General features: G+C 41.2%; 1 protein-coding gene and 1 long non-coding RNA gene across 5 annotated transcripts; one reads left to right on the top strand and one right to left on the bottom strand.

The window, feature by feature from the left end:
• Positions 1 to 23,511: 23,511 nt before the first annotated feature.
• Positions 23,512 to 66,714, bottom strand: LOC131813158 (uncharacterized). 4 transcript variants are annotated; one of them, XR_009346642.1, is made up of 6 exons: positions 66,036 to 66,714; positions 63,914 to 64,120; positions 62,647 to 62,872; positions 40,917 to 41,033; positions 33,430 to 33,545; positions 23,512 to 24,797 (listed from the first exon to the last, which is right to left on the bottom strand). It is a non-coding gene; the product is annotated as an uncharacterized LOC131813158 (long non-coding RNA). The 4 variants fall into 4 exon arrangements; XR_009346644.1 differs by having other exon boundaries at positions 63,914 to 64,025; XR_009346643.1 differs by lacking the exon at positions 23,512 to 24,797 and adding an exon at positions 25,407 to 26,013.
• Positions 39,889 to 45,753, top strand: LOC131813154 (spermatogenesis-associated protein 31D1-like). The gene is made up of 4 exons (XM_059143375.1): positions 39,889 to 40,263; positions 41,200 to 41,245; positions 41,775 to 41,835; positions 42,105 to 45,753. Exons 1-4 carry the CDS (start codon positions 40,072 to 40,074, stop codon positions 44,101 to 44,103), a joined length of 2,298 nt encoding a protein of 765 aa, XP_058999358.1. The 5' UTR covers positions 39,889 to 40,071; the 3' UTR covers positions 44,104 to 45,753.
• Positions 66,715 to 72,089: the final 5,375 nt, after the last annotated feature.

Below are 72,089 nucleotides of genomic sequence, written 5' to 3'. Positions count from 1 at the left end.
GAGTAGAGTATAAGCAACAAACACAAGATACTCACCTGAAGGGCCAGGTTCTGGTGAATAGGGGACACTACCTACTTTGTTGAGGGTTTTTATTGGGAATAGATGTTGCACTTTGTCAAACGCTTTTTCTGCAACTATTGAGAGGATCATATGGTTCTTTTCCTTTCTTTTTTTAATGCAGTATGCCATGTTGATTGATTTGTGAGTATTGAACCACTCATGCAATCCAGGGATAAATCCCATTTGATTGTGGTGAATGATTCTTTTAATGCACCACTGGATTTTATTGAGAATTTTAGCATCCATGTTCATCAGGTATATTGGCCTGTAGTTTTTTCTTTTTAGTAGAATCTTTATCTGGTTTTGGTATCAGGGTAATGCTGGACCCATAGAATGAATTTGGAAGTTTTCCGTCTTTTTCTATTTTTTGGAATAGTTTGAGAAGAATAGGTATTTACTCTTCTTTTATTAATTCATTATTAGTGTATAGTTGCAACATATTTTTATGTATTAAGTATGTAACCTGCTTCTTTACTGAATTCTATTCTAATAGTTTTTCGTGGCATCTTTAGGGTTTTCTAATATAGTATGTCATCTGAAAATAGTCACTTTTTAACTTTTACAATTTGAGTGTCTTTTTTTTCTTTTTTGGGGGGGCATCTGATTGTTGTGGCTAGGACTTCCAGTACTATATAAATAAAAGTGTCAAGAGTGGCCTTGTCTTTTTCCTGATATTAGAAAAACTTTGAGTTTGGTTTTTTTTAACATCATATTCCTACCATTGAGTATGATGTTAGCTGTGGGTTTGTCTTTATGGCTTTTATTATGTTTAGGTATGTTCCCTCTCTATGCCATGTTGAAAGTTTTTATCATAAATGGATATCAAATTATATGCTTTTACTGCATCTATTGAGATGATTATATTACTTTTATTTACTTATTTATTTTTTAGTGTGGTAGATCATTTTGATTGATTCATGGATATTGAACTCTCCTTGCATCCCTGGAATAAATCCCACTTGGTCATAATAGATGATCCTTTTAATGTATTGTTGAATCCGGTTTGCTAATATTTTGTTGAAATTTTGTGTAAGTGTTCATTAGGGCTATTTTTCTATAATATTATTTTGTTGTAGTGTCTGTGTATATTTTTGGCATCAGGGTAATGCCTCGAAGAATGAAATTGGAAGCATTCTGGGCTCTTCAATTTCTGGAACAGTTTCAGAAGTATAGTTACTAATTCATCTTTAAATGTTTGGTAGAATTTATCTGTGAAGCTATCTGCTTCTAGGCTCTTATTTGTTGGGAATTTTTTTATTACTGTCTCAATTTCATGATTGGTATTTTTTTCAATTTTCTATTTCTTTTTGACTCACTCCTGGAAGATTGTACGTTTCCAGTAATTTGTCTAATTCCTTTAAGTGGTCCTATTTGTTGGCATATATCTGTTTCCTAGTAGTCTCATGATCTTTTGTATTTCTGGATTGTCAGTTGTAACTTCTCCTCTTTCATTTCTGATTTTATTTTATGTTTTTAGAATGAGCCTAGATAAAGGTTTATTATTGTATCTTATCCAAGTACCAGCTATTAGTTTCATTGATTTTTTTTTCATTGTTACTTAGACTTTATTTCATTTATTTCTACTCTCGTGTTTATGATTTTCTTCCTTCGACCAATGTTGGGCTTGATTTGGTCTTTTTCTCTAGGTCCTTTAGGTGTATATTTAGATTTTTTTTAATGTATTTTTTCTGTTTGTTTCTTCAGGTGGACCCATATCACCAAAAACTTCTTAAAACTGCTTTTGCTTCATCCATTACATTTTGGACTCTTTGTTTTCCCTTAACTTTGTCTCAAGATATTTTTTTTTAATTTCCTTTGTTTTCATCATTGACTCATTGATGGTTTAGTAGAATGTTGATTAGCCTCCAAATGTTTGTGCTTTTTTTCCCGTATAAGTGAGTTTTCATCTTATTGTGGTCAAATATTGTCTAACATGTTGTTAAAATACACCGTTTCCTTTTGATTTTCTGAATGGATCTATCCTTTGATATATATAGGTTATTAAATTTCCTATTATATTACTGTCAATTTCATCTTTGTGCTTGTTCATATTTATTTTATGTGTTTAAGTGCTCCAATGTTGCATGAATCAATATTTACACTTGTTTATCTTCTTGTTTGATTGATCTGTTTTACCATTATGTAATCCCTTCTTTGTCTTGTGTTTATAATAAAGTCCCTTTTGTCTGATATAAGTACCATTACCTCAGCGCCCCCTCCCCCACACTTCTATTAACATGGAATATCTTTTCACTTTCAGGCTGTATGTATGTATCTTTTGGTCTGAATTGAGTCTCTTATAGGCAGCATACAGATGGGTCTTGTTTTATTTTTTATTCATTTTATCACCCTATGTCTTCTGATTAGAGCATTTACACTATTTACATTTAATGTAAGTATTGATAGGTATGTACTTATTGCCATTTTATTTATTTTTTTATTTTGTTTATTTTAAAAAATTTTTAAAAATATTTTATTTACTTGACAGAGAGACAGGAAGAGAGGGAACATAAGCAGGGGAAGTGGGAGAGGGAGAAACAGGCCCCCCATCGAACAATGAGCCAGAGGTGGGGCAACATTCCAGGACTCTGGGATCATGACGTGAGCCAAAGGCAGATGCTTAACAACTGAGTCATCCAGGAACCCTGAAACTGATCATTATTTTTTAAAAAAACACAACCTCCCCAAATTCACCTCAGTAGGGAGAGAGAGTCTAAACAAACAAATTAAAGTGGAACAAAGAAATTAAAGAGCCCCTCCAACCAAAATGGCCCATACAGCTTTTCAGGGTATTTCCATCAAACTGTTAAAGAGAAAATAATGCCAATTTTTTTTATTTCTTTTCAGTGTAACAGTATTCATTGTTTTTGCACCACACCCAGTGCTCCATGCAATTTTATTTATCATTTCTTGGTTTTTCGTCATTCTTTTTTCTTTTGTTCTTTTCCTTGTGAATTATGATTTTTCTTTAGTGTTCAGCTTACCTTTTCCTTTATCCTGTGTCTATTACAAATTTTTAGTTTATATGGGGTTAATAGACAGCATCCTAAATATATCGTAGTGTGTGTGTGTGTATATATATATATTCATGTATATTAAGTTTGAACTTAAAAATAGTCTAAAAATATTTATTTTCACTTACCCGGTACCTCCACACATTTTGTGTATATGTTGTCATATTTTGCATCTTTTCATTTGTGAGTCTCCTGAACTAATTTTTTAGATCTATTTTACTACTTTTAACTTCTAACTTTCATACTAACTTTAAAGTGTTGATCAACTCTATTGTATGTTTGCTTTTACTCATGAAATTTTTCTTTCATAGTTTTGTCCTAATTATAACCATTTCTTTTCCACTTAAAGAAGTTCCTTTCATATTCTTTTAAGCCCAATTTAGTGGTGATGAACTCCATTAATGTTTGTTTGGAGAATTGTATATCTCTCCTTCAATTCTGAATAATAAACTTGTTGGATAGAGTATTCTTAGTTGTAGATTTTTTTTTTCCTTTCAGCATTTTGAGTATATCATATCATTCCCTCGTGGCCTTCCAGGTTTCTGCCAGAAAAAAAAAAAATCAGCTTATAACATTATGGGGTTTCCCTTGTTTATAACTAGACACTTCTCTTGTTGCCTTCTAAAGTTCTGTCTTCATCTTTCATCTTCGACATTTTAATTTTTTTTTTAGATTTTATTTATTTATTTGACAGAGAGAGATCACAGTAGACAGAGAGGCAGGCAGAGAGAGAGAGAGGAGGAAGCAGGCTCCCCGCTGAGCAGAGAGCCCGATGCGGGACTCGATCCCAGGACCCTGAGATCATGACCTGAGCCGAAGGCAACGGCTTAACCCACTGAGCCACCCAGGCACCCGACATTTTAATTTTTATGTGTCAGAGTGTGCACCTCCTTGGGTTGATCTTGTTTGGAACACTATGTGCTTTCTGAATTTTGATGTTTGTTTCCTGGGAAGTTTTCAGCTATTTTTTCTTCACATACGTTTTCTGCCCATTTCTCTCTTCTTCTGGGACCTTGAACTGTGGTAGTTTGTTCATTTAATGTTGTCTAAGAAGTCACTTAAACCTATACTCCTTTTTTTAAATTCTTTTTTTCCTTTTTGCTGTTCAGAGTTAGTGCTTTCCATTACCTTGTCTTTCAGGTCACTGATCTGTTCTTCTGCATCCTCTAATCTGTTGATTTCCTCTGATGTAGTTTTCATTTCAGTTATTCTTCAACTTGGGTTCTTTTTTTTCTATTTTCTCCTTATGTTTAAGTTCTCACTGAGTTGATACACAGCTCCCTCTATCCCAGTGAGCATCTCTCTGCCCATTACTTTGAGCTCTTTATCAGGCAGATTGTTTATCTCTGTTTTATTTAGTTCTTTTTGTGTTTTTGTCTCATTCTTTGTTTGGAATGTATTCTGTCTCCTCATTTTGCATGACTTTCTGTGTTTGTTTCTATGTATTAGGCAGAACAACTAATTATCCTAAACTTGAGGGAATGGTCCTGTGGATGGGCATCCTCTCTGTAAACTCTGTGTGCCTGGTGACTTTAGAGGGCTAGCTGGAGTTATGGCTGTTGTGTGTTGGTTTTTCCTTGGCACTCCATGCTGGAGCCATCCTGGTGGATGGTTAGAGCTGAAATAAGCATAAACTGGGGCAATCTCAGGCCTTGCTGTGCAGAGGGTGCCTTAAGAAGACAGATGAAGCAACAGTGAGCACAGCCCACTGTGCTGTCATTCTCCATTCTAAGCATACTCTGGCAGGATAAAACTAAAGCTTTTTTGTGTGCAGCTTGGGAAGCCCAAAGGATCTCTGTGCAAAGGGCATGCTGGCAGGATGATTGAACCTGAAGTGGATGGAAACTGGAGTGTCCCAGGGAGCTCCCCAGATGGGCAGGCTGTCAGGTCAGCTGGAGGAGAGGCTTGCATGGACCCTGTGGCTCTGGAGCAGTTTGCTCGGGGGATGCTTTTGTAGGGCAGCTAGAGCCGAGGTAGAGCCCAATGCAATGGTTTAGGGTGTTATACACAGGGTGATCCTCATGGGATGGCTGGAGTAAAGGCAGGTGCAGTCCAGGGTGTTCTAGGGGCACACATTCTGGCAGTACAGTCTTTGTTTTGATGTCTATTTTGTCTGATATATAAGTATTGCTACTTCAGCTTTCTTTTAATTTCCATGGAATATCTTTTCCATCCCTTTGCTTTTAGTGTGTATGTCTTTAGATCTGAAATGAGTCTCTAGTAGGTAGCCTATATGAGTCTTGGTTTTTTTAATCCATTCAGATACCTTATTTTTTGATTGGAGCATTTAGTCCATTTATATTTAAAGTAATTGTTGATCTGTACTTATTGCCCCTGTAATTTGGTGACTCTCTTTAGGGCTATGTTTGCATCCCTTTGTTTTTTTTTTGTGTATCTATTATACATATTTGTTCTGTGATATCATGATGTTCACATATAATATCCAATGAGTATATATATGGGTAGCTGTCTATTTTATTGTTGATGGTTACTTAAGTTCAAGTGTGTTCTAAAAGCACAACATTCTTATTCCCTGCCACTTCTTTTTAAGTTTTTGATGTCCTATTTCTTGACATCCTATTTTACAACTTGTTTTGTGTATTCCTTTACAAATTATTTTAGGTTTAGAAGATTTTTTACTACTTTTGTCTTTTAGCCTTTATATTAGCTATACAGGTGGTTTATCTACTACCTTTACTATATGTTTACCTTTTCCAGGTTTTAAAATTTTCTTGTTTCTAATAATAGCCTTTTTTTTTTTTCCAATTTAAAGAAGTTCCTTTAACATTTCTTGTAAGGCTTATTTGGTGTTGATGAACTTTTTAAGCTTTTGCATATCCAGAAAACTTCCTAGTAGAGCATGTTTGGTTGTAAGTTCTTTCCTTTTATCACTTTGAATATATTTTGCCACTCCCTTTTGGCCTGTGAAGATTCTGCTGAAAAATCAGTTGATAATCTTATGGGTGTTTCCTTTTATGAAACTAGTTATTTTTCTCTTGCTGCTTTTTCTCTAACTGCTGACACTTTGTTCATAATGTGTCTTGGTATGGGACTCCTGGTTTATCTTCTTGGAGACTCCCTAGTGTGATTCCTGGACTTGGATGTCTGTTTCCTTTACCAGGTTAGGGGAGATTATTATTCCTTCAATATTATTTCTTCAAATAGGTTTTCTCTTCCTTTATCTCTTTTTCTTTCTGAGGCCCCTAAAATATGAATGTTAAGTTGATACTGTCCCAGAGGCCTTTAAATTTATCCTCATTTGTTCATTCTTCTTTTTGCTGTTCTGATTGGCTAATTCCTACTACCCTGTCTTCTAATTTCTAATTTCTACTACCCTGTCTTCCAGATTGCTGATTTGTTCTCTGCATCATCTAATCTGCTATTCATTCCCTCTAGTGTATCTTTCATCTATTATCATATTTTTCAGCTTTAAAGATTCTCTACTATAATTTCTATCTCTTTGTTGATGTTCTGTGTTCACCCATTCTTCTAAGTTTGATGAGCATTTTAATTACCATTACTTTGAACTCATTATTGGTGGGCTGCTTAGCTCTATTTCATTTCATTTTTTCCCCTGAGGTTTGTCTTATTCTTTAGTTTGGAACATATTTCCACATTTTTTACAAGTCCCTCTTTCTACGTATTGGGTAGGTGAGTTATGTTTCCTTAAAAGCTTAAAAGCTTTTTGATAAGCCTAGTTCTTGCCACAGTGGTTATTCACTATTTTAGGCAAACTTGAAGTAAAACAATTGAGTTTAATTGTGTTAGACAAATGTTCTGGAAAAGAGACTTTTCTTACTCAGGGAAAACTCTGAGTGAGCGCAAATCAAAACAGCATTTCAAGTGGAGTCTTCCAGAGAACCACTGGATTGTCACATAATGACAATTCTTTGAGACTAAGGCTTGGAAGAAGGTCTACCCATGTTCTGCCCTCCTATGGCTTCCAGACTGCTGGTTTTCATCATAATTTAAAGCTTTTTTAAGACCATCATGGAACTGGAAAAAGAAAGATGGGAGTAGTGGGAGTTAAAATGCCACAAAACTTTTTATTCTCACCTAAATACTGTTGTTTTTGTTAAATAAATGCTCCCCAAATTGCTGCAAATCTTTGATCACTTTCCAGATTTCTGGAAGAGTCAATTCTAACAATTTTTGCTGATTTTTTTTTGTTGGTTTTTATGGAGGAGAGAATTTTAAGAGGTCATTATTCCACCAATGTTACCTGATCATTTAGAAGTTTCTTTTTAGCTTTTCTTTGAAGAATGGACAGCAAATGGGCCAGAGTGGAAGCAGGGAGACCAATTAGGTTATTGCAGTAATTCAGATTATGTGATGGTTTGGGTTACTGTGGTAGCAGTGCAGATGGTTAGTAATGATTAGACTCTAAACATATTTGAAGGTACCTGGTTTTGCTGATGAATTGGATATGGCACGTGAAAGTCTCTGAGCAGCGTTTGAACAACTGGAAGGATAGACTGCCCAAAAGAGAAGACTTGAGAATAACAGTATTTTACCTAAGTTGTTGGTATATATTGTTAATTAGAAAACTTGACAAATGGGCCCAACACTGCACTTTTAGGAAATATTTTGAGTTGCCACTTTGAAGGCAAGGAGCTCACCTGTCTTGGGGGAAAGAGAACCAAGGTCTCCTTGAGCTCCAGTCGGTCCAAATCTGCCTTTCTGGGGTGATGGACAGCTCATATGGGATGTGGACTTGTGGATGGAAAATAATGGATGGATTCTCAAGTAGCTGCTCAGGGGAGTCATCCAAAGGAGCTCTTTATAACAAAGGAAGAGCCAGGGCTGTAGCCCTTGATGGTGGATCAGGAGCCCAAACCAACCAACTTAGAGACACCCACAGAAGGAAGAGGGATGGAGCCATATTGTGAGTGAGAAACAGGATATAGTTTCTTGATGATTGCTTCTTTCATTATTTTACCCCAGATATGTGGGATGTAGACATGTTGCCCCAGTGGTACAGGGTCAGAAAAAGTACAAGCTACTTGATGCCTTTTTCTTCCATAACACTTAACACAGGAAAGTGTCCTTACTACTTTCCTTATATATGTTTTTAACCAGACAGTGGGCTTTTGAAGGGAGACACTGTGCAGTAGTCTTCTCTCCATCCCCAGTGCCTGGTAGAATGCCTAGAACATAGTAGGACTAATATATATTTGTCAAATAATTGAATGGTGGCTATCCTGTGTTGTGGAACAGAGGCTAAGGAGAATAGGCAAAACAGGCAGAAATCTGAGGGTCTGGGTGAGGGTTCAGGAGAAGGTCGGGTGCTGAGGTCTCTTCCTTGAGTACATTACAAGAAGTTAGAACAACCAGAGCTTCATAGTTTTGCTCTTCCTAACAGCTTCCAAAGAAGACACCAAATTTGGGATTTTCTCAAAGTGCTACTTTTGATAACCAACAAATAGTTTTGTTGTTGTTGTTGTTGTTGTTGTTTTTCCCCCTTTCCCTTTCCTTCTTTTTTCTGCCTGGGTTCTATTTAGGTCATAGATAATAATGAAACATCTTTGTACGTATGAAGGGGGAAATACCTCAACTTTCTGAGAAAAAAATGGAGAGTCAGAATCTTGTGGGTTGGGTCTTGGAGAGAAACATGGAATGAAGAGCAGGATAGAACCAGGGCAGTGACAGGAAGGGTTGTATGGTATGTGGGAAGCTACAGTAGCTAGGTAGGTCCTCCAGTTACAGGCTGAGGGACAGGCGGAGTGTGTGTGTAGGGGGAGATACAGAGCAGTCTTGGGCCATCCAGTTTTTAGATCCATGACCTGAGTCACAGCTGTAGACCTTAGCTTGCTTCTGGCCCCAGAACTGAGGAGCAGAGAACAGGTAGAATAAGGGGAGCAGAGCCATCTGAAGGCAGGGGAGGAAAGGCTAAGCTAGGGCAACCACATCCAGCAAGAACACTCCCAACGGCCCCTATTCCATTACACCACACTGCTGAGAGGGGGCCAGGATTGTTCCTAGAAGGCTAATGCTGGTCCCAGAGCTTCAATCCATAATTGGATTAGGAGAGACATTGTGTATAGGTCTCTCTGCTTCCAACGAGGAGCCTGGTAAAAGATATTCTTAAGAAGAGGAAGCAGGGGGTGCCTGGGTGGCTCGGTGGGTTAAAGTCTCTGCCTTCGGCTTAGGTCATGGTCCCAGGGTCCTGGGTTCGAGCCCCACATCGGGCTCTCTGCTCAGCAGGGAGCCTGCTTCTCTTCCTCTCTCTCTGCCTGCCTCTCTGCCTACTTGTGATCCCTGTCTGTAAAATAAATAAATGAAATCTTTAAAAAAAAGAAGAAGAGGAAGCAGCCTTGGATATAAGGGACTATAGAGAAGGAGGGAATTTAGGGGGATTAAAAACTACATAGTCAAATTTTAGCTTCTGTACGTTGGTTCCCATAAGTTGGAGAAGTTACCTAGAAAATCCTAGAATCTGTAGCTGTTGCCGCCTCTAAGTACTTCTCCCTCTAGGGAGGAGGGTCCAGCTGGCCCCCAAACTTCCTTTCTCTTTCCTTGGGGCAATTTCTTTGAGCTCTGCTATATCTTCCCGAAATACCCATATTATTACTCAAAAATAACCCTGCTACATGGGAATATACAATATTAACTTTAGATTTTTTATTTTTTCAGAGTTGGAGGAATGCTAAATCCTTCAATTGGAGCAAACGGACTGAGCAGAGGGTCTTTCAGAGTTTCCGACTTCATGGTTTTCTAACAATAAAAATCTACCCATCTGCCTTTTTTTTAATAAAGCTTTTTTTAAAGATTTTATTTATTTATTTGACAGAGAGATCACAAGTAGGCAGAGAGAGAGGGGGAAGCAGACTCCCCACTGAGCAGAGAGCTCGATGCAGGGCTCCATCCCAGGACCCCGAGATCATGATCTGAGCCAAAGGCAGAGGCCCCAACTCACTGAGCCACCCAGGCACCCCCCCCCCAACTGCCTTTATTCTAGGCTTTTGACCTCTTCCATCTGTCCAATCCTACCCTTCCCCACAGCAGCACTAGTCTTTCATCTTGGGTATCTTTTCCCTGCCTGCATGACTTCTCTCCCTTCTATTCTTGAATACCACCTAGTTGGCTCCAAGAATCTAGTTCTTCTGATACACAGCTTTGCACGTAGTCCTGCCCCTGGCCAGCTGCTGGCCATCCCAGAGGCCCTTTGGCATAGTGCTTTGCTTTGGCCCAACAATATTAAATGTCAGTCATCTTTTCAACCACATTCATTTTTGGCTTCTCTAAACAGCATGGCTAGGAGATCTCTGGGCTCCAGCCCACAAGTCCTGCCAGAGGATTAAGTTTCCAGAAGTTTGGCCCCTAATATCCAGATCAAATTTAAATTGGGTGCAAACTGCTCCTTTTGCTGGAGCCCTCATGGGCTGCCCCGGCTCCTCCCCAAAAGTAGATCTCTAATTGTGGTTAAATATTTCACAGACAGGCTAATTCTAGCTCAAAGGAAAGAGTGTGTGTTCTTCCAGGGGAGAAATCTGTAAATAGTACCATCATCTGCTCCAAAGATCAGAGGAAGGCAGGCATTCTATACTCTTCTCAGACGTTCCCTTCCATATATACAGGACGGGGCTTCCTTTGATCTCTGCCTCTTTGTTTGATGAAGGTTTCCCTTTATTTACAATTCAGCTTCTAGCAAATTAATTTCCCAGTTTTTCCTGGCCATATGACTTTTGAAGAAGGATTACCTCCTGTCTATCAGAAGCTGACACTTCACACTTTCTTCTGCTATTCAAGGGCTGACTGCTCTCTACTCCCACTTTTCACCATTACTCAAGTGACCATAAAAAATAAAACCTCTTATTCTCCCCACCCTCTTGCTGGCTTCCCTGGTGCTGGGTCTGGGTCTTACAGGTACTAAGGGTAATCTGGCTCCAAATAGCCCTATCACTTCCTGCCTACATGAGCTTGGATGTGATATTTGTGTAATTCATGTGTATTGGTTTTTGTTTATAACACAGAACAAAATACCAGATAGGATAGTGTTGCACAGAAATAGAAATCCAGTAGATCTCTAGATCTCTGCTCTAGTATGCAGCAGAGTAATGATCAACACATTACGTGAGGAAGCTACTTAATAACCAAGAAGAATTGCCCAAAATAACTAGAAGAAATAGTGTCTGGCACTCACATAGAGTAGGGAATACTGCATGTTCCCATCATCAGTGATGAAAAGCTCATAATTTGGCGAGCTTTCACTAGAATACACAGAAGATTCTTGCTTCAGATGTGGACAATTATTAGCCCAACAATAAATTCTTCTCCCCTCTTTCCTAACAAATGTTAAAAGCAAGCCCCAAAGACTCAAACTATTTCTAAGAAAACTAATTGTACCTCAGAACAAGCAAAAGAAAATTTATACGAATACAAATGTATCTAGCACCCAAGAAAGTAAAATTCATAGTGTTATCCAATTAAAGATTACCATATAAAAAGTTACCATGCATATAAAGAAACAAGAAAATATGACACATAAGGTACTAAGGGTAATCTGGCTCCAAATAGCCCTATCACTTCTTGCCTACATGAAGAAAAATAAAACCCAGAAGTGGCAAAGGTGTTGTAATTAAAAGCTAGGAACGTGGGGTGCCTAGGTGGCTCAGTCAGTTAAGTGTCTGCCTTCAGCTCAGTTCATGATCCCGGGGTCCTGGGATGGAGCCCTATATCTTCTCCCTCTCCCTCTGCATGCTACTCCCCTGCTTGTGCTCTCTCTGGCTGTCAAATAAAGTCTTAAAAAAAAAAGCTAAGAACATTAAATGTGTTTTAATATGTTCAAAGATTAAGTAGAGATATGAAAGATAAATTTTTAAAAATTTCTAGGGGTTCTGAGTGGCTCAGTCAGTTAAGGATCTGACTCTAATTTTTTCACTCAGGTTATGATCTAAGGGTCATGAGATTGAGCCCTGCATCAGGCTCCGCACTCCGCAGGGAGTCTGCTTGATACTCTCTCTCCCTCTCTCTCTGCTCCTCCTTCCTGCTTGCATGCTCATTCTCTCTATATAATAAGTATATCTTTAAAATAATAAAATTTCTAGAGATGAAAATTACATTGTATAAGATAAAAATCGATATACTCTTGGTAAGACTAATAGCCATCATGTTATAGAACACAAATTAGTGAATTTGAAGACCAAACAATAGAAACTCTCCCAAAGGAAACCCAAAGAGAAAAAAAGAACTTAAATAAATGAAAAGAGCATAAGCATCCTACTATACTTGCAACTGAAGTCCTCAACAAGAGGAAAGACAATAGGAAAAGTGGACCTCAGAGGTAGATATAAAACCCAAAACTATAAAATATCTAAATGGAAACATAGGAGCAGATCTTTCTGCCCTTCAGTTAGGTGAAGACTTCTTTGCTATAACACTAAAAGTGTGAGGCATAAAAGAAAAAAAAAATCAATAGAATGTGCTTCACTAAAATTAAAAACTTAGACTTTTCAAAAGGTACTGTTAAGAGAGCAAAAAGATAAGCCACAGACTGGGAGAAAATATTTGCAACGTGTATATGATAAGTAATTCTACCTGGATGATATGAAGAACTCTCAAAATTCCATAGTAAGAAAACAACCTAGTAAAAATTGGATGAAAAAGTTGAAAGTTCACCAGAAAAGATGTATGAATGGCAAGCAAACACATAAAAATATCCTCAATATCGTTAATCATAAGGAAAATGAAAAATGAAGGTGGCTCAGTTAGTTGGACGTCCGACTATTGACTTTTGGTTTGGGTCATGATCTCAGAGTCATGGGATCAAGCCCCGAGCTGGGGTCCCTGCTGAGCATGGAGCCTGCTGGGAATTCTTTCCCTTTGCTTCCTGGCCCCACTTGCATGTGTTCTCTCTCTCTCTCTTTCTCGCTAAACAACAAAAAAATTATTTAAGAAAACGAAAAATGACATCACTGTGAGATACCACTGCCCACTATTAAAATGACTACAATTGGAAGGACAGACTATACCAGCTGGTGTCTAGGATATTGAGAAATTGGAACTTTTACAGGTTACTCTTTCTTCTTTTTCTCTTCCTCCTCCTCTTTTCTCTCTCTCCCCCCTTCCTTTTTTTAATGGGCTGAGTTTATTTCACTTCTGATTATAATCAGGAAGTGTATATACACATCTGTCCAAGCAATTTTGCATGGTGTGGATTTTACAATAGGTATCATGCACAAGATTAAAATAAGACCCAAAAATGGAACTTTTAAAAGAGGACCCATCAGGGAACTGAGGTCCTGGGACCTGGAATATGGAGATAGAGAGGAATCTGGAGTCACAGCTAGAATCTGTTGTGCCTAGAACAAAAGCGACCAGAGTCATAAACCCATAGGAATGGTTATTTTGACAACTTGCCAGATGCTCAGTGTGGACAAAATGAGTATGAAGAACTCCAGGTTTTGCCTAGGGGTAGTTCTCATGTTTTTGTGGGCTTTCCCTCCAGAAATGCCATCAGGTCCTTATGATGAACCTAGAAAGGTCTCTAGTGATAGTGGAAGAGTCACCACTGGGAAATCTATCTGAAGCATTCTTTATAGTGAAGGCTTACTCTGGTGGGAAAGAAAGACTTTATCAGAGCTTTTCCCAGGTGGTGAAAAGCATTCCTCCCACTTCACCCCCTCTAGCTTTCCTGTCTCATGTAAGGAAGAAAAGAGCTAAGGAAGGTCACAGCCCAGGGACAAAAAAACCCCTGAGATTTAACCATAATATTGGAATGCTCCTCCACTATACCGTACCACCACACAGACAGGACCCCAGTATCATAATAGTGAATTACAGCAGCAAGAGAGACACGGTCTCTCTTTGAAGTGAGGTACTTAAGGCAACCCGCTATAAACCGGGCAGGTGAAAACAAGAACCCTGGAGGAAGTGGAATCTTCTGGCACTTATAGCTACAGCAAACATCAAACCCTGCCCAACTGTCAGGCAGATCACCGTAAAAACTCATGCTAAAGAGTTTTATCTTTATCTGATATGTCATATCTGACTTTCATCTGTACCCCAATGTTTATAGCAGTGATGGCCACTGTCGCCAAACTGTGGAAAGAACCAAGATGCCCTTCAACGGACGAATGGATAAGGAAGATATGTGGCCCATATACACTACGGAGTATTATGCCTCCATCAGAAAGGACGAATATCCAACTTTTGTAGCAACATGGATGAGACTGGAAGAGATTATGCTGAGTGAAATAATTCAAGCAGAGAGTGTCCTATGGTTATCACTTAATTATCATATGGTTTCACTTATTTCTGGAGCATAACAAATAACATGGAGGACATGGGGAAATGGAGAAGAGAAGGGAGTTGAGGGAAATTGTAGGGGGAGATGAACCATGAGAGACTATGGACTCTGAAAAACAATCTGGGCGTTTTGAAGGGGGCGGCAGGAAATTGGGGGAGCCAAGTGGTGGGTATTAAGGAGGGTACGTATTGCATGGAGCACTGGGTGTGGTACAAAAAAAATGAAAAATTCTGTTACGCTGAAAAGAAAAAACAAACAAATTTAAAGCCTGATAAAAATGCAATAAAAAAAAATAATACTCTGAGGAGCCTGAAGTATAACCTAAAGCAGGCATTAGAATCTGACGAAGATACACACTCGTGTTAGAATAATTGGACCGGGAGTTTAATTGCTTTATGTGATGAGGCTCTGTGGTCAGCAGGGAGCCTGCTCCAGATTCTCTCTCCTTCCCTTTCCCCTGCCCCTCCCCCCACTCGCACACATGCTTGTGCTCTCACTCTAAAATAAATAAAATCTTTAAAAACAAAATCTTAAAAAAAAATTCTGTAGTTCAGACTAGTAGGATCTGAGCTTATGTGACCCAGAGAAAAAGTATACATTTCTACAGTTTCATTTCTGAAAATTTTCCATTTGACCATTCTGTTACTTAGATTTTAGCTTTTGCTTCCTGTCTTGTCTTTTATCTTTCATAAAAACAGAACAAAACAAAACAAAAAAGCGTATTTTGCTTCTCTTATTTTTCACTTTTCTTTCTGGTTCATAGAGATTCTGCATCAAGTCCCTCTGACTTCTCTCTTTACCCTCTCTGAGTTTCTCTACTCCCACCTCTAACTCTATCACCTTCCGCTTTACTCTGCAGGGTAGTTGAGATCTGACCCAGTTTCTACCCCAAACTTCGGGCAAACAGAAACCAAGAATTCTAGCAGCTGGACAGCCTCTTCCTTAAGAGGCCACTTATACTTCCATTTGTAACTTGACCTTTTATATACTCCCTGCCCCAAAACAACTTGTCCAAGCATTTCTTTATGAATATAGTTTTCTTCCTGAAAGGAATTTTGATGTATTACATTTTCTCCATCTTGTGCCTTAAAATTCCACAGGAATCCATAATGTGGAAGAGTCTCTCTTATTCTTGACATATTCCATACCTAAATTGCAAGTATACCGTGCTTTTGGACCATGTGGCTATGGACACATTCTTAGCACTTGAACTTTGAGAAGAATTAAAACTCTTTTGGATGCATCTGCATCCAGTGTGACTTTACAGATCACAAAATGTTTGGTTTATAGGTGGAGATAGAAGAAAAAGAAGAAAAAAGAAGAAAAAGAGATGTTTGTTTTTAAAAAGCAAATTCTGATTCTTTATGGTTAATATCTTTTTCTGAAACTTCCAGATCCAATTTTGTTATTTTTGTTTCAGAGATGCTGTTGCTTTGGTAGAACAGAAGGTTCTAGATAACTGACCAGGTTACCATGAGTCTGCAATGCCCTGGGGGTGCAGGACTGTACGCCCCACCTGCTAACACTTCTAAAGCAGTTACTCTTCCAGCTCTCTTCCAAAGGATTTACAAATAAGAACTCACTTAAACTTCACAACTCTGAGAGAAGTGCTATAAATCATGTCATTTTAAAGGTGAGGAGATCAAGACAGAAAGACAAAACCACCTGCCCAAGGTCACACCTTAGAACAGCAAAGCTGGGCTTAGAGCCCAGGCCATCTGTCTCAGAGCCCAAGCTCTTCATCATCCTACTACAACGGTTTCTTCTCCAGGTATACCAGATGCTTTCATTATGCCTTTTAGGGACCACTTTGGTGCTCTGGCTTTTTGTCATTATTATAAAAGCACTAAACCATCACTATCCTCATTAAAGTTTTTTTTAATTAAAAATGCAGTATTTCTTAATATATGTTTTTATTTAAATCCCAGTTAACATACCATGTAGTGTCAGTGTCAAGTAAGTGTACAGTATAGTGATTCAACACTTCCATACAACACCCAGTGCTCCTCACAGCAAGCACACACCTTAATCTCCAGCCCCCCCACCCACCTCCCCTTTGGTAACCGTCACTTTGTTCTCTATAGTTAAGAGTCTGTTTCTTGGTTTGCCGCTTTCTATTTTTTTCTCCCCTTTGCTTGTTTTTTTTTTTCTTAGATTCTACATATGGGTGAAATCATACAGTATTTGTCTTTCTCTGACTTATTTCACTTAGAATTATGCTAACTCCATCTATGTCCTTGCAAATGGCAAGATTTCATTTTTTTATGCCTGAGTTATATTCTACTGCATATGTCTGTCCATATGCATGTATGTATATACATACATACATATATACACACACCATAAATACATACCCACCACATCTTTATCCGTTCATCAGTAAGTGGGCCCTTGGGCTGTTTCCATAATTTGGCTATTGTAGTTAATGCTGCTGTAAACATTAGAGTGCATGTGCTCCTTTAAATCAGAATTTTTGTATCCTTTGGGTCAATACCCAGTAGTGCAATTGCTGGGTCATAGGGTAGCTCTATTTTAACTCTTTGAGGAACCTCCGTACTGTTTTCCAGAGTGGCTGCACCAGCTTGCATTCCCACCAACAGTGTAAGAGGGCTCCCCTTTCTCCGCATCCTCACCAACACCTGTTGTTTCTTGTGTTGTCAATTTTAGTCATTCTGACACGTATGCGGTGATGTCTAATTGTAGTTCTGATTCACATTTTCCTGATGAGTGATGCTGAGCATCCTTTCATGTGTCTGTTGGTCACCTGTATGTCTTCCTTGAAAAAAATGTCTATTCATATCATCTGTCCCTTTTTATTTATTTATTTTTTTAAGGTTTTATTTATTTATTTGACAGAGAGATCGCAAGTAGGCAGAGAGTCAGGGGGAAGCAGGCTCCCTGCTGAGCAGAGAGCCTCATGCGGGGCTCAATCCCAAGACCCTGAGATCATGACCTGAGCCGAAGGCAGCAGCTTAATCCACTGAGCCACCCAGGCGCCCCTTCTGCCCCTTTTTAATCAGATAATTCATTTTTAGGGTATTGAGTTTTACAAGTTTCTATATGTTTTACATACTAACCCCTTTATCCAATATGTCATTTGAAAATATTTTCTCCCATTCTGTAAGTTGCCTTTTAGTTTTGTTGATTGTTTCCTTCACTGTGCAGAAGTGTTTTATTTGGATAAAATAGTTCATTTTTGCTTTTGTTTCCCTTGCCTCAGGAGACCTATCTAGTAAGAAGTTGTTATAGCCAATGTCAAAGAATTTACTGACTGTGTTCTCCTCTAGAATTTTTATGGTTTCAAACCTACATTTGGGTTTTTTTTTTTTTAAGATTTTATTTATTTATTTGACAGAAATCATAAGTAGGCAGAGAGGCAGGCAAAGAGGGGCGGGGAGCAGGCTCCCCGCTGAGCAGAGAGCCCAATGTGGGGCTCAATCCCAGGACCCTGGGATCATGACCTGAGCCAAAGGCAGAGGCTCAATCCACTGAGCAACCCAGGCGCCCCTACATTAAGGTTTTTAAACCATTTTGAATTAATTTTTGTGTATGGTGTAAGAAAGTGGTCCATTTTCATTCTTTTGCATGTTCAGGTCCAATTTTCCCAACACCATTTGTTGAAGTCTCTTTTTTTTCCCCCATATTCTTTCTTCTTTGTTGAAGATTAGTTGACCATATAGTTGTGGGTCCATTTCAGAGTTTTCTCTTGTTCTATGTGTCTGTTTTTGTGCCAGTACCATCATGTTTTGACCACTATATATAGCTTTGTAATATAACTTGAATCCAAAATTGTGATGCCTCCAACTTTGCTTTGCTTTTTCAAAGCTTGCTTTGCAGTTCAGGTCTTTTGTGGTTCCATACAAATTTGAGGATAGTTTTTTCTAGCTCTGTGAAAAATGCTTTTGGTATTTTGATAGGGATTAAGTGTGTGAATTGTTTTGGGTAGTATAGCCATTTTAACAACATTTGGTGTTCCAATCCATAAGCATGGAATGTGTTTCCATTTTTTTGTGTGGTCTTCAGTTTCTTTCATGAGTGTTTTCCAGTTTGCAGAGAACAGGTCTTTCACCTCTTTAATTAGGTTTATTCCTGGTGTCTTATATTTTTGGTGCAATTATAAATGGGATGGATTCCTTGATTTCTCTTTCTACTGCTTCATTACTAGTGCATAGAAATGCAAAATATTTCTGTACATTGATTTTGTATCCTGTGACTTTACTGAATTCATTTATCAGTTCTACAGGGTTTTGGTAGGGCTTTCAGATTTCCTATATATAATATCATGTCATCTGCAAATAGTGAAATTTCAACTTACTCCTTACTGATTTGGATACCTTTTATTTCCTTTTGTTGTCCGATTGCTGTGACTAAGACTTCCAGTACTGAGTTAATAACAGTCGTAAAAGTGGACACCCCTGTGTTCCTGACCATAGAGGAAAAAACGTTTGGTTTTTCCCATTTATCATCCATTGTGGATGATATTAGCTGCAGGTTTCTCGTAGAAGGCCTTTATTATGTTGAGGTGTATCCCCTCTGTCCCTACTTTTTTGTGGATTTTTCTCATGAATAGGTATTGTATTTTATCAAATGCCTTTCTGTATCTATTGAAATGGTCACATGGTTCTTACCCTTTCTTTTACTAATATGGAATATCACATTGATTCATTTGTGAATATTGAACCACACTTGCAACCCAGAAGTAAATCCCACTTGATTGTGTTGAATGGTTTTTTTAAAGCATTATTGGGTTTTATCTGTGAGTATTTTATTGAGAATTGTTGCATCCATGTTCATCAGGGATATTCTAAGTAATTATTAAAATAGCTTAATAATAAAAAGAAAATTTTATTAGAAATTTATCTCTTAATGTTACAAATGAGATTATTCTTTATTCTTTAACCATGGAGAAATACTAGTACTGCTAAAGCACATCTGGGTTCAGTACCAACATATTTCTCATTGTGATAGAATTAAGTGCTGAGAAGACTTGATGACAAGTAGATGGAAATGGAAAGATGTGTTTATAGCAGAGCCACTCAATTCATGAACCATTTACAAAATATTACAAAAACAACATAAGGAACTATAAACAAATGTAATTTTTGTAACAACTTTATTGAGATACAATACACACACCACTAAATCACCAATTTAACGTGTATGATCCACTGATCTTTAGTCTATTCACAGTTATAAAACTCTCCCCATCACCAGTACCTAATTCCAGAACATTTTCATCACCTAAAAACTATACCTGTTAGCAGTCACTCCCCCTCCTCCCTGCTCCTACCCTGAGAAACCAGTAATCTTTCCTTTTTTTTTAATTTATTTTTTATTTATTTTCAGCATAACAGTATTCATTATTTTTTGCACCACACCCAGTGCTCCATGCAATCCGTGCCTGCTATAATACCCACCACCTGGTACCCCAACCTCCCACCCCCCACCCCTTCAAAACCCACAGATTGTTTTTCAGAGTCCATAGTCTCTCATGGTTCATCCCCACTTCCAATTTCCCCCAACTACCTTCTCCTCTCTAACTCCCCATGTCCTCCATGCTATTTGTTATGCTCCACAAATAAGTGAAACCATATGATAATTGACTCTCTCTGCTTGACTTATTTCACTCAGCATAATCTCTTCCAGTCCTATCCATGTTGCTACAAAAGTTGGGTATTCGTCCTTTCTGATGAAGGCATAATACTCCATAGTGTATATGGACCACATCTTCCTTATCCATTCGTCCGTTGAAGGGCATCTTGGTTCTTTCCACAGTTTGGAGACCGTGGGCATTGCTGCTACAAACATTGGGGTACAGATGGCCCTTCTTTTCACTACATCTGTATCTTTGGGGTAAATACCCAAAACTGCTAAGGAAATGTCGAAAAACAAAAATAAAACGGGGGGCATCATGTTACCTGATTTCAAGCTTTGCTACAAAGCTGTGATCATCAAGACAGCATGGTACTGGCATAAAAACAGACACATAGACCAGTGTAACAGAGTAGAGAGCCCAGATATGGACCCTCAACTCTATGGTCAAATAATCTTTGACAAAACAGGAAAAAATATATAGTGGAAAAAAGACAATCTCTTCAATAAATGGTGCTGGGAAAACTGGACAGCTATATGTAGAAGAATGAAACTCGACCATTCTCTTACACCGTACACAAAGATAAACTCAAAATGGATAAAAGACCTCAACGTGAGACAAGAATCCATCAGAATCGTACAGGAGAACATAGGCAGTAATCTCTTCTATATCAGCCACAGCAACTTCTATCAAGATATGTCTCCAAAGGCAAAATAAACTTTTAGGACTTCATCAAAATCAAAAGCTTCTGCACAGCAAAGGAAACAGTCAAAAAAACAAAGAGGCAACCCACGGAATGGGAGAAAATATTTGCAAACGACAGTACAGACAAAAGGTTGATATCCAGGATCTATAATGAACTCACACAACCCTTTGGAGTCAAGAAAGATTCCCCTTATACAGGGGCTCATTCTCCATTTTAGAACTCCTCCTGTGGTCTCTGATGTGCACCTCCTCGAGAAATGAGCGTCAGCCTCTGGAGGGCCCCAGATAAACTGTGGCCTGTCTGGGCTACCTGGGTTCCGTAGAGGCTCCCCCAGACCTCCTGTCAATGGAAAGAGTCCCAAGGCACCACGGTCCCTTCCTCCCAGGTGGTCATGGCAGTGTGGCCAGAACGAACTCCGCCTTGGCTGGGCAATGAGGGGCTCTACCCTGGTGGCTGAGCCTGTGTGTGGTGTTCCTAGACTGAAAGCCTATGTTTTATGGAAGTACCTTTTTTCTAGACACTTAGAATTTAGTAGGGTGTATAGACAAATTATATGTTTAACTGGAAAAATCTAACTGCATTTCAAATCCTTTCTTTATATCTACCTGGTATTTAAAAAGCCATTTTGGTAAGGTCTGACTGGGTTTATACCTTAGGCAATTGAGACAGTTAGATTGACTCTCTTTCCCACCTCAAGATGTTTAAAAAAATAAATAGCATTTAATGGGATTTTGCATGCCAAGGTTTAGGCTGTGACTGTAGGAGCATAAAAATGGGTTTGTATGGAATGGGAAGGTTAACCAGCCATCCCCCTCAACTCCCAGCCTCCCTCTCACAGAGTGGTCCTGGCAGTCCCCTTCCTGCCTGTAAATACTCAGGGTTGCCTCATTGGCATGTCAGCACGGGGGGAGAAGAGCCAGATGATTTTATGATCCATAAATGCAAGCACCAGACATGCTCCGAAATTCATTAGTGTTTGCCTGTCATTACAAATAGCCTGTGTTGTTTGCTTTCTGACTAGACGGGCGGACAGGCAGGGCCCAACTTCTGGGGCATGGAGGGCTGTGAAGCCCTGACTCTTGAGAAATGAGAGTTTAAAGCAAGCTTTTAATTTATGGCTGAAGATTGTTTCTTGCTCTTGAGTGTAAGTTTTGAAAGTTTAGATGTAGATCGGCTTTTCCTTCAGTGGAAAATATGAGGTTCTTCTCATAAAATGAGAAGTGATTTCTTGGTTTTTTTCAGCTCTAGCGGTTCGCCCCTTGGAATAGCTGGACAGAGAAAAGCAACTCAGAAAGAGCTGGGTCCGGTAGGTCTGCGGGTTAAGAGGGAGACGCCAGCGCACCTGTGAGCGCAGGTAACACCGTCCTCACCTCCCGCCCGCCAACCCACACAGGCACCTGGGGATGAATTTGGCCTCCTCTCCAAGTCGCGCCTGGAAGTCCTGCCAAGCCTGGCCAGCGCTCGCCCGACCCCAGGGGGCTGCCAGCGCGTCCCCGTCGCCCTCATCCTCTTGGCTGTCCTCGGGGTTGGGTCCCACCTGGGCTGAGGCGGACGCGGGCTCCCAGGGAGCCCAGCCTCGGTGCCGCCCCCCGCGGCAGGACCACGGAAGCCGCGCTCGAACTCCTGGAAGGTGATGGCGCCGTCGCGGTCAGCGTCTAGCCGCTGGAACACGGCCTCGGCGTCGGCCGGCCGCACACGCAGCTCCGCGCACAGCACGCCGAACTCCTCGCGCTCCAAGCGCCCCGAGCGGTTCGCGTGGCAGGCAGCGAAGAGCGAGCGCAGGTGGGCCAGCTCCTCCCGTCCCCGTGCGCCTCCATCCCGCCCTGTAAGGGTAGTCCAAAGGGCTCCAGGGGCAGCGGGGCGCGCGGTCCGCCAGGGCAGAGGTGACAGCGGGAAGTCCGCGGCCACCTGCTGCTGCTGTAAGCCCCGGGAAGTCGACCTGGTCCAGCTGGTTGGGCCGCTTGCAGGAATGTCCGGGCGGGGCGGGGCGCTCCAACGCTGCTCCCGCTCAGCTCTCGGAGCCCGACTCCGAGTACAGCGCAGCAGAGGCCGCCCGAGACTGAGCGCCCTGGGAGCGGCCCTCACACTTTCCGCTAGGCCTGAAGCCGCCCAGCCAGGTAGGAGGGGCGCGTGGCTCGACTCCCACGCCTCTGGAGCCCGCTGTCCCTTCTGTGCCAGGCTCCAGCCGGCCCAGCCCGGGTTGGGGCCTCTTGGACTTGGGACACCCGGCCAGAACCGGGGCTTCAGCGGTAGCGTTTGCCAGGCTCTTTGGAGTAAAACACTGGTTGCTCAGGTAAAGCAAAGGGCTAGCAGGAGTGTGCAAAGCTACCTGGACAAAAAGAGCAAAGGAGGATAGGGGTAGGCCTCCCAAATTGGTTAACGTTATGCGTATTTCAGTCTCTTGTAATTGCAGAACTTTGGTAAACGTCTGCATCTACAAGTTTTCTTGCGAACTAATCTACGAGATTTACCAGAACACCCCATTTTCCGATTTTACTGGCTTTCCTTAATCCATGCCCTCCCAACATTAAATTCCAACCGGTTAATACACATCAGAAATCACATAGATCTTCCAGATCCCTGCATCCGAATAATTTTTCTCGGTCCTTGTCTCCACAACCTGAGAAAGAATTAGTAATCAAAATCCTTTGGCAGGCAGCGACAGTTAAAAACTAGGGTGATTTAAAAAATTTTTTTATATAAATCTTAGGGAAATCTTATGTCCAAGTGCATGTTACCCTTTGTTTTTAAACACTTACTTTAGCAGTGCTATTGTTTCTTTAATACTGACTGCTTGCTTAATGGGTAGTAGATCTTAAAAATTCGATCATTTTGATATTTCTTTTTTTCAATCTATGATAATTTTGTTTCCCAGGAGACATCTGGCAATGTTTGGAGACCTTATTGGTTGTCACAATTTGTCAAGGGAAAGATCTGGATTATGTAATTAACATAATAGCTCTTTATTATCATCACAAAATGTGAATATTAAACTTAATTTTCCCCTCTTCTGTCTAACCATACCATTTCCCAGCCTTCATGGAAGAGTTGGATCCTTCTGTTCCTACCAAAGTTTCCACAATTTCATTGTGACCTGTTCACAAAGATATTACTTAGTATGAATTATGTCAGCTCAAATAAACAAGGCACAGGAAAGCCCCCCCCCTTTTTTTTAATCCATGCTTTTACTTTTCAAGTTCTATTCTGTCTGGAATTTGGTTTGGGTCAGTTATGAGTTAGAGAATTAACTTCACTATTTCTACTGTTTTTCTAGTTGTTCTAACACTGGTTATTCAACATTTGTGGAGGAATGCCATATATTTAGGATTTTGGAAAATAATGTAAATTCCATTATGTCTTCTAAGTTCTCATATTTTTTAGTAGTAAACAAATTATTAGTTAATTTTTATAAGACATAGACAATCAGCAAACTGAATTTCCTCAAACTGTTCCATTATTTTGTTCATTTTGAAACCTAAAAAGTTCTGGGGTTCCATACAGAAGTATTTGTTCTATGGATTCCTCTATTTCCTGGAAGATTAACTCATTACAAAAATCTCAGATTTCCTCCAAGAAGTTCAGATTTCACATGAGGAGACTAGGGTTAATCAAATAATTTTTGAAATATGGGACATCTGAAATGGTAGTTTCAACTCCAAAAACTCCTCGAATGTTTTTCTTTCCCTGGCTTGTCTATCATTCAGGTAAAGGGTATCCCAAGGACAGAGGCCAACATAACTGAAAAGTATCTAATATGCCTCAAGTATTTTTTCCTGAACTCTCAATGAGTTTCAAAGTACAAAGGAACTAATATGATTTTTGTGCTATATGAGAAGTCATGAAAACTTGGTATGGTCTTAAATGAAGTTACCAGAAGCTATTTTCTGGGAAATATTTAATGATGGCTAGAACTCTGTGTTGATAAAATGGAAACAATACTGAGAATTTATAAATAATAATAATATAAACATTAATAAACCAATGCATAGCTGATATCAAGTTTTCATTTTGTGATGACATTTAGGACTGAAAGAGAAACAAGTGGACAAAAATCAATATTCTCTTACCATCTACAGTTTTCACAGTTTTTGAACCACATCCAGGGTGACATTCTTACAGAGATTGAGTTTCACATGTTCCAAACTAATGTGACAATAATTAGCCAATGAATAAACTCTGGAAAGGAGAATGAGAACAAAAAGTTATGAGAATAGATAGTAAAGTGTACTTTTTAACGAAGTTTTCAAAAACTCAGCCCCCAAATTTACCTTGGCCTTGCGGGTTCACTAACCCCACACTATCCCTCCTCCCCTACCAGTCCTGCCCTCTCATCCAGACAGAGACTGCAAACATAGTTCCCTAACAGCAGCACATGCAATGAACACACCGAATAAAATTTCCAGACAAAAACAAAAAACAAAAATAGTTAAGAAGACATGGGCAAAGATCTAAAGATTTCAGATTCTACTTGGAGATACTTAGAGAAAGGATAATAGTAGATAAATCCAGAGGGTTATTACAGTGTTGCCATTTTGATGGGTATTTAGTAATAATAAAGTAAAAGTGATCGTTATCTTAACATCTGGCACCAGACTTACTCCCAGGAGGGTCCTGTCTTTGTTTGGGCTAATACTGTGCTAGACGTTTGTAGGAGGAAAGGGCCTGCAGAACAACATGTGATAGTTCTGCCACTCTTCATGGACAGGGATGGGTTTTTCTTCCTCCTGACAGCTGGGTAAAGACCGTGGAGTTGGGAGAGACAGAAGGCAGAAAATGGGGCGAGGCCAGAGCTGGCAAGGTGAAGTTGACGGAACACTTGAGGATGAGGGAAGGTGTTCTCTTTTGTGATCTAGGCCTTTCTTTGGGTTCCCTGAAACATTTCTACTGAGGTTTATTTCACTCACAACTGAGATAGAAGAAGAGGCTGAGTCACCATTGTGCATGTGAGAGGGAGCAGGACCCCAAGAAGCACAAGACAGGAGGGGACCTGAGAGTGTACGTCTCACTCCAGGATTTGTCAGAATCATGAGCATGGAATTTTGGTAGCTTTGGAGAGGTTACCTAGATCTCGGGAGTAAAATGTCTTCTCCCAGGACAAGGGATCCATGTATAACCTAAATTGAGCGAGAGCACATGGAAGGAGGGACAGAGGGAGAGGGAGAACATCTCCAACAGACTCTGCTCTGAGCACAGAGCCAGAGGTGGGGCTCAATCTCATGACCCCAAGATCATGACCTGAGCTGAAATCAAGAGTTGGATGCTCACCTAAGTGCCCCACACCAGTCTGTGTTTTAACAAGTCTTCTGAGTGATCCTGATGTACATAAAAATTGAGAATTACTGGTCTTAACGATGGTTCACAGCCTTGGCCACACAGCAGATCCATCTGTGTTCTGATGATTAGCAAATATGGATGCCAGAGAATCATTGTCAGTTATTCTACCAATCTAAACAAATTGTACTTCTAAGAAACAGATTACCGAAAGTAAATCTCTGGGAAGCAGGATTTTTTTACTGACCTTCTAGTTGGGCTCCCTAAAAATAGTAATTCTGCTTTAACAGAATCCATGTTCAGTATTTGTGCCCTCTAAAAGCATTAATTCTTCTGTCCATTTCAGACTCTTCTGTTAGGCTAGTTACCAGGTCTCCATTTAAAATTGGGGGACTGTGGGAAGGCAGGTAAGAATGGGGAATAGCAAGAAGGGGAGAAAGTTAGGGCAAGTAGGTTTGTAGCAAACATATTCCCACTATCCCCAGAACTGTTGGGAAATGGGACAGTCATCAATGTCAGAAACATGAGATGGACCCATGGAAATAAAGCCATGCCAACATTAAAAGCAAAGGAACTTTCAAACTTAAATGCTAAGTATTATCATCTTTGCTCTCTAGATATATACCCAGATAGTATGTGTGGCCTGTACTCCCTATCAAAGATGATCTGGTTGGGGATATTGAATATTTCACATAGCATACCATGGAGAGGTCTCTTAATGTTAACAAGGGCAAGGGGAAAAGCCTCCCTGATAGACTGTCCCTGAAATAGAAACAGACTGTCCCCGAAATAATTCCCCATGTTTAATACTGGTGAAAGCACATATCTGTAGTAAGAAATCTATGCTTTTCAATGTTAAAAGAACATTACACATACAAAAACCTTGACAATTTCTGTCCTCCACTTTAAAATAGATATTTTCTTAGGACACTTGGGTGGCTCAGCCAGTTAAGCCTCTGCCTTCTGCTCAGGTCATGATCCCAGGGTCCTTGGATCAAGTCCCACATTGGGCTTCACTACTTGGCTAGGAGTTTCGTTCTCCCTCTCCCTTTGCCCCTACTACCCCTCAACTCATGCTCTCTCCCTTTCTGTCTCTTTCTCAAACAAATGGGTAAAATCTTTAAAAAAAAAAAAGTACACTTTCTCTAGCTTTCAATTAACAGAAAATTTGGAGGACTTTAAATGTCTTTATAATCTCCATAAATATTGAAATTCTGATATCTCTTTGGGTTCTACTGAATGATTAGGCCAGTGCTTTCAAGTCTTCCCTATAATAATTATGAAAACTCAAAGTTCTTTACAATGGGTTTATTCAAACCGAATAATGATAATTTTTACTTTCTAAGAAAAAGCCACCTTAAATAAGTAGCATGAGTGTATACATAGTGAATAATACTCATTATTTGAAGAAAAATAATTTTAATAGTATTTATAAATAAATAATAATGCCTAACACAGAGTGCTTTTCATATTCTGGGCTCCTAAATCTTTTCCTGAGTTAAGTCACTTAGTCCCCACGAAGACCCTAAGGCAGGACCTATCATTTTCATCTTCGTATTACTGATGAGGAAAGTGAGGCACAGAGAGGTTTAGTATCTCATCCAAGGTCACCCAGCTGAGTGAGAGCTGGGGTTTGGGCCAGGGAATTGGGCTCCAAAGTCCATGCTAAATCAATCCTGCCTCTCAAATGAAACAAATGATTTAGACTACTTGCCCAAAAGAATTAAATGAGTGTTTTCCTGAACGTTTTAGTTAGAGATCTTATCGCTTCACAGGAAAAAAAAAAAAAAAGTAGGGGCGCCTGGGTGGCTCAGTGGGTTAAGCCGCTGCCTTCGGCTCAGGTCATGATCTCAGGGTCTTGGGATCGAGTTCCCCATTGGGCTCTCTGCTCAGCAGAGAGCCTGCTTCCCTCTCTCTCTCTGACTGCCTCTCCGTCTACTTGTGATTTCTCTCTGTCAAATAAATAAATAAATAAAATCTAAAAAAAAAAAAAAAAGTAATCTGCTTCTCATTCCTGAGTGTCTATCAGTAAATGAGTCGGCAAGACTCTGTTTGATAATTGTTCCTGTTCATTTCTGGTCCAAACCTCATTGATAATATAAAAACCACAGGATGCAGATCCAGGTTTCTGTTGTGTGTTTTCATGAACATGAGAACAGTGTTTCATGTTCTCCTCTAAGAAAACAAGTTCACTAACATGAGGAAGGCAATGTAAGGACAGGTTTCACATTGCTGTAAATGTTTCTCTCAGGTTATTCAACTACTTCCGGAAGTCCCCATCGCTTTCAGAATAGAACATTCTTTTCTCCTACAATCAAATAAATCCTGCTCAGATAGGCTTTGTTGTGGAGATACCCGTGCTCTGAGAGATGCAATAAAACAGTAAGACACCCACTCATGTCGTATATTTGCCTACTTGATCACCTCTCTCTAAATTAAGCTACTGAATGGCTGGCTTGGGGGCAGTAAACAAGGCAACATAACTGGTTTTGAATTCACATTTGCATTAACTGAATGTTTTATTGGAGACAAAGTAATAGAAAAGGCAGATCCGGAGGCAGCATGAAGCAGATAATCCAGTAAGAGTGTCAGGAGAGCCAACAAAAATGGGGGTGTTGCCAGAGTTACCAACACACACACACACACACACACACACAGAGCCTACAATCTCCATGTCAGTAAGATAGTGAAAACCAGCAAAATAAGCTCTCAAGTCTGGGGTTGTTCTCTCCTCTGTACTTTAATTAGTATGATCCAGCCTTTGGAGACAAGCCAGAATGAAAAAAAAAAGTCTTTAATTCTGCCTGTTAGTAGGTTCTAGCCTTATGAAACCCTCTCTGAAGTGAAGCCTCTGGTACATATCAGTGTAATTAGAGACACAACACCCTTCTACTGTGAAGGTAGTCTCCTAATTAGGGACTGACCTGAGCTGTGTATCATTCATGCAGGCCCCCCGCCAACAATAACACAGGAAAGACTCGGGTTCCAGTCAAGTCACACTTTTGTTAGTTCTGTATCACCCAGACAAGGGTCTTTTGTCTCAGAGACAAAATCAGTAAAAGCTAATAGTGGCTTATCATTAGCCTAGCACACTGTATATTCACTTTATATTTTGTTATATTTCAGTCAGACATTTATAAGTGAAAACGAAACACGTATAGTAAGTAAGATGATCAGCGGGATCATAAGCACAGTCTTTATCCAGATAGTCACAGATAAAAGACAAAATGAAAGAAAGGTCAGTGGGGTGCGGGGTAGTTTCCATCTGTAACGTGGCTTAAGCATAAATAAAAATTGGGCCTGAAGGAAAAGCAAGCCTCAAGGCTATAATGAAGTACATTTATGATGTCTTCCTTTCTATTCTATTCTACTGATTTTTCCCATGTAGAGATCTGTAGGATCTGACAAGCGTCCTCTGTCTACCAACTGCGGCATCCATTATGACGATCATAGACAGACGTGATGAGCAAGAGGGATGATATTGGTGAAGTTGCAAAGAGGAGAGGAAGCATGTCGGTTCTGTAAATCCAGCAGAAGTGTGTGTGGGCCCAGTGGTCTGCTAACCCAAGGGCATAGATCTGTCGTAAATACTGTTGTAAATGAATGGAAAAGACCAGGGTAGTTTGAATTCATGTCTATTTTACATGCCCCTCTTATTTCCATTCGGACCCATTTCCAGACCCTGCATCTAGTATATAGATGCAATTCCACAGGAGGAAACCAAGTATAACCTTTATATTTTTCACAGACCAACAGGGGGTCACACCCTAAAATACCAACACAAAACAAATGAATTCGATAAAAAGGGCTTTGCAGGTGCTTCTCTCAAACTGATAAATGATTGTCTTATATATTATCTTTAATCAGAGATTTTAAATTCAACAGATGTTAACTAGACTTATTGTGGTGATAATTTTGCAGTATATACAAATACTGAATTTTTATGTTGTATGCCTAAAACTCATATAATGTTAGTTATCAGTTAAACTCCAATAAAATAAAATAAGTAAATCAAGCAACTTAGCTCTAGAAAAATAGGACAGTATGTATTTATCATTGTAACACATTGTAAAGTATGTATGTTTTATACATATTCATGTATTCTACTTTAAAATGTATTCAGTGTATCAAGAAAACCTGAGAATCACCTGGAAAACTTTTCATGAAATGGTACCCTGGAACAAATATTTACAACATTTTTAAAAAGGGCTTTGTGTGTGATCATTAATACCATAATATCTATAAAGAATATTTACTAACCTATGGAGCTACACATATGTATGTTTCTTTTTTTAAAGATTTTATTCATTTTTTTTTTTTAAAGATTTTACTTATCTATTTGACAGACAGAGTGAAAGACACAAGCAGGTAGAGCAGCAGAGGGTGAGAGAGAAGCAGACTCCCCACCAAGCAGGGAGCCCGATGTGGGGCTCGATCCCAGGATCCTGGGACCATGACGCAAACCGAAGGCAGTTGCCCAACCATCTGAGCCACGCAGGCCCCCCTAAGATTTTATTTTTTTGAGAGAGAGACAGAGCATGAGTAGGGAGAGGGGCAGAGTAAAAGGTAGAAGCAGGCTCCCCAGTGAGCAGGAAGCCTAAACAGGTCTAAGTCCCAGGTCCCCAAGATCACAACCCTGGGCAGAAAGCATCCGCTTAGCTGACTGAGCCACCCACGCACCCCCCAAGATATATGTTTCAATAATACAAGGGAAATCCCCCAACACAGAAATAAATAATGCAAAATACCATTTAAAAAGGGGGAGACTGCTTTCCCCCCTTCCTCTGCTGCTCCCCCTGCTTGTGGTCTCCTTCTCTCTCAAAAAAATAAAAATCTTAAAATATATATATTAAAAACATTTAATGTCAAGAAGCATCATCAAAACAAATCAAAATAAGATACGCTGTCCATAACATTGGCTCTGTATGTACCAGAGCACTGAGGTCTCCACTGGTGAGGCAAGGCAGGCAGGTCCACACACCGCTGTTGGAAGAATGCACTGTACAGCCTTTCCAAGAACACTTCAAGCAATATTAATTTGAAAGCCTTAAAAATGTTAATTTCCTAATTTTTTGAACTAGTAATTCTATTTTTTAGGGCTTTCTATGAATGAAATAATCAAAGATGCAAATATTTGCATACAAGGCTATTTTTTACTATGTTATTTTTTATTAAAAAAATCAGAAGCAATCTCTATGCCCAACAATAAGATAATTTTTAAATTAAGTATATCATATTTATGTAATGGGATATCAAGCAAACATCAGAATAATAGTTTTGAAAATTAATGTTTCATTAGAAGAATATGGCGTAAGTTTAGATGGAAAAGTGACAAACAAGACTATATTTATGGGATGATTCATATTTAAGTATATTAAGTGATTTGTAAGAAAGCTTTTGGCAAATATAACCTCTTTTTTTAAAAAATCACAAGGTGAAAGAATTTGTTCTTGCCTAGACTTCCTTTTCCTCTCCTCTGCCCACCTGAATCCTACCAATCCTTCAAGGATTATCTGAGGTTAAACCATTCTCCAGAAGTCACCCCCCTCTTAAAGGATGTGTATGCTATTTAGACTTTTGCATGTGTGTGTGTGTGAGAGAGAGAGAATTTTCTTAAATTAGGTGATAAGTACCTTGAAGGAAGTACTTGTCTGAGATATTGTTTTCTATCCCTTACTGCAAACAGCTCACCTAATTATTTTGAATTTATTATCTATTTAAAGTATGCCAATTAAACTCGATGGCAGGAGTTTGTTGCATCTGCTCCCGGAACAGTCAGCTCTTGTGATTCTAAGGAGTAAAGACTTAACCACAAAGCAATCGTTTGTCTGAAAAATTTTAAAGATATGTACCCGTAAGAGCAAATAGATACAAGAACATTATTTGATGTTTCCAGGAAAATAAAATGCTTCCAGGAAACCATTACCCTGCCCTCCAACTTCCCTGCCAACTAAAAATAGTGATAGTAATAATATCTAGAAGCTAGAGAATCTGTTGTCTTCTTATAATCATTAAAAAGTTGATTGGGGGCGCCTGGGTGGTTCAGTGGGTTAAGCCGCTCCCTTCGGCTCAGGTCATGATCTCAGGGTCCTGGGATCAAGCCCCACATCAGGTTCTCTGCTCAGCAGGGAGCCTGCTTCCCCCTCTCTCTCTCTACCTGCCTCTCTACCTATTTGTGATCTCTCTCTGTCAAATAAATAAATAAAATCTTTAAAAAAAAGTTGAATCTCTGTAAGTTTGATTATTTTAAATTATTTTATAGATATAAAATCTTGATTTTCATGAGACGAATTAATTTAAGCATCCTTTACAATGTTGCAAAACTTCAGACAGTAATTATTAAAGTCTCTGTGACCCTTCATATTTGTACACATTCCAAACCAATATCCCCTCTATGTTTATTTTATTGTTTTTATTTTTTTTTTAATGTTTTCAGGTATCTTTGGCAAAGAAGATATTTTAAGTAACCAACCCTGATTTGGAGCTAACCCACTAATGACCCTGTGGTGTAGTAAATGTGTTAGGTCTTATGAGAGATGGAATGAAGTACAATTAATCCCTTAAAATCATTTTTTTACGAGATGGCCCATTCAGAGCTCAAGAATATATTTGTTAAGATATAAGCTATAAAAGCAACCAGATGTGATATATGGGTTTAGGCAACAGCTGTCATCAGTGTCTTACTCAGAAAGTGAAAATAATGCCAGCTCTGAACTCTTCTTCATGAGTTTTAGTTACATGGTGTATACCAAGTTAACCCCCAACTTAGCTTAAAATAATAATCACATAATATCTCTGTTTCTCTGCCTCAGGAATCCAAGTACAATTTAGTTGAGTGGTTCTGGCTCAAGGTGCCTCATGAGATTGTAGTCAGACTGTTGGGAGGGTTGAGTCTCATCCACAGGCTTGGCTGTGGGAAGATTTCCTTCCAAGCTCACTCACATGGTTATTGTTCCTTTCTGGCTGTTGCCCAGATAATTTAGTTCCTCACAGTGTGGACTTCTTCCCAGATTGCCCGAGTGTCCTTATGATGTAACTGCTGGCTCTCCCACAAGAAATAATGAGCAAGAGAGAAAGAGAGAGAAAGAAGAAAGCTGCCCTAGATGGAAGGCTCAGTCTTTTATCACCTAGTCTCAGATGTGAGATGCTATCACTTCTGCTGTGTTCTATTGGTCTCTGAGATCAATGCTAATACAGTGTTGGAAGGACCTACACAGGGTATGAATTCTAGGAGCTGGGAATCCTCAGGGGCTAGTTTGGGAGCTCGCTACCACAATGATAGAATATCATCTATCTGTTATTAACTGTGATCAAATATTAAGAGTCACTGAAATAGGCATTTTGTCACATCCCTTGACTTGGTTGGGGCCCAGGAATGTCATAAGCAGATTCAGATTCCTTTTGGCCTACCATCTCATGGTCTACATTATAGGCTGCATTTAAGGTGCTCTTAAAATGACGAACTGAAGTGGATAATTAACTCATGATTCATTTTTGTAAAGCAACTGGATAAAAAAGGACAATTGCATTTCCCTACCCTCTTCTGCTTATTCCTGTAGAGCTGAGGTCTAGATATTTGAGCTGGCGGCAGCTTCTTGCCAACACGGGGATTCCTGCATTGTAATCTGTCAGTTTTCACTCACATCGGGATACCTGTAGAGTTTAAGTAAAAAGGATTTAGTAGGGGCTTTTCATAAATGGGCACACTCAGCTGCCCCTTTCCCAGCTAGCAGATCAGGAGTTGGTGTTTCTATATGGGGAAACATTAGTGTCATATTTAACTGAGTAGCTGAGAGGAAAGGACACTTCACTGAAATCTGCTGTTACAAAGAAGGCACACACCGATGCAATTCAAATCACATTGTCCTTTCCCAAGTCTTACTTTCCTAGAGATAGAGGTCTGTCTACTCTGTCCCCCACATCTACTTCGTTAACTATCATGAGCTCTAAGTATTTAAACAAGTTTAGTCTTAACCTAGAATTTCATAGATTGATCTGATCGTGAGAGTTATTTTAAAAAGCATTAAAGATAATATAAGCAAGATTTCTATGACCAGAGTTCAAATAAAGCTCAAATGTTTTTTCAGCTTTCATTTAAGTATTTTTAAGTATCAAAATCAAGACATAGAATAAAGAGGTTTCTAATCGAAAAGCTATTTGAAAAATCATTGTCAAATTTTTGCAAGAGCAAGAACAGCTTCAGCTTTCATAACAGGGAAGGGCTTGTAATATAAACATCTACTCAGATATGACAGTAACTATATTTTAACATTTTATTATCTGTATTATTTATATTCTTTGTTATTAATCTCTTTTTTTGTTGTTTAATGCCGAAAGTCACCTTGGAGAGTCAGTTTACAACCCTTCAAGCTCATGAGACAAAAATCACTTCCAGGGTCTTCTCTTCTAGAGTCTTACTTCCAGAAACCACCACAGGTTCCCTGCCTGGTGTCTCCAAGGAAGCAAACAAGCATTTCAGAATGCCTTTGCTTGATTTGCATGAAAGCCAGCAGTAGGTGCCCATAAAAAGGGGTGCATTCCTAGCAGCAAGAATGGCATTGTTTGCCTTTTACTCCTTTTTCCCTCTTCTAAAGGAAAAAGGACATTCTTAAGAAATGAAAGGCTTGGGGCACCTGGGTGGCTCAGTGGGTTAAAGCCTCTGCCTTTGGCTCAGGTCATGATCCCAGGGTCCTGGGATCAAGTCCTGCATTGGGCTTTCTGCTTAGCAGGGAGCCTGCTTCCCTTCCTCTCTCTCTGCCTGCCTCTCTGCCTGCTTGTGATCTCTGTCAAATAAATAAATAAAATCTTAAAAAAAAAAAAAAAAGGAAATGAAAGGCTCACTAGACAGGTACAGGGGCTGGAGTCTAAAGTGCTGGTTTTGTGTCCTTGTCCTCCGATGCATCCCATGACACCCAACCCCTCCCCTCGCATAAGGCAAACTTCCATAAAATTAGGAATTAGGGTATCCTTATCTACTTATGTTGCAAATGAAAGATTAAAACCACTTTTCTGTTGCGGAAAATACGACATATGATGTGCAGCTATATGACTTGGGTGTGGGGTCTCACAGTGCCATTCATTAATTATGCAAATTTGGACAAGTTACTTAATTCCTTTAAACCCCAGTTTCCCTTGGGGAAAAAATAATGGGAGTAACTGTTTATCATTTAGTTATCATTTAGTTATTATCGCCATTATTATGGCTATCAATGTATGTGTCTACTCTCCCTCTCTAGGTCCTGTAATGTCATGGGAGATTTGCTGAGGCCAAGAATTCTTCAAAGCTCTGCCAATATCACACTTAAGTTCTCTGTCTACAACCATTTCCACCCTCTGGCTTCGGGTGATGAGAATCTTTTCAAAACCTACCAAGGAGGCCTCTGACACTCACACTTTACTTTGAATTATTAAGAGGTCTGAACCTGTCATTTTCTTTTTCACTAAGTCAATGGTACTTAGCAACAGCCACTCAGTTTCACAGTCTTTAGAGTTGCTACTTGCCCATATCTCTCCAGTGCCTAAGAAATTGTGCCGGTTAGTGCATCCCCTCCACCTGCATCTCATCCCATTCCCCTCAAGTGAAAGTCTTAGTAGTTGCCTGTTACAGCGTCCCAAAGACTATCAGTATATCACCTACCACTCGTGATCCAGCTGGCAAGTTAGATCTAACTACAAAATTCTATCCTTAGCTTCTGCTTCTCAGATCTATTTCTAGGACAAACCAACTTAGGTTGAGTTTTTTAAAAGTGGAGCGTGACATGGGGATTCTTATTCAAGTCACTAGAGGAGTATTCTTAGGAGAAAAGGAGTGAACAGTGCCTGACAGAGCTGGCCATAAAATCATGAATAATGGTCTCGATCAAAGACAAGCTTTAGTCTGAACCCAGGAGGAAGTTTTGGAACACACCCTGCACTAAGTAATCTCACTGTAAGATGAGGAACCAGGCTTTCATCCCTTGGTACCAGTCAACTGTTAACTGAAGTTTGTTGGGTGGGTACTATGTAACCTTTCCAAGTGCTGAAGCTCCTGTTTGGCCAGGGGTAACTCTCTAGATAAAGGGCCAGCTGTGAGTTGTTAGCAGCAAGCACTTGCAGCAGCTAAAGGATGGGCACATTGGCAGATGAAAAGGATCCATGCACCAATACCATCCCTACAACAGATCAGCGTGATGTCTGAGATTCTGTACTCTAGAACAGTTCTTGGGTGATGCCAATGTGACTAAGCCAAGGACCACACTCTGAGTGGTATGAAATAGATTGTTTTGTTTTCAGGTTTTTCTTTTTTTTTCCTTTTTCCCCTACATCCCTTTAACTTTTCTTTCCTTCATTTTTCTCCTTTCTAATTACGCTGATCTCCAAACCAGTTTCTGGGACTGCATTCAGAGGTTTGGGTATCTCCCAAGTTTTTTTTTTTCAGAAGAAAGGAAGAAAAGCCTCAATTTACTACTTTTCTTTTGACACATCCAGTTACCTAAACTAAAGTTGATTTTTTAAGCAGGATTCTTTCTTCACATGAGTGAACAATTCTTTTTACTTTTTACAGTATTTATGTCATTTTTATTTTTTATTTGCATATAGTTGATACCCAATATTGCCTTAGTTTCAGATGTACAACTCAGTGATTGGACAAGTTTTTCCATTATGCTGTGTTCACCACAGGTATAAGTATAGTTCTTTTGGACAGGTTTATTCATTTATTCATTCATTCAAGATTTATTCACTCATTGGGAAGAGAGAGTGTGCACATGCACATGGAAGTAGGGGGAGAGGCAGAGAGAGGGAGAGAATCTCAAGCAGCCTCCCTGCCATTCAGGGAGCCCCACCTGGGGCTCGATCTGAAGACACAGGAGATCCTGACCTGAGTGGAAATTATGAGTCTGATGCTTAACCTTAACCAACTGAGCCCCCTAGGGGCCACAGGTCTTTTTAAATATTATAGTCTTGGGATCTGATTCAAGAACAAGGCAGGACTCTCAGCTTTTCGTGAGAAGACCAGTAACAGCAGAGCTACCTTAAAGTAGGAACCACAACCCATCTTTTGATTCCAGTGTAGCACTAAAAGTATTTACAAGCCTAATTACTATGGGGTCTCCTGATTGGATGGGGGTCTCCAAATGTGAGGTGAGCCGATCTAGTGGAAGCCTATATGGCATGAGTGGTAAAAGAAATCACCTAAGGCAGAACAAAGGAGATAGAATACACCTTGAGCACACTGCAAGGGAGCAGCAGGCAGGACAGCAGAACAGAGACTGCGGCAGGCTGTCGTTATAGGGGGGGAGGTGAGGAGGTATGGGAACATACAGAATTTTCCTTTTTTGGTACCTGTGTCCGGGTGTAAGTAACCTATTGATCAGCTAGGGCTTAGGGATATTTTGATGTGGGCCACCCACTGGGCTTGTTCGAACTCAGCCAGTGTGTCACTGTGGGCCCTTCGGCCTGACTCATGTTTCCATTGTTCAAGTTGATTGCCTGAAAGTGGCCTCTACAATTACTTCCAAGTTAGTTGGAAATGCTGAGATCCCAAAATGTTAAGGAATGTATTCAAGGTCGCACAAGTGACTGGCAACTTTTGGATAAGGTACATCCTCATCCTTGGGCCTCTTGTTACCCTATGCTATAATTAATTTGAAATTGGATCGCTGCAACTTGAAAACAATTTTCAAAGGAGGGCTACCAGCCATCATTTTTATACTTACACTTTATTCTTAGAGCACAGTGGAGTAGAGCATTGACATGAAAATAAAAACACTGTGTCAAAGCCAAGCTTCAGGACTCTAGACACTCTAGAGTGGACTGAAAGGTCTGACTTAGTTTAGGATGCCAATATTCACTTCATAGAAAATCTCCCATTATTATAGCATCATCCTCTGTAGTGTAGAAAATTTTTAATAAGACCATGATACCTGCTTCAGATTGGAGAAGATGACTTTTATTGCTCTCTGCTGTATCTTAAGTATTGCCATTTTTCATAGCATGGAGGTGACTGGGAAACAGGATGTATTCAGTACAGTACAAGACTATCTTTCTCTATTCACATTAAAATTGGGGCATTATTACTAGAATCATTAACATTATTCTCCTACTACTCCCCCTTCTCCTATCAAAATTAAGTCTCACTGAGGGCTCTGAACTAGGCATCTCTCGGCTTCCAAAAGTAACTATTTATTAAATATTAAAATGTGGCTGAGACTGCATGTCAGGATGAGGAAGAAGCGGTGCCTCTGGGCAGGTCTGATCATCCAGGCAGGTGACCTGTTCCTGCAGAACCAAAAAGAGACTCTGCTGGGCCAGGGTAAAGGCTGTCCTACCCTTTCACAGATGACCAAGTTCATAATGCTAGGCCAGGAGTGTCAAATAAAGGGCATCCCAGTTTAAGAAAGACGTGAGAAGTTAGGAGCAGTTCAGAGGACAGCTGCTGTGAAGATAAAAGAAGATGGAGGAAGAGTGGGATTATTTAAACCTGACAAAAAGGAACCTGGAAAACCTGTCACAGGTAGTTGATTTTCAAACATAGGTGGGGATGATAATCTAGGGTGGAGCTTCTCAACCGCTTTTCCTGTAAGGCGCTCCTAGGAAAGGATATACAAGGCCCACAAGGGCAATCAGGTGAGGATCTTCAAGACTACGTTCTGCAGGAAGGCTGTGACACTCCTGGGTCCCACCCTGCCACCACAGGAGGGGATCAGTAGCTTACTTAGCAGCCTGTAACCTATCCCAGCCTTTGGGGAGTTTATGAACTGTATGTTTGTGCTCCTCCCCAAATTCATATGATGAAACCCTAATCCCAGTGTGATGGTATTAGGAGATGGGGACTTTGGAAGGTGATTAGGTCATGAGGGAGGGGCCCTCATAAATGAGTTTAGTGTCCTTAGAATAGAGACCCCAGAAACCTCTCACCCACTTTTTCTGCCACATCAGGTTGTAGGGAAAAGATGCACCTGCGTGTGAATCAGGAGGAAGGTGTCAACAGACACTGAATCTTCTGTGCCTTGACCTTGGAATTCCCGTCCTCCCGAATTATGAAAAATATATGTGTGTCGTTTAAACCACCCGGTCTATGGCATTTGTTACAGGGCTGCAACTCACTGAGAAGGAACTTGTACAACTATTAGGGTGTTGATGTACAGAACACAGTATTTTAGGTAGAGTAAGAAGACCTGGGGTCAATATTTTATGAAATACTGAAATAAAAGGAGAAAACACTTTATTCTTCAATATGAAATATACTGGATTGTTTTGTCAAAGGGTGTGTGTGTGTGTATGTGTGTGTGTGTTAGCTTGTCCCCAAACCTTTTATGCAGTTTAGCTTCACTAACTTTAGGAATACGAGTGCTACACAGTTACCCCCAAGACTATTTGAAGGTTTAATTATTTACAGTCATTTTACATTGACTTTAGTTTTGGGATTATTGAATAATGCATTATTGAGTTTAATGGAGTCAGCCTCTCTGACGGAAGATACTAAAGGCCGAATGAAACAAAAACTGAAATGTGCTGTGCAACATGTACGGAACTAAGTGAGTGTGAAAGAACATTAAGGTCACTATCTGGGCTCATGGAAGCCAAACACATTTTCTTTTAAAGGTTTTATTTATTTGACAGAGAGCACACAATCAGGGGAGCTACAGGCAGAGGGAGTGGGGGAATCAGGCTCCCCGTGCCGTGGAGCAAGGAGCCAAATGTGGAGCTTGATCTCAGAACCCTCAGATCATGACCTGAGCTGAGGGTGATTACTTAGCCGACTGAGCCACCCAGGTGCCGCAGGCAAACACACTGTATATGAAAGCTGGTTCTGAGGACCTATGTGATCCAGGGTACAAGCAAAAACTCCAGGTAGCCTTGCAGACTTTCAAGGCACAGACCTGGTAAGACCAAAGCCAAGTTCTCAAACAGTGAAGAGGGACCCAGGTAACATATGAATTATACATGGAACGACAGAAAATTTCATAAGTTTCATAAGTGATGAAAAGGAGTAGGAAAATAGGATGGCAGACCTGAAGGACCAGGAGGATGGAGGGGTCTTCTGAGCTAGTAGGTGGGGAGGGGCTCTGGACACACCTTGTTCAACTGTCCCCTCCCTCACCCTCAGAAACTCTTTGTGACAGTGCTCTGTGATGTAAGCCTGGGGAGGATATATATTCAGCGTGTGCACAGTATAGGCTGTCTTGTGATTTAGACTATGGATTTCCAACACTGGAATGTTCTCTCATTTATGAATAGCGATACCAAAACATGTCTGAGCTCTGGCTCAACATGTTGGGAGATTGATCCCAACTTCACCTTCCTGTGTGGTTTGGGATTGCTCCTTCTGTTCCTGTGCTACCTGGTGGGGATTCCATTTCCAAATTGGAAAATCAAAACTACCCAAAAGGTAAGAAAACCTTGGAGGGGGGGGGGGGAACTCAACATGGATTATTATGGTTTCCATTTCTAATCCCAAATCTTATTCCTTTTTTTTTTTTTTTAGATTTTATTTAAGACGAAGAGAGCACAAGTGCGGTAGAGGGGCAGAGGGAGGGCAAAACAGGGAGTGCAATGTGGAGCTAGATCCCAAGACCCTGGAACCCTGACCTGACCCCAAGGCAGACACTTAGCCAACTGAGCCATCCAGGAGCCCTAATCCCAGGTTTTAAAAGGAGTTTGGTAGAGTGGGAGAAACACCTAAAATGGGAAGTCTTAAGAGAACAGACATTCACTCCTCTAGGAAAAGAGGCCTGGGCAGGGGTAAGTGTTAAGAAAGTACTAGGGGTTCTAATTGAAACTACAGTCTATCTGGGTATGGTGGTGGTTCTTGGATAAGATCCCAAACTCAGGGATTCTGTAGTCCTGGATTGGGTTATTTTGAGAGGATGGGGTCTGTGTAAGAGAACAAAGTTTCCCAGCACTCGACCATATCAAGTCACATTCCCATGTCCAGCATCACTCGATCAAGCCTTCCTTCATGCTGAGCTGATCAGGAGAACACTGCTAAGCCTCTGAGAAGACAGTGAGGTCGGAGCTATGACCTAGTTTACAGGGTCCTACCTGAGGCAGCACAGGTGTGACTGTTGGGCTTCCTTTTCTATGTCCTCAATGAACAAAGGAATTCTGATTGGGAATACCAAGTGTGGACCTCCTAGACAAAGTCGTCCCCTGGGTTTTCTAAGGAGTAAATATTGACAACATTTTATCCTCTTTAAAACTGAAAAAAGCAAGGAACACAAAGTTCTACTTAAGTCCTAGAATTCTTGCATAAAGGACATTTCCATTTCTGAGAGAAGAGTAAGACATGGATCCCAACCCCCCTCATTGTTCATTTTTCTTCTAGCATCAGGGCAGAGCCAAGAGAAGGAGGAAAGGAGGGACACTGGAAGGTAAGGTTCTGCCTATTCCACCTGAGCTCTCTCCAAGGCTGATCCTTGCTGTCCTCTCCATGAGGGCCCGGTCCATGAACTCTGAGGATGCGAGCTTCTAGATACATTCCCTCAGAGGAGAGGCTCATGGAAATGTAGCCAGAGTGCAAAACCCTTCTCAGATCCCTGCTCTGACCATTACTGAGCATGAAGCAGTGATGGATCTGGACGAGTGCTTCCCACTAGGTGGCCATGTGAGATGACGAGTCAGAACTTCTGTCTCCTGACTTTGTGAAAGCTCTCTGACATCATGGACCTTCAGGAGTCTTCCCTGACCTCTCTGCTTCATAGAGGTGGTCTGATCATCACATGGATAATTTACATGAAAGCTAGATTACTAACCAGCTTCACATCACTGGCCATTTGCCCTCATCTATTGATTGTTGGGGCTTTCAGAGTCCAACATCCCAAGGCTGTCCTATAAGGGGACTCCTGGATTAATACCTATGTTTCTGCTTTCACTATATAACACAGTCTCCTGTTTCCCCAGATGGCAGATGGTACCAACGGGAAGTGGAGGAGGCCCGGAAGCTGATCTCGATTTTAAGAAGGTGACCAGTTTTCCCCCTTGATCCTATTGCCTCTTAGAGCAGGTTTTATGCAATTGCAGGATTCACTGCAGTCTGTCATAGCCATGGGGTGGGGGAAGCCATAGGAACAGATATTGGGGTGAATGCTACTGAGTACACTGCCAGGTCATAAAAGTGGGGCATTGTGAAGGGATAGCAGGCTTCAGGTGGCCCCTCCCTTGTCAGGTCTGCATGGCCGCCTCCCCTTGTTCTGGTCCTGGCTGCAGTTTTTTACCTCCTGTCTCCTGCAGCCCCCTCGGCCGGCATCATGATACCATCCACTTTCGTCAACTGTTATGTCCAGACCCCTCCTGTGAGATATGTAACAGCACATCTGCTGAGATCGATCGGCTGCTGTTCCTGCAGGCTCTGGAAGATTCTACTCCCTTGGCTTCCACAGCTTCTGTGACTTCTTCATCATTCACTCTCTCCACTGACTTCTCAGCAGTCCCTCCAGGAGAGCTAATACCAGCTTCGCTGTCTGAGTCTTCCCCACCACCTGCCTCCATCTTCTCACCTAACCCAGTGATCCCTGTGGCTGATTTCTTTCCACCCTCACCACCGGGTGATTCTGTGCCACCAGAGCCCTTTCCTCCCTTGGATTCCAAATTCCCAATGGACCATTTCCCAGCCCAGCCCCCTGCCTTTCCACCTCCTGTCCCACCCCATCATGCCCATACAGTGGACCGTAGCGTCCAAACAGAGACAGTGTCTCTAAATACCCTTTCCCAAGATGTCAGCCCCTTACCGGAGTTGTGGGAGCAGTGTCCATATCCTACCACCTCGGAAGAGGGCCATTTACAGCAAACCCCCATCCAGTTCTTCTGGGGTCTCCAAACTCCAAGTGGGTCCTTCTTCCCTGCTGCCTCCCCAGAGCAGGAATCCCCAGGAGTTCCCCATCCACTTCCTCCATCCTTGCCTCAGAACCCGCCTCAACTCCTGCCTCAAACCCAGCCCCTACCTCTCCCTCATGTCCAGCCCCAGGCCCACCTTCAATCCCCACTCCCAATCCTGCCATCTGGTCCTCTACCTGACATCAAAATCTGTGGAGCTTGTTTCCACAGACCTCAAAATGAGTCTGAGAGTCTGCCATCAACAGAAATGGAACATCTAGAATCGAACGTGTTGCAGAAGATACAGAAACGTGTGTGGGGTTTACCCACTATAGTCCAAAGATCCCAGGAGGACTACTGTTCTTCTGCGTCTAACCCTTGTTTCAGCCACAAGGCCACCAAGGCTCATGCTGCAGTTTCTGTCCCCCCTGGGCAGTTTCCTCTGAATGAAGAGCTTCGGAGAAAACTGGAGTCTCATCTTGAAGACAGGCTCATCCTACACCAGAGGGGCCTAACCCGCAGGATCTATGAGTCTCTAGCACTGACTCTTCCACAGCTACCTGAGTCTCAGCGCCATGGTGGACGCTCGTCAATCTCTAATAAGAGTCCGATCAGAAGGAGTATGTCAAAAAGCGTCTATGTGGAGCTCCCAGAAGTTCTGCTAGAGGAGAGTTCCTGCAAAGATGACCTGGACAAGGATCAGGGACACAACACCGAGAATGATCTGGAGAAGGATCAGGGACACAACACCGAGAATGATATGGGGTATGGTTCTGACCAAGAACATAGCCCATCCGTGAAAAACTCGATGGTGGCTGTGGAGACTACGGGACAGAGACAACTTAATGCTGTGAAAACTCTCCATAATTCATGGCACTCCGTGGAGCAGACATCACTCACTTCTAACAAATCCCAGAAAGAAAGAAGACAGGGAAGTTTGCCACCATCACAGGTTGAGGATGACTCCCTGAATAACTTCCAGGAGCTTCCCCTTGTTACACCTACGGCAGCACAGACGCTGGAAGATCATATTAAAAAGCTTAATAAGAGGGTGACTTGGGGCCTTCCCCCTAGGGTCCTTGAATCCATACAGCACTTTAAATACAAAGAGTTTAATGGAAGCTTGACATCACTCCGTGGACACAAAGCAGGAACAGCAAATTCAGCCCCCATCCCCGATCATCCTTTCCCTGCCACCTCAACTGCGGGCAAGGAGGAACAAAGAATTTTGAGGCCATTAGCCTCTAATATAACCCATCAGACTCCTACATCTGTCCAACGTGACTCCATAGGCAACAGATGGCCCCCAAGGCCGCCTAAAAGGCAAGGTGCACTCAGACGGCCTACAAGGCAAGGTGTGCTCACATGGGAGCCAAAGGTCAAAAGTGCAAATGCCGATACTGGAAGGGGACAGTAACCAGGCATAAAGGGGAAGCAGCCAGAACCTGGTGGTGTGCCCACAGAGTAAATATTTCTCTAGTAACATGTTGTCTGTTCTGTGTACTGTCTTGGGAGCAATGGTTTTGGGCAAATCAGTTCAGCCGTTATTGATTGCTTCCTTCATCTTCTAAAAGGTGACCAATCTCCTGGACCTCTTGGGAAATATGTATCATGTGCCCCCGAAAGCCCCCAAAGCCCATTCTCCCTCTGATGGGCTCTCTCTCCTGTCCCATGGCTTAGCCTTCCTGAAAATATACAGTAGCTCACACCTCTCCCCCTGAATGCTTTACACCCTTTACAGTAAGTCTTCTATATCGGAGGAGAATCAAAGACAGGTATAGCTTTCAGAAAATAATGATTAAGACACTGATGTTTCTTCACTGTTACTGTGTTAGCTTAATTATGACTTAGAAGTCAGTGATCAGAGGATCCCACAGGTGGATGAACTCTGAGTGGGAGTGTTTTCGGGGGATGGGGTGTTGTTCTTGGGCTGGTTGGGTCACTTAGCTGTTAGTGATAGGAATGTTGACAAGGCAGCTACCACCTTCCAGGATAAGACACCTTTGATGAAATGAAAAGTTGAAAGAGAAACCTTGCTGGTAGAACAGAAGTTTATGTCTAATCATCCCCTTCTCAGGACTCTGTCCTGCTTCCCTCCTTCCTCGTCTGATCCAGGCACCACCACTTTGAGGCAGACTGGAATCTGGCACAGCCTACTGATGCCTTATACCAAAAAGTCATGGCTCTGTTATTTGAGTATGCAAGCAATACCTGCAGGCTGTCAGGCATGGCATCCCCTTTGGGGGAAGGTGATCTTGGTGCCTGCCTTCCATCCACACACGATGACAATATATAAGATACGGCCTTTACTATGGCTAGGATGGCGGTATGCCACCTTCAATATTCACGGCCTTAGCGGAGCCATGGTAGCTCTTCCCCAGAACACGTGCAACTTATGAACCAGAGGTGAATTCTAGACTGTGTACCAGGATACAGATGTTTGGGGGCTTACCATGGAACTCCATGGAATGCTTTAGTTTGGGGGGGGGGGTCCATGATGGCACACATTCCCACATTTAAAACAGGGCTCTGTAGGGAGGGCAACTCCATCTCAGACTGGGACTCAAAATGGGGTGAGTGTGCTAGAGAACACCTGAGGTAGTCTTCTGGACAGTCTCAGGACTGCTCAGTGCTAAAACAAAAAACCAGTTGTCAGAGGGTTTTGAAGGGACAGGGTGTGGGAGGCTGGGGGGACCAGGTGGTGGGTATTAGAGAGGGCATGGATTGCATGAAGCACTGGGTGTGCTGCAAAAATAATGAATACTGTTATACTGAAAATAAATAAAAAGTTAAAAAAAAAAAAGTTGTCCATTATCTCTCTCACTACCACACTTGTACACTTGTAGCTTCTTGTCCAGGTTATCATTGACCCTACACTATCTGAATGTTGGGGGTCAGAGAAAGAATGCAGATTTGATGCTGTGGAGGCCCTGAGTGGGACAATAGGTGGGAAGGGGCCCCGGGCAGGGAGCCTGAAGAGGTGAGGAGGGGGTGCAGGAGACTCTAACATCTATGCGGACAGACCAGCCAGTAATCCAGCCTGCCGGTTCCTACATAATCTCATTTTAGAGTCCATTATGGCCAATCCAGTGCACTTCTTGCAACCCTGTAGAGCTCATTACTGGGAATACTTCTGGAATCAGAATCCTATAGTTTGACATTCTGTCCCTCTGCCTCATGCCCCTGTCCTTCCAGCTTGTATGTCCCTGTTAATTTTTCTACTCACATCATTCACCTTCCACTTCTTGCCTATCCAGCAAGGGCTTGTTCTTCCTTTCCTCACTCTCCAAGGTACAACTGATGGCTTGTTGGTTAGTAACCAACATGTAAAAACCACCAGTCCAGCATAGGAAATAGAGTCCATGGTACTGGAGCAGCGTTATCTGGTGACATGTGGTAGCTGCAGTTGTGGTGAGCACAGCAGAGCATAGAGTTGCATACCTGACACTAATGTGATATTGCATCAGCCATTCTTTAGATAAAACAAAACAAAACAAAACAAAATAAAACAGGCTCTAGTACAAATGGACAACCCGATCTAATCCCTTTCAGTCCTTTCTGCCTGAAAAAATCTTGTCTCTCTTCCTTTTTTAGAAATGCCTTTCTGTATGTAATTGATTATTGTTGGATTAAATCTCCCATGTCAAAACTGAGTCTAATCACAACTCAGTCTACTGATGCCACATGAAATTCAGCCCCAGCACTACCTGGAAATCATTCATTCATTCCACATATATTTATCCAAGACTTATTAACTTGAACAAAATAAATGGAGTTAGGTCACTATTTCCTTAGTACATTCTCTCCTCAGTGTACTCAGATCTAATTTATTTTATTTGACAGAGAGCAAGGGCACAATCAGAGGGAGTGACAGAGGTAGAGGGAGAAGCAGGCTTCCTACCAAGCAGGATCAGGACTCAATTCCAGGACACCCGGGTCATCACCGGAATCGAAGGCAGATTCTTAACCGACTGAGACACCCAGGTGGCCCTCAGATCTATTTCAAATTTCCTTTACTTTCCTCAAACTTAGGCCATCTTCACTTGCCCAGCGGATGTGCTGGATCAGAGCTCACAGAAGAGCAAGAAAGTAGTGATTGAGCCTCTCACAAAACAAAACAAACCCAAATCCTTTCAAAAAAGTCTCCCCATTCTTCTTTTTCCTCTTCCTTCCTGTTATACGAAAAGAGGTTTCCTTCCCAATCTCAAAGGAAATATACTTTCTGAGATGTCTTTATTCAGAGAGCTAACTTCTGGTCTTGATGGACTGATCCACCCTTGCCAGGTCTCCTTCTGACCCCTCCTCCCTCTCCCTTTGAGGCACCCAACATCGTTGTTTTTTATTTAATGGTTTTACTACATCTATTTTTTTTTTTCTTTTAATGGCTTGTACTACAGAAACATGTCCAAGAGCACATATAACAACATGACTTCGCACATATCTGCCACCCAACTTGTACTGTTATCATTGGGCGGGTGAAGTGCAAAAGCCCCTTTAAAACACCTTGCCTAGGGAAGCAAGGGCAAAAATGAACTATTGGGATTTCATCAAGATCAAAAGCTTTTGCACAGCAAAGGAAACAGTTAACAAAATCAAAAGACAGCTGACAGAATGGGAGAAGATATTTGCAAACGACATATCAGATAAAGGACTAGTGTCCAAAATCTATAAAGAACTTAGCAAACTCAACACCCAAAGAACAAATAATCCAATCAAGAAATGGGCAGAGGACATGAACAGTCATTTCTGCAAAGAAGACATCCAGATGGCCAACAGACACATGAAAAAGTGCTGCATATCACTCGGCATCAGGGAAATACAAATCAAAACCACAATGAGATATCACCTCACACCAGTCAGAATGACTAAAATCAACAAGTCAGGAAATGACAGATGCTGGCGAGTATGCGGAGAAAGGGGAACCCTCCTACACTGTTGGTAGGAATGCAAGCTGGTGCAGCCACTCTGGAAAACAGCATGGAGGTTCCTCAGAATGTTGAAAATAGAACTGCCCTATGACCCAGCAATTGCACTACTGGGTATTTACCCTAAAGATACAAACGTAGTGATCCAAAGGGGCACGTGCACCCGAATGTTTATAGCAGCAATGTCCACAATAGCCAAACTATGGAAAGAACCTAGATGTCCATCAACAGAAGAATGGATCAAGAAGATGTGGTATATATACACAATGGAATACTATGCAGCCATCAAAAGAAATGAAATCTTGCCATTTGCGACAAGATGGATGGAACTAGAGTGTATCATGCTTAGCGAAATAAGTCAAACAGAGAAAGACAACTATCATATGATCTCCCTGATATGAGGAAGTGGTGATGCAACATGGGGGCTTAAGTGGGTAGGAGAAGAATCAATGAAACAAGATGGGAATGGGAAGGAGACAAACCATAAGTGACTCTTAATCTTACAAAACAAACTGAGGGTTGCTGGGGGTAGGGGGGTTGGGAGAAGGGGCGGTGGGGTTATGGACATTGGGGAGGGTATGTGCTTTGGTGAGTGCTGATTCACAGACCTGTAACCCTGGGGATAAAAATACATGTTTATAAAAAATAAAAAATTAAAAAAAAACAAACACCTTGCCTTCCATCTCTGAGACATATGCTATGCGTCCACGTCGAAGCCCTCAAATTTCTTTGATATTTATCACCTTTGCTACACACTTATTCACAACAGATGTATGGAACTTGGTGTTAAAAAGGCCCTGGGCTTTAGAGGGTTTGGCAATCAGTTCTGCTCTGCCTTATAGTAAACGCTGAGGAGCCATCTGAGTGAATTCCTCAACCCCACAGAAGAAGTAATCTTACAGAGCAAATTAAGGGCAGAATTTCACTGTCCCTTAATCACTCGGTAACTGTAATATGTAAAAAGCATAAAAGAACACTTTATATGTTGTTAAAGGCTTGACATTGTGTGCTTTCAAATATTTAGAAGAAAAATTTGCCATGTTACTGTTTAAATAAGCTACTGTGTATCACCTTAAATGAAATAGACCAAACACCCCCCTCTTTCCAAAATTCCATTAAGAGTTAAAGATTAGATGAAAACGGCTCAATATCATTAACCATCAGGAAAATGCAAATCAAAATCAATATTTAGCAAAACTTCACACCTACAACGCTGGCTAAAATCAAAAAGAATACAAATGTTGGTGGGAATGTGGAGAAATTAGAACCCCCATGCAATGTTGGTGGGAATGAAAAACGGTGCAGCCAATTTGGAAACAGTGTGGCAGTTGATCAAAAAGTTCAACATAGAGTTAACATAAGACCCAGCAATTCCACTTCTCGGCATATACTCCCCAGAAATGAAAACATGGGTCTACACAAAAACTTGTAAACAAATGTTTATAGCTATCTTATTTATAAGGTCAAAAGATGGAAACAATTCAAACATCCATCAACTGAGAAATGGGTGAATTAAAGATAACATATTCCTATGATACAATATTTTGGGGAATAAAAAAGACCAAGCTATGCCACTACAGGGATGAACCTTGAAAACATGCTAAATGAAAGAAGCCAGTCACTAATAACCACCTATGTCTCCATTCACATGAAATATCCAGAATAGGGAAATGTAGAAGCAGAAAGGAGTTCATTTTAGAGCTGGAGGGAGGAGGGCAGAGGAGAATAATAGCAAAAGGTTTCAAATTTGTTTCTCTTAAATCATGACAACATTTTAAAATTGATTGTGGTGATGCTTATACTGAAATTCAAGGAATTATACATGTTAAATGGATGAATTTTATGGCATGTGAGCTGTATTTCAATAAAGCTGTTAAAACAAAGGATTTAAAAATAAATGCTTATTGATGACAAGAAGAGGAGCATAAAGGCCAAAAGTTGTCAACACATTTTTTGGAAGATGGAAATCTGGTGGAGGACTGGTAACTGACTAGCAGAGCAAAGTACTGGCAAATCAATTCACACCGCAAAACCCAGAAGAGGAGCAACCTGGTGGCACTAGAGAAAAAGGAAATTAGGTGTTCCATGTTAGTAAGCAATGTTGATGTTGAATTTTTGTTCTTTGTTTTTTGTTTTATATTGCATATAATTTCTAAAAATTTTTTTTTGAGTGGGGGTGCTCTTTTCCAATTTTGTAAAACCTTGTTGAAATGTTAGCACGTTTCAAACGTGCAGAGAAGATCCCACATTTCTTGCATTGGACAGAACTTGAGACAACTGTTTTAAAGTTGGCATTGCACACATCTGGGGCTGGGGTATGGTGGAGGCAGTAGCTTCTGGAATCAAAGCCAGAAATCTCAAAGGTTGGGTTAAATTAATTTTTAAAATGTATTTGAAAATAAAGTTGTGGAAAAGTTGCATAGATGGAAAAGCCATGGATGGTAAAGCCATATACACTTTATCCAGATGTACCTATTAAGATTTTGACCTGTTTACAATCTCTCTCTCCTTTTCTCCTTCCCCTTCTCTATATATAGGAAGACAGATATATGCATATGAAAATGATGCATATATTCTTGAATATTTGAGAGTACAATTCATGCATCACACACATTCTCCCTGAATATTTCATAGTGTATTTCTTATGAAAAAGAATATTCTCTGACAGCACATTTATCTCCTTTGGTAAATTTCACGTTGATGTAAAACTTAACTATTCTCCCACTCAAATTCCATTTTATCAATTTATCAAGTAATGTCCTGTGTGTGTGTGTGTGTGTAAACCTCCTTACAGGATTTAGGCTAGAATCATATACATCCAGTTGCTGTATATCTTTAGTTTCCTTTAATTGGGATCAGTTTCTCAGCCTCTTTTAGAACAAGGGCAGGTTTGAAAAATCAATTTGATGTGCCATATTTATAAGCTCTTCTTACCTGGAAATTTTTTTGGGTGGAGCTTATCTTGCTCAGACTTTGAAGGATGTTTGTATAGTTGTGAGTCCTGGGGGCCTATTTAAAAACAATTCCAGAAATTCAAAGATGTGTGGAGGGATTTTTCTTAACAGACATATGTCCTGTAGTCAAGGGAGGGTATGTGAAGTGGGGCGGGCTAGAAGTCTACTTTCCTTTGGGAGGGACAATGGTGGAGCTGTGGATTCAGTTTAAGAGCGGAAAATAAGGCTGTCATTACTGGCAAACCCTCCTCATATGGAAGGGAAAGGATTGGGTGTCTAGGGCCAACACTGATTCATTCAAGTCAAGTAAGAAAATGATACAGGGCTTAATTTCAACAGTTTATAATCTGAATAATGAAGCTGTAAGGGTTCCAACTATTAAATGACTAGGTAGCATGGGTAGAAGAAATAAATACATATAACCATCAACAAAAATGACATTATCATTTCACATTGGTAGAGATGACAATAAGGTATTTTGGTGAAAAGGTAGAAGCTATCTAGGAAAAACAGTTTTCATGGAAGAAATAAACATAGGTGTCATTCAAAACACCAAAAGGTATTGCTAGGTATAGTTACAGTTGTGCTCATTAGACATTAAGCTAGAGGAGCCCACCTCCTAAATCAAGAGAGTTTGGTCTGCTGTGATGCAGCACCCTTGCTGTGTAAAATAAAGGAACCTTTAAAAATGTTGGGGGGAAAAGGGGGACTTGACATAGAGGGAAGAGGGAGCTGCAGGGACAGACACAATACATGTGGAAGAGAACCTGTAGGGCATGAATAACCCAAGAGGGATTTGGGGAAATGAAAGAATTACTAAAGTTTTTAAGTTGTTTGCCTCAGCTCCATGGGTGTGTTGTGCCCTTGTCATCCTCTTTGTCATGCTTTCTGTTCCTTGGTACAGGCTATTCTGCTTTCTTGTGCTTTTTAGTGAACTTTTGAATACTTTTTGGTATTCAGTACTTTTGGATACTTTTGAGGAGCTATGGGGGTGGGGCTGCGGCTGAGTCTATTTCTGGCTTCATACAGGGAAAGATGCATGAGGGAGAGCTGCAGCTGAAGGCAGAGTAGATCTTGAGGGTGTAAATCCCAGGGTAGAGCAAAGCTTCAGAGACGAATTGCAAAGCTTCAGAGACCGAGAACATTTCACTAAGGTAAATATATGATATGTGACTAGGTGGAGCAGGAAGGTAGGCTGGAGGCATCTAACATACCAGGAAGGATGGACACATCTGCTGGGCTGGATAGTGGGGGAAGGGTTGCATGTGAGTTTCTCTCTCCTGTGTTGTCCCCTCCCCAGCACTCAGGAACCTTTGGTGTCTGTATTAAAGCCCTGTGATGTGGGCCTGGAACTCTAGTCTACCACATGGATTCTCCATGCCCAGCTGCCTGAGGCAGGAGTGCACTTGCAATGATGTGAACCATCTTTGTCTGAGAAGCCTTACTGCACCATGGCTGAACTCCAATTACACCTGCTTAGTCTTCCCATCCTTGCCTTCCTGGGTTGGGTGGGGCTCCTTCTTCTGGTGCTGAGCTACTGAAAGAGGAAACTATGTTTACCAGTACTTTGGAAACAGCGATGTCAATCAGGTAATTAGAGTCCCTCAGAGATACTAAATCTTTCTTTTCAAATAGATGAATTAAAAACAACTTCCAAATGATGCTTTTGCTGAATCTTACAAATTTTAAGTAGTTTATTTTATATTTCATTTCATTTCATTTTATTTTATTATTTTATTTTATTTTTTATTTTATGAGTCTCTATGCTCAGTGTAGAGCCCAAGACAGGGCTTGAATTCATGACCCTGAGATCAAGACCTGAGCTGAGACCAAGAGCCAGATGCATACCGATTGAGCCACCTAAGTGCCCCTTCAGTTGTATTTTAATTTTCATTTGGTTTAAAATATTTCTTTCCTTTGGAGTCTCCTTTCATGGCCTGAGTATTAGTTGTGTGTCACTTAATCTAATCTAAACATATTGGGATTTCCAGTTCTCTTTCTGTAGTTGATTTCTAGTTTAAGTCTACTAGGGTCTGAAAACATACTTTGTGTGATTTCTATTTTATATTTGTTAAGGTGTGTTTTATGGCCCTCAATATAGTCCATCTTAGCGAACGTTCCATATGAGCTTGAGAAGTATGTGTATTCTGTGGTTGGATGAGGTATTCTATAAATGTCAATTAGAGCAAGTGCTCTAATTGTTTGGGGCAACTGTATCTTTACTGGTTTTCTGCCTGCTGAATCTGCCCATTTCTGAGAAGGGTTGTTGAAATCTCCAACAATAACAGTGGATTCATCCGTTTTTTCTTGCAATTATGCCAGTTTTTTGCCTCACATATTTTGACACTATGTTCTTACATGTGTACCTGTTAAGGAGTGTTCTGTCTTCTTGGAGAATTGCTGTCTTTGTTGTTATGCAATGCTCTTCTTTACCGCTGATAATTTTCCATGTTGTGAAGTTTGCTTTGTCCAAAATAATAGAATTATTCCTATTTTCTTTTCATTAGTGTTAGCATGAGACATTTTTCTCTGTCTCTTTCTTTTTAATCTATCTGTATCATTATATTTAAAGTGAGTATTTTATAGACAAGATATAATTAGGTCTTGTTTTTTTTTTTAATGTGCTCTGACAGTCTCCTCTTTTAATTGGTGAATTCAGACTACTTCCATTTAGTGATTTCATTTATTTAATTTTTAAGATTTTATTTATTTATTTGACCAAGAGAGGGAGCACAAGTAGGCAGAGCAGGAGACAGATGGAGAGGGAGAAGCAAGCTCTCCACTGAGCCAGGAGCCCCATACAGGACTCAGTCCCAGGACCTTTGAATCAGGACATGTGCAGAAGGCAGCCGCTTGACCTACTGAAACACCCAGGTGCCCCAAGTGATTTTTATATATAGTAGGATTAACATCTCTACCTTGTCCGTACTATTTGCTATTCATTATACCTATTCTTCACCTCTTTTTCTATCTTTTCTGGTTTTAAAAAAGCATTACATATAATTCTATTTTCTCACTTTTGTTAGTCAATCACTTATTCTCTGTTTAAAAATATTTTAGTGGTTGCCCTAGAGTTTGTAATATATATTTACATCTACTCTAAGTCCACTTTCATATAAGAACTACTCTAAGTCCACTTCATAGATAGTGCAGGAGTGTCCAATTCCTCCTGTCCCTTGTACCACTGATGGCATTCATTTAACTTATCCATATACTATAATCACCCGACACACTGTCATTGTTATTATTAGGTCAACTGAGAATAAGATGAATGAAAGTTTTATTTGATCCTCATTCATTCCTTCTCTTCCTTTCCTTTATGTAGATCTGAGTTATTTTCTTTCTCGACAAAGAACTTCTTTTAACATTTATGGAAGGCAGATATGTTGCTGATGAATTCCTTGTTTTTATTTTCCTAAGTTTTTATTTCTCTTTTACTTTTGCAAGATAATATCACTAGATATAGAATTTGGGATTGGTGTTTTTTTTTTTCTTTCAACACTAAACATTTTACTCCAATCTCTTACTTTCATGGTTTATGATAATAGATCTTAATTCTTATGTTTTCTCTCTCTAGAAGTAGGGTTTTTATTTACCTCTGGATTATTTAAAATTTTATATTTTGTTTTCATACAGTTTGAATATGATATGTTCAGGTATAGACCTTTTTAATATTTCCCTGCTTGGTGTACTCTGAACTTCTACAATGTATCGCTAACCTGTCATTATCTTGGAAAATCCTTGGTCATTATTACTTAAAACCTTTTTTCTGTTCTTTCTTCTTCTGGTCTTCCAATTACATATCTATTATACAGTTTGAAACACAGTTCTCGGATATTCTAGATTTTATCATTAAGAAAATTATTTTCCTCTCTGTATTTCAGTTTAGAAAGTTTCTACTGACATTTATGCAGACTCACATATTCTCTCCTTAACTTTATGCAACCTACAGAGGAGTTAATCAAAGGCATTCTTCATTTGTCATACTGCTTTTGTTTTCTAACATTTCCTTTTGATTCTTTCATAGAATTTCCCTTTCTCAGCTTACATGCATCATCTGCTTTCATATATTGTCTACCTTTTCAAGTAGAGCCCTTAACATAATAGTCATGGTTATTTTAGCTTCTTTGTATGAGTATTCTGAAATGTATCATGTCTGAATGTACATCTGATGCTTAGTTTGTCTTATCAGTTTGCTTTTCCCTGCCTTTTAGCATGCCTTGTAATTTTTCTTTGAAAGCCAAACATAATGTATTGGGTAATGGGAACTGAAATAAAGAGACCTTTAATATGAAGTCTTATGCTAATCTGGTTAGGTGTTAGGGTGTCTTTAATATTTACTGTAGCTACACATATCAGAGGCCACAGTTTCCTCTATTGTCCTTGTTTTTGTCTCCCCTAGTGTCTTTAGTTTCCCTAAATCTCTCTAAATAAAACCTGTACCTTGCTGCTCTTTTTAGCTATGATCCTGTTCCTACACAGAGCTGTCAATACGGTAGTAAGGTGTCAGGGGAGGTGAGATGATTAATCATTCGTCTTTTAATGGTCTTATGTTCCTGGATTGTGATGTTCACTAATATTTCAAAGATTTCTGTTTTGTTTTCTACCACTCTATAGATGAGAGAGGAAAGCTAGAGGTAGCTGCTGTAGTTGGGTAATTTACCTTCTCCCATGGGGCATAAAGCTCTGATAGGCTTTTCCCTGCTGAGCAGGCTTCTGTTATGGAAAACACACTGGGAATAATTCACAATGTTTTCAAAATGGGTTACCTTTCTCCTTTCTCTCAGACACTACACTCCCCTGCCAGAAACAAGAGCTTTTTTTTTTTTTTCTTTGTAGTTTACTATGAGAACAAGGTGGGGTTCCTGGTAATATAAGCCATAAATAAATGGGAGGCCCCATTGGTTGTGACTCTGGGAGTTTCTCACTCTCAAACTAGCCCATATGCATCCTCCAGCAATTTGTCAAAGTGTCTGTTTAAGTTTTGTACCAGGAGAGCACTGTTGAGCCTCCAGCGTCTTCTGCTTCAAGTAAGTGAATCTTAGGTATGATTTTCTGCACTGAAACTCTCAGAAGATTTGAGGTAGTGGATTGCCACTATGATTCCAAGAAATGTCATTGATTTTTAGTCTGTTCAGCATTTTACATCTTTCATGGACTGAAGCGATGACTCCCAAGCTTTTAAAATGTTATATCTGGAGCCAGAAGTTGCCCTTCAGAGAATGGCTCTTTATTTTCCTGTTCCTCTTCCCACATTTCTAAATGAGTTTGGTAGGGTCAGAGAAACACCTAAAATGGGAAGTCTAAGGAAATAACAGACATTAACTCCTCTAGGAAAGGAGATCTGACAGGGCGAAGGATTAAGAAAGTACTAATGTTGGGGCGCCTGGGTGGCTCAATGGGTTAAAGCCTCTGCCTTCAGCTCAGGTCATGATCCCAGGTCCTGGGATTGAGCCCCGCATCGGGCTCTCTGCTCAACAGGGAGCCTTCTTCCTCCTCTCTGTCTGCCTCTCTGCCTACTTGTGATCTCTCTCTGTCAAATAAATAAATAAAATCTTTAAAAAAAAAAAAAAGAAAGTACTAATGTTTCCACTTGAAACACATAGTCTATTTGTGTATGGTGGTGGCTCTAGGATAAAATCCCAAACACAATGATTCTGCAGTTCTGGATTGGGTTATTTCAAGAGTATGATGTCTGTGTAAGAAAACAAATTTTCCCAAGTCTTGATCATGAGTCACATTCCCATGTCAAGCATCACTCAATCAAGCCTGCCTCCACGTTCGGCTGATCAGAAGAACAGTGCTGAGCCTCTGAGAAGAGACTGGGGTCTGAGTTATAGCCTAGGATACAGGGTCTACCTAAGGGAGCACAGATGTGACTGTCGGGATTCAGTTTGTATGTCCTCATTGAGCAAAGAACTTCTGGTGAGAACATCGAGTGTGGACCTCCCAGACAAAATCCTCCTTTGTTTTTCAAAATAAAACCTTAAAAATTGAGAAAAGCAAGGAACACAAAGTTCTATAAATTACAATATAGTCCTGATGTTCTTGGATCAAGAATGTCTCCATATCTGAGAGAAGAGTGAAAGATGAGTCCCCACCCTTCATTCTTTCCTTTTCATTCTAGCATCAGGGAAGAGCCAAGAGGAGGAAATGTGGGACTCTGAAAGGTAAGGTTCTCCCTATTCCACCTGAGCTCTCCAAGGCTGACCCTTCCTGTCCATTCTGTGAGGGCTCAGGTCCATGATCTCTGAGGATGCCAATTGCTAGATACATTCCCTATCAGAAAACAGAGCCCTCAGAGGAGAGGCTCGTGGAAACACAGAATGCAAAACCCTTCTCAGATTCCCTGCTCTGACCATGATGGAGCATGAAGCAGTGATGGATCTGAGCAATGGGTGCTGTGCAATAGGAGGCCATATGAGACACTAAGAGTCAGAATTTCTGAAGTTCTGAGACTTTCTGAAAAACCTGTGACATCATGGATACTCAACTTCCTCTTTAAGGTAACATTGACCTATGTTCCACATAAGGTGGTTTCCAGTATCACATGGGATAGATAATACATACAAAAGCCCATTGTGAATGATCAAATAATTTAAGTCTTATTATTATCATTGATCATGTGACCTTGTATCCTAATTCTTGGAGCTCTCCACATCCAATATACCAAGGATATCTTTAAAGGATACTCTATTCAGCCTCTTATAAGATCTCTTGCTTCTTCTTCATCATTCTCCTGGTTTCTCAGGGTAGAGAACTTGTCAGAAGTAGGGGAGGCAAGAAAGGTGCTTTGTATTCTGTAAAAGGTGAGTAAACATTACCTTCTTTCCTGTACCACTCTTTTAAGCAGAGACTATGTATTTCTAGGGCCAGGGAAGCCTGGAATTGACATGGGAAGGAACATTCTCAGAGTTAGAAAGTCTTGGGATGCTGGTGGGTGGGGGGCTACCTTTGCCAGACCAACCAGGGTCATATATGTTTGTTCTGGTCCTGGTTGCAGTTTTTTACCTCCTGTCTCCCACAGCCCCTAGGCTGGCATCATGATACCATCCACTTTCATCAACTATTACACACCCTTCTGTGGAGTGTGTAACAGCACAACTGCTGAGGTGAATTGGCTGCTGTTCCCAGAGGCCCTGGAAGATGCTACTCCTTCTCTGATCCCCTTGGTTTTATAGCTCCTGTGACTCACTCATCTTTCACTTCATCTCCTGACTTCTCTACAGTTGCTCCAGGAGACCTGATACCAGCCTCTTTGCCTGAGCCTTCTGCTCAATCCCCTCCATCTTCTCACCTAACCTAATGACCCCTTTAGCTGACTTTTTCTTACTCTCAGCCCTGGCCACTCCCTGTCACTAGAGCCAAAAGCCCAGGATTCTTTATTCCCAGAGAATCATTCCATACCTCTACCCCTTCCTTTGACTTCTTTACTACCATATGATGCTCAGACAACCAGAGGCCACTTTACCTCTGAATACCATCTCTGCTCTTGACCTCACCATTTCACAGGGTACCAACCTCTTACCAAATCTGTTTCAGACGGGGAATCCCACTGATGCATTTGCTTGTCATCATGTACCAGCAACTCCGTCTGTTTCACCACTGCCAGACTACCCTTTAACTGTGATTCAATCTAAATCGATTTCCATCTCATTGAAACCTGTTCCTGATAAGTCATCTCCAGATAACCCTGGTGGGTTGTCTACTTATGTCCCCACAATCAGAGGTAATGACTGCTCAAACCCATCAGGTTCAGAATTCTCCTATTGACAGGCCCATGCCAAGAACATGTTCCTTTCCTTCCCACATTATCACACTCCGATGTTCAGCAAGAGCAAGTTTACCTCCACCAACCAGAAACCTATTTCTGGAGAGACTGCTACTATGAACAAGGAGGCCAGTGGAATTTCTTTCCCTGGCCTTAACTTTCAGACTCTCTTGGAGAGATAAATTAAGAAGAGAATGGATTTCCAGATTTTAGAGAAGAAAGTAAAAGAGGAGGGGCCACTTTCCAAACAAATGTGGTCAGAATACCAATGCACATCTTTAGGGAATTTGTTGCATCTGTTTGATGGACAGGTCACCACAGCCTCCAAAAGTGGCTGGAACAATGAAGGCAAACCAGAGCAGCTCTCTATTTATCAACAGCTCCTCTATGTCAAGGCTTTGGCAGAAAACTTGCATCAGATTTATAGCCAGCTCTTCTGGGGTCTTCCTTCTTTGCACAGTGAGTCCTTAGTAACCACTCTCCTGTTTTCTAGTAGTATTTCCCCACTAGAGTCTCACTTTGTCTTATTCAATGGAACTCATAATATTTCTGCCACCAAAATGAAAGCACCTCCACCACTTCCTCATTTGCAACCATTTCCTCTCCCCATTGTACATCCCCATTCCTTGCCTCAAACCCTGTCCACATCCCAGCCCCTAACTTTCACTAATGTGAACCACCCACGCCCATTTTCAATCCTGCCTCCTGATCATACCGCCTTCTTCATCCCAGATTAGGGACTGTGGAGTGTCTTTCCATAGATCCAAGAATGAATCAGACTCTCCTATCTTGACTAAAAATCAACACCTGGGAAGGCACATGTTGCAGAAGCAACAGGAAAGTTTGTGGGCTTTAGTCCCCATGTTCCAGAAACCTGAAGAAACCATTTGTCCTCAAGCTCCCAACCTTGCATTGGTTAGCCGGTCATCCCATGCCTATGTACCAGTCTCCATCTTTCCTGGCCATTTTCATATCATCTGTGAACCCCAGGAGACACTGGAGTTACATAGCCCAAGGAAGGTAATCCCACGCTGCTGCCTCCATGACTGTAGAAATCTAGACTCCCTAGCAGTGATGGAGCCTCAGCATACATTATCAGAACTCTCTCAGCAAAAAGGCAGACATGTTCACTTACAATTCTCTGAGTTCCAGGGCCATAGTAACAGGGATCTAACAAAGACTGAATTGAGTCTCCCCGGAAGTTTCCATGAGAGGGTCCAAACAACGTTCCAGCTAAGAAAAGATATGAGGAAGAATCTTGGGTATATCTTAAGAGAAGAGTCCAGAAGACAGCCCACAGAGGATCTCAGAATGCCACCTAGCGAGGGCTGCCTTGGAGACAACAAGGAACTGTGTGTTTCATTCAAGGAATCACTCGGGGAATGAATTATTGAATGTCTCGAGGAAGGACAGAGATCAGAATCAAATGAGAAATAATCTTAGTTTACATATGAGCAAGAACTTTTGGCAGATCACTGTGGGTAGGATTCCTATAGGTGTGTGTTATTCGTGGCTAGCTGATGTCAATACATTGCCTTTCTTTGGGAGTTCCCAGACTGCTACGGAAAACACAGATTCTAAAAAGACAATGGTGGGTAGGGTTTACTGCCAGAGCATCACTCTAGAGCATTCTTTTCTTGATCACAGTACACGACAGGTGCTAGTGGCCCATATTATTAGATTTCGCATGAGTGAGACAACCCCTCAGGGTTCTTGAATCCATAAGATTCTATATGTTGACAAAAGTCAAAACATGGCCTCTCCCCCAACTTGACTCTCACTCCTCAGCCATGCATATTTCTGCAGTGGGTTCCAAAGCTGAGTTTTTAAAACCCCTTGAGGGAAGCTCTAAACCTTTTCTGGGAAACAGGGTGAGAACAACAAAGTCGGTCCCCACTGCGGATCATCCTCTCCCCGCTATGTCATCTGTGGGCAATGAAGGACAGGGGGGCCTGAAGGCATCACACTCTGACACTGACCATAAGACTACAGAGTGTATCCAAATAGCTGAGTGGGGAAGCCAGAGTTTTTAGCCCCTTACACACAGCATCAGAGCTCAAGTGAGCCAGTGGGACTGGACAAGACAACACATGTGGCCCAGAGGTGCTCACAAGGCAAGATGGGGCTAGATATGAGTCAACGCATGAGAATGTGAGTTCCAGTAACAGAGTAGAAATTCAACAGGGCAAGGTGATGGTGGAGAAGAACTTAGAACATTTTGCTATGTCTAACCTTTCCAAGGATATAATTCGATACCGAGAAGCTCTGTATCCTTCAAACCCAGTCTTGGGACACCTTGACAACCAATGAGCTAGGAAGCTCCAAAATGACAAATGTCAACATGATTAAAGTAGATACTGCCCTGACCACGAACACCTCTCACCAAAAATACTGGTTCCCCAAGATTCTAAACTATCAGACCTGAAAAGACAGATCCTGAGTGAGTTAAAGTTTAAACTGGAGAGTGAGGAGCATAACCAGGCTCAAGGATGTCCCACTGACATGCTCCTTCCTTCAGAGAGCTTGACTTCTAAGGCTTCACTGACTCAGTCCCAGAGTGTGTGCAGCGGGGCCACAGAAGCATCCCAGGTGCTGCACGTCCAACTGTAGGATAGCAGAATTAGCATGGAGCAGATGCAGGAACCCTTGGACTTGAAGCTGGCCGTCTGTAAGGGCCAGCCTATGAATTTCTCACAAAGAAGAAGTGCAATGAAAGCGAGACCTCAGGATCCCAAAGCAAGAAAATGCAGAATTGAGGACTCAGGAGTAGGGACATCTGTAGGCAGAGAGGAGAATCACCATGCTGAGGACAGAAAATTAGAGCATGTTTCCCCAACTCTGTCACAGAATGAACAGTTTCCTCTTGAAAGTTACTTCAGAAAAAATATGAGGCAATTTTCTCAGTGGATAAATTCCAAGAAAAAAATCACAGGGCATCAAGAAAGTCCCCAGCAAAAAGCCCAGTTCATGTCCACCTTACTGCAGCACCAAGACCCAGTTGAAAGTGTGGCTACTTTTGGGAGTGATCGGCCTCCTGAAGCTCACAAGCTCACTACCATTGGGAAGGTCCTAGAAGAGAAGCTGGAACATATGTACATATCTGAGGCCTCAGAGTTAAGCCAGCAGCAGGAGGAACTATAGGTCCAGGTAGGGCATGACAAGAGCCCTCCCTCCAAATATTGGGCTCTTTTTGACCCACAACAAGAGAAACAGGCAAGTATCAAGTCCTGCAGCCAAGAATCTGTCTGTGCTGACCAGAACTGTCCTACAAAAATTAGATAGAACAGAAAGAGGCTCAGACAGCCCCAGAAACCTGAGGCTTTTGAGAATCAGGTATTAAGCCAGAGTCAATGCCCTTCTTCTCTGACTTCTCTGAGTCTGTGCCTCATCCAAGCCCCACCTGTGTGCATCAAGTATGCCAGGTCCTTCGGGCCACCAGGGGTGACCCTGATGAAAGTACTGTGTTTAGCAATTTGACTCTTCTACTCCGAAAGAAAATGCTTCTCCAGCACTTCCAGGGAGAACAATTTCTCTGAAGAAATCATTCAGTCCTTGTTGAGAAAGCTTTACAATTTTCATGACAATATATCCTCTGATGAGAAACACCTTCAGCACAACCAAGAATATTAATCCTCCTCAATAAATGTTTTTTTCTAATAGAGCGTGGTGTTCTCTGTGTACTGCACTGGGACTGGGGCTGGGGCTCGTGCTTAAGGAAAGGAGGCAGTGCATTCAACTCTTAGTAGTTAACGCTTTTGGCTTCTACAAGTACACCAGTCCCTAGTACAAAGCCAGACAGTGACCTTCTCACTTTTATCCTGGGGTCCTTTATTTGAACCTGCTCCAATATCCTGTATTTAAAACATTTACTTTTTTTCATAAGAAGTATAATGTGCTTACTCTGAAAACCTTCAGGCCTTTACAAATAGTGAGAAAAACCCTTAAAGTCTAGAACTTGATTAAAACTATCTTTCATCTGCTCCCAAACTATTTGTCAGGTAGGATACTATGTCAGCTAGGCCTCACCTCCTGGAGGCTACTCAGGACCAGTGATACCATTTCAACATATGAATACATGGGATAGTCTTTGAGCATGAAGATAGTACCTCCAGTGTACCTCCAGGGACGTTGTCCTCCTAAATGGTGCCTTCCTTGCCAGACATGCAACATTTTACCTCAAGATTACAGTAATTGAGGGGTACCTTAATTATCTATTGCTGTGTAATGGTTATTCCAAAATTTAGTGGGTTAAAAAATACATACTTATTACCTCATGGCTTCTGTGGGTCAGAAATTTGGGTGAGGCCTACCTGGATTCTCTGATTCAAGGCTGCATTTGAGGTGACAGCTGAGGCTACTACATTCTCATCTGGAGGCTTGACTGGGGAAGGACCAACTCCCGTACTCAGTGACATAGTTGCTGGCAGGATGCAGTTCCTCAAAGTCTGTTGGAATGAGATCCTCAGTACCCTTGCTGACTCTTGGATGGGGCTGACTTGCTCCTTATAAAATGGGCTTCTCCAGCATGGTAACTTGCTTCATCAAAGCAAGGAGAGAGTTTGCAAACAACATAGAAGTTACAATCTTTTGGAAACTAGTAATGGAAATGACATCCTATAACCTTTCCTTTATTCTATCACTCAGAGGCAAATCACTAAGTCCAACCTATGCTTAAAGGGAGGTGTAGTTACAAGGGTTTCTTCTTGGACACCCTATTCAGTTTGCTGAAGCAAAAGTGGCAAAAGGTGCCATGTGGATTTTTGTCCTCATTCATATCCAAGTCATTAAGGTCAAAACTGTTTAATGGCTAAATAAAGTGGCACCTGGTAAGTAACCATCAAAGAGACTGCAGCATCCAAAGAAAGAAGGAAAGGTGATATAGGGAGGTAAAGTAGTTTGGGTTTATCCTGAATGGTTAAGTAAAATAAACCCTGAGAACCACCCGACTTACCAGTATTCAAACTGGGGGGTGGGGAGGGAAGCTGGTGTAATATGGCTCAAGCAGCTCTACCACAGTCTCTCTCTTTTGCCTTAGCTCCCAGACCATAGGTGTGTAGAAGTAACCTTCAGCTTCTGTAGACTTAGCCAATGTTATAGAGGAAGGGAACCCTACAGGTTGCAAGGTTTAATTTCTGTTCTTGTTAATATATTTAATATAGCACATCCATCTTCTCAAATTTAATTCTCATAGCTTGAACATCAGAGAGAATGTGTCACTCAACTATTGGAAAAGGCAGTATTAGGGATCTTAGAGCACATACTCCCGTTTTGGGATATTTTTCATATACCTCTGTTGAAGGTTCTGATGCCTAGGAACTCTGTCACACTCAGGCACCCCTGTTCTTTCCATGATCCCGGGAATCCTGAGACCACATTGCCCCTCCTAGGATTCTGTCTGCTTCAGCACCTAGGAGGCTTTCAGGCAGGAACGTCCTTCACTGGAGCTGCCTTCTAAAAGTTCTGATTTTGTGCTCTGTTACTCTATCACTTGCCTGTAGCCAGCTAATGGAGGCTTCCTACCCCTCATGGATTATCTTCCCATATATTGCCACGGATTCCCTCCTTTCCACCTCCTACCTGGCAGAACATGGTCACTTTTCTGTTTGTAGAGTTGCAGGTGTTCTTTTCATCAATCGCCCCTTGATTTCACAGGTGTTTAGAATGATTTGATAGCTATCTAGCTGAATTCCTGCAACCAGACAAAAGTAGGGTCTCTTACTCCTCTGTCATCTTGGGCTGCAATCTCAATGCAGATTTCTTAATCCCCTCTCATAGAAGGGCCACCTGAAGGACAGAGAAGGTATTATATATTTAGTGGGCTAGCATGAAAGTGGGATCCAGGGATGGAGATCCCCCTTATACTGTGAGGAATTATTTGGATGTAAAAGATGGGAAATACAACTTCACTGACTTAAAAAGGAAAATCTGTTGACTTAGGTATCTGAAAAAGTCTGGGAATAAGGCTGGCCTAAGGTACAAGGGTTAATACTGGGCCTCAAATGATGCCTTCAAGATTCACTTTCTATCCATTTCTTGGCATTCTGGAAGCACTTTCTGACTGTTTTGTAGCTTTAAGTGTAGCTTCCAAGTTTTAAGTGTAGCTAATAACAGTTGTGTCTCTCAGTAGTCCTTACAGAAAATCCCACTGTGCCTTATTGGCTCCACTTTTGGCTCAGTTTTGCCCATCCCTGACCAATCACTTTTTTCAAAAGCATAAAATCATGTTTTGGCCAAGCCAGAGTTATAGATGCATTCTTAAAATAGGAGTGTTAGGGAAAGACAACTCCACCTGCCCATAGACTGAGACTGAGAATGGGGTTAGTTCCCTAGAGGTCAATAAAGAGGCTGTTTCCAGAAGGTGAATGAATGCTAGGTATCAAAAATAAAACAGATGTCTACTCCAGACCTCTTTCTCTCTGCCCCATTTCTGCTTTCTTGTCCAGAGTATTGCCATGAGTAAAGCTTGGAGTTGCAGGAAACGCTGATTCTGAGGAGACTTAGGGATAAGAAGAGCCTCCAACCTCCAGGTGGATAGAGTATCCAATAATCTGATCTCTCACTGTTCACCCCTTCTCATCCTTGAATCCTTTACTTCCATTTCAGTTTAGTTATGGCCATGTCCTAGAACTTATCACCAGGAACACTTCTGCCATCTGAACAGACAGTCTGACATTCCAATTCCACCCAATTTCTTCCTTTCAGCTAAGCTTCAACTTAGTCAGGAACTACAATACACTTTATACATCTCCCTGTCCATCTAAGAGTGGTTTGTCTCATTTCCTCACTCTCCAAGGAAAACTTCATTGTTCGTCAATTCCAAACCTAAAGAGCTCTACTTTAAAAAAAAAAAAAAGAAAATTATTTTTAAAATTTCTTTTCGGTGTTACAAAATTCTGTGTTTATGCACCACACCCAGTGCTCCATTCAATACGTGCCCTCCACAATACCCACCACCAGCCTCACCCAACCTCCCACCGCCTTCCCCTCCAAAACCCTCAGTTAGTTCCTCAGAGTCCACAGTCTCTCACGGTTTGTCTCCCCCTCCAATTCCCCCCAGCTCCCTGCTCCTCCTCATCTAAGAGCTCTACTTTTGACAGCTTTTCATTCGCCTTTCATCTGTTATGCCAGGCAAAAGGCAGTTGTGTCTTTTCTTAGAACTGTATTCTAATAAAGGGGTGACTCATCTAAGATATAATCAACACAAGTAATTGTGTCGATGCCACCATAAATGTTCTATAGTATTAGTCAACTTCAATAATCCGTGAAAACACCCATTAGTTCCTTCAGTGTTTAATGTGCACTAGGCATTCTTCGAAGCATTAGGGGCACACCAGTGAAGGAAACAAAGTTCCCTGTCCTGGCCGACCTCATATGATTGTTGTTTAGTCAATTCTCTTACCTAAGTGTTCAAAATGATTTCACTTTTCTACAATTTCTCCTGTCTCCTCCCTCGTTGAGTGTATGTGCTGGACCACGGCAGGGGAATAAAAAGTCACCAGGACTTTTCATCATTAAAAAACTTCAAAGAGTAACAAAATCAACATGTGAACACCTATCCCTTCTTTTCTCTTTCCTTCCTATTATACTGGAAGGTTTTCCTCAGGGATCTGTCCTTGCTTCCCAACCTACAACACTTTTTTCACTGTTTGAATATTTGGCTTAATCATCTACTTTTCTCGAAAACTGAGAACATATTTACCTCAATACAGTCTGGCACGCCAGCAGAGTTCAAAAACTTCTAGACGGAAGAGGCAGTAAATGAATGAATTTCGCAGGGCAGGTCCCTACCCGCCTTCTCTGGGGGTGGAGCCACGCACAGGGCGAGTTGCACTGGGGTGTGGCTACGTACAGGGGAAGCACACCCTTTCGCGGGTCACATCCAGGAGGGGACTGCATCCAGGGGCGGGCTTCGTCTCGGGAAAGCCACACCCAGGGGCGGTATTACCCCAGGGTGAGCCACGCTCGCGGGCGGGCCACGTCCAGGTAGGCGCCCTCAGGACGGGGCCACTTTGAGGTCGAGCCAAACGTGGGGTGGTCACTATGTACAGGGAAAGCCGTGCCAAGAGCGGGATAACGTTCAGGGCAACGCATACGCGGGGTCGGACCATGTCCAGAGTGAGCCCATCTAGGTGCGGGGCTGAGGAGGCTGTGGCTTTTGGCTTTTTCATGGCGGCGGTGCTGTACCGTCTGACTGTTAAGCATTTCACCTCAGTCTTCTGGATCCTGTCTCCATCGCTTCTGAAAATCGAGTTTTGATTTGCCTCAAAGTCAGATTTTGACAGAGAACTTCTGGGTATCTGAACGACCTTCCCTTCTGCCCAGAAGGACCCTTCCCACAGTCTGCCTTTTCCATCCTGGCTGTTGGCTCTAGAGGCCTCTCAACGCTTAAGGGCCTCAGAGAACGTGCTGAGGCTTGGGGGTGGGGCCGCGCCTGGGCCACGCGAGCGCCCTTTGCGGAGGTCACTGGATGGAACTTGCTGAGGTGATCCTAGTAATGAGTAGAGCGGCCATATGGACCCCTGTTAAGACTTCACCTTGTACCAGCTGCCTGCCCTTGTACAAGAAGCCTGGCTCAGATCTCATCTATTATTTGCAGAGATAATAATATCTGACAGGGGTGGCCCTGAGACGTGGAATGAAGTGAAACATTTAGAGTCGTGTTAAGGGTGGATGATACTGAAGGGTTTGGGGCGCCTGTGGTGACCTCGTGGACTTCCGGCCCCGGAGAGCCTAGTGCCTTGCAAGTGCCTGCACTGGTCGGGACAGTGAGACGTCAAGATGTGAGTTCAGACACTCAATTAACAGTCATCATTCCTGATTCGCTGCAGAACCCGGAACTGGAAGGATGTTCGCAGTTCGCCAGTTTTCAAACGAGCCAACAAGAGCTTCAACCACGGGGACCTAGTGGTGAGTTCAGTAGGAATGGTTTGTGGGAACCTCAGGTATAGGTCAATCGAGGCATTATGGACAGGCTAGAGGCAGAGCCCTTTGTCACGCCTTGCCTGAACCAGGATAGCAGGACGCGCACCTCTCCAGCAGGCGGGACTACGTGTCTTTGACTAGACGGAAACACTCAGGTAGTTGTCTTACGTTGAGGGCATTGATGCATTCATGCCACTTTGTGTCCTGGTTCTGTGTTAGGAAGTGTCACCATGTTTATCATAGTAAGCGGTGGAAGAGAATCCCATTGCAACTGTTTCCACTATTAGAAAGTATTAAATGTGAATTTGAAAGATATGTGAAGCTAAAATAAACCTCATAGATTCCCACCTTCAGAACAATTACTGCTAACTTTCTGATGCATCTTCTTAGAGATTTTACTATATCTACTTTTAAAAAGAATTAATTTATTTATTTGACAGAGATCACAAGCAGGCAGAGAGCAGGCAGAGAGAGAGGAAGGGAAGCAGGCTCCCTGCCAAGCAGAGAGCTGGATGTGGGGCTCCATCCCAGGACCCTGGGATCATGACCTGAGCCGAAGGCAGAAGCTTTAACCCACTGAGCCACCCAGGTGCCCCACTAAGTCTACTTTTAATACTGCTTAAATAATATATATTTTAACTGAAAAGCACTATCATAAACATTTTTAAATTATTATAAACTTTAATAATGTTTTTATGATAACATTCTTTTAAGTGGTGAAATATGCAACTGCTTTTTGTTGACATTTGGTTAGTTTCTAACTTCTGAAATTTTACTATTTTGTCTGTACTGTCATTGTACTTATTTATAAACCCTCCTGTTCCAAACAGCATCAGGCTTTTCCTATGTCTGATTAACCCCAGATTCTGCCTTAGGCCAAATGCTTTTTTCTTTCTCCTGCTTCCTTAGATGAGTTGTGTGGTCATGTGGTTAGCTGATTCAGCAGTAGACTGTCCTCTGAGTGTCAAGCCAATGAAACCAAATGCTTGCTAAACATCCTCAATATAAGATCTTACAGACTGAACCTGTTGTCTTCCTTTATCTCTAACCTCCCCTTCCCCATACAGTCCCAGTTTCAGTAGCACCTGAAAATCCAAGCAAGAAACACAAGAGCCACATTACATTCTTCCCTCTTTATTGTGGCTAGTCAGCTACTTCATGGAGAAGCTGGAAAAATATGCCATGCAGAGAAATCCTCAAACTCTCATAGTAGTAGGACATTCCCCAAAGAGATAATAAGATCCTTCAGGTTATGAGCTATATTTTGGTAATCAATTTTAAAGATTTTTATTTATTTATTTATTTATTTATTTGAAAGACAGATCACAAGTAGGCAGACAGGTGGGCAGAGACAGAGAGAGGAGGAAGTAGACTCCCCGCTCAGCAGAGAGCCTGACGCGGGGCTCGATCCCAAAACCCTGGGATCATGACCCGAGCCGAAGGCAGAGGGCTCAACCCACTGAGCCACCCAGGTGCCCCTTGGTAATTAATTTTAATTATATTAGTAATATACGTTCACATTCTCCTCAGTCAAAATTAAAACACTCTCATTAAATACCCCATTCCAAAACAAAGTGTCTCATTCCACATCAATCAATTAATTAATTTCTTTGCTACATATATCAATATAGGCTATTGGTTTCTAGTTGGTTCAGTTTAGTCTGCTACTGTCTATTTATTTTGGTGCCCAAACTGTCATTTTTAACTGATTACCTCAGTCTAACTGCTGTGTTCTTTGGATTTATCTCAGTCATTTTTTACTTTCTTTTTTAAAATTAGTTTATTTATTTTCAGCATAACAGTATTCATTATTTTTTCACCACACCCAGTACTCCATGAAATCCGTGCCCTCTATAATACCCACCACCTGGTACCCCGACCTCCCACCCTCCCAACACTTCAAACCCCTCAGATTGTTTTTGAGAGTCCGTAGTCTCTCATGATTCACCTCCCCTTCCAATTTACCCCAACTCCCTTCTCCTCTCTAACTCCCCATGTCCTCCATGCTATTTGTTATGCTCCACAAATAAGTAAAACTATATGATAATTGACTCTCTCTGCTTCACTGGTTTCACTCAGCATAATCTCTTCTAGTCCCATCCATGTTGCTTCAAAAGTTGGGTATTCATCCTTTCTGATGGAGGCATAATACTCCATAGTGTATATGGACCACATCTTCCTTATCCATTCATCTGTTGAAGGGCATCTTGGTTCTTTACAGTTTGGCGACCGTGGCCATTGCTGCTATAAACATTGGGGTACAGATGGCCCTTCTTTTCACTACATCTGTATCATTGGGGTAAATACCCAGGAGTGCAATGGCAGGGTCATAGGGAAGTTCTATTTTTAATTTCTTGAGGAATCTCCACACTGTTCTCCAAAGAGGCTGCACCAACTTGCATTCCCACCAACAGTGGAAGAGGGTTCCCCTTTCTCCACATCCCCTCCAACACATGTTGTTTCCTATCTTGCTAATTTTGGCCATTCTAACTGGTGTAAGGTGATATCTCAATGTAGTTTTAATTTGAATCTCCCTGAGGGCTAGCGATAATGAACATTTTTTCATGAGTCTGATAGCCATTTGTATGTCTTGATTGGAGAAGTGTCTGTTCATATCTTCTGCCCATTTTTTGATATGATTGTCTGTTTTGTGTGTGTTGAGCTTGAGGAGTTCATTATAGATCCTGGATATCAACCTTTTGTCTGTACTGTCATTTGCAAATATCTTCTCCCATTCCGTAGGTTGCCTCTTTGTTTTCTTGACTGTTTCCTTTGCTGTGCAGAAGCTTTTGATTTTGATGAAGTCCCAAAAGTTTATTTTCGCTTTTTTTTCCTTTGCCTTTGGAGACATATCTTGAAAGAAGTTGCTGTGGCTGATATTGAAGAGATTACTGCCTATGTTCTCCTCTAGGATTCTGATGGATTCCTGTCTCACATTGAGTTCTTTTATCCATTTTGAGTTTATCTTTGTGTACAGTGTAAGAGAATGGTCGAGTTTCATTCTTCTACATATAGCTGCCCAGTTTTCCCAGCACCAGTTATTGAAGAGACTGTCTTTTTCCCATTGTATATTTTTTCCTGTTTTGTCAAAGATTAATTGACCATAGAGTTGAGGGTCCATATCTTGGCTCTCTACTCTGTTCCACTGGTCTATGTGTCTGTTTTTATGCTAGTACCATGCTGTCTTGGTGACCACAGCTTTGTAATAAAGCTTGAAATCAGGTAACGTGATGCCCCCAGTTTTATTTTTGTTTTTCAACATTTCTTTAGTGATTCAGGGTCTCATCTGATTCCATACAAATTTTAGGATTATTTGCTCCAGCTCTTTGAAGAATACTGTCAAGCAGAGAGAGTCATTTATCATATAGTTTCACTTATTTGTGGAGCATAACAAATAGCATGGAGGACAAGGACTGTTAGAGAGGAGAAGGGAGTTGGGGTAAATTGGAAGGCGAGGTGAATCATGAGAGACTATGGACTCTGAAAAACAATCTGAGGGGTTTGAAGTGGCGGCAGGGTGGGAGGTCGGGGTGGTGGGTATTATAGAGGGCACGGATTGCATGGAGCACTGGGTGTGGTGAAAAAATAATGAATACTGTTATGCTGAAAATAAATAAATTAATTTAAAAAAAAGATAGGTGTCCAAAAAGCTAAACCTAATAATTAATCTATTGTATTTATTATCTTCTTGGTTAACATGCCCAGAGGATAATGCCACAGTGGTGAGTCAAAGATACCACACAACTATTTACGTTATATTTCTAGATAAAATAACAAAATTGCACTTACTAAAAACACTACATCACTTTAACCTTCAGTTTCTTCCCACATCTTGTCTCCCCAGGTGACACATGCTCTTATGTCATATGACATGAGTGCGGGGCCTCTGAGAAGAAAGCCCACAGCAAGGGTACAGAAGCTGTGAGGAAATCTGGATAAGCAGGTAAGCAGGCTATTATTTGGCCTAATTAGAAAGTCCTCTTCCTACACTTTAGAATCCAGAGGTTTCAGAAACAAAATTAAAACGGTGCCACAACCAAGTCATAGATGCAAGTCCAAATGCTTATAATTGCTCCATCACCCCATGAGAGGTTCTGATTAAAATAAGTCACATTGACCTTAGATGACATGGCCTTAGGGCAATTATTCCCCACGGGACTTAATTAAATGCAATTAGACTAGTGAGAGTATATTTAACAAGGCCCCTTGCAATACCTATGTTTCCAATTTATTTTTCCAGCAACTTTCACTAAGGATTTGATTCATTCAACATCCATCAATGGATAATGATTTAATACTCACCCCTACAAGGTGACAGTAGGATACCTGCATCCCATGATTCAGAAATTAGAGAGAAAAGACAGACACATGACAAATTAAACAGTGTTGCCCAGATTTATCTGGTAATTGTATCCTAGATGTATAGAAAATAGTAGGAACTGATACAGGCCTGTATTAGGCCACATTAATTATAACAAGAGCCTCTCATATGAACAATGATTTCTGGCAATAATATGAGAAGCCACAAGCATTGTGCAAGTGATTCTGGACAAGGGAGGCACAATGTCAAATATGACTTCCTGGGTTAAAGCATGGGTGTCAGGAGGCAGCAGGCAGTAGTGGTCATCAGAGATGGGAATCAGAGAGGACCCTGAGAGGAAAAAGGAGGGGTCCAAGGTCAGAGAGTCCTGAGAAGGTTCAGGAGTGCACAGTCAGGGATGAGCCAGGGTCTAGATAGTCAGAAACTGAGGTGAACCTGGGCACTTTAGATCTGAGCAAGGAATGAGTTTGGAATGAGCAGACTTCTGGGACCCCAGAAGACTCAGACACT

Source organism: Mustela lutreola, chromosome 12, assembly GCF_030435805.1.
Source record: "Mustela lutreola isolate mMusLut2 chromosome 12, mMusLut2.pri, whole genome shotgun sequence".
NCBI lineage: Eukaryota > Metazoa > Chordata > Mammalia > Carnivora > Mustelidae > Mustela > Mustela lutreola.
This window is presented reverse-complemented; position numbering and strand designations above follow the sequence as displayed.

What these genes read in the sequence shown, in the direction of transcription:
- LOC131813154 (XM_059143375.1), top strand. Translation starts at nt 40,072, where the DNA reads ATGGATTTCCAACACTGGAATGTTCTCTCATTTATGAATAGCGATACC. An exon ending in AAATCAAAACTACCCAAAAG is followed by an intron (nt 40,264 to 41,199) that starts GTAAGAAAACCT and finishes TTTTTCTTCTAG; the next exon opens with CATCAGGGCAGAGCCAAGAG. An exon ending in CTGATCTCGATTTTAAGAAG is followed by an intron (nt 41,836 to 42,104) that starts GTGACCAGTTTT and finishes TGTCTCCTGCAG; the next exon opens with CCCCCTCGGCCGGCATCATG.